At 39.2% G+C, this 72,089-nt stretch overlaps 2 protein-coding genes across 2 annotated transcripts; both read left to right on the top strand.

Moving 5' to 3' along the window:
* Positions 1-10,593: 10,593 nt before the first annotated feature.
* LOC306843026 (chitin synthase chs-1-like) lies at positions 10,594-23,841 on the top strand (the record flags this gene model as incomplete). Its single annotated transcript, XM_079374266.1, has 17 exons — positions 10,594-10,602; positions 14,286-15,298; positions 16,091-16,180; positions 16,295-16,447; positions 16,533-16,707; positions 16,806-16,907; positions 16,999-17,140; positions 18,599-18,799; positions 18,882-19,166; positions 19,332-19,511; positions 20,037-20,421; positions 20,567-20,598; positions 20,690-20,754; positions 22,610-22,720; positions 22,821-23,038; positions 23,121-23,202; positions 23,287-23,841. 17 exons carry the CDS (start codon positions 10,594-10,596, stop codon positions 23,377-23,379), a joined length of 3,336 nt encoding a protein of 1,111 aa, XP_079230392.1. The 3' UTR covers positions 23,380-23,841.
* Positions 23,842-46,847: 23,006 nt separating this feature from the next.
* LOC306843025 (chitin synthase chs-1-like) lies at positions 46,848-70,602 on the top strand (the record flags this gene model as incomplete). Its single annotated transcript, XM_079374265.1, has 18 exons — positions 46,848-46,863; positions 60,005-60,135; positions 61,094-62,103; positions 62,899-62,988; positions 63,103-63,255; positions 63,341-63,515; positions 63,612-63,713; positions 63,805-63,946; positions 65,408-65,608; positions 65,691-65,975; positions 66,141-66,320; positions 66,847-67,231; positions 67,377-67,408; positions 67,500-67,564; positions 69,367-69,477; positions 69,577-69,794; positions 69,877-69,958; positions 70,044-70,602. 18 exons carry the CDS (start codon positions 46,848-46,850, stop codon positions 70,134-70,136), a joined length of 3,471 nt encoding a protein of 1,156 aa, XP_079230391.1. The 3' UTR covers positions 70,137-70,602.
* Positions 70,603-72,089: the final 1,487 nt, after the last annotated feature.

The following is a 72,089-nucleotide window of genomic DNA, read 5'->3' as shown; positions in this document are numbered from 1 at the left end:
TTAATCACTTACCCCCATATTGTTCCAAACCCGTAAAAGCTTTGTTCGTCTTTGGAACACAATTTAAGATATTTTTGATGAAAACCAGGAGGCTTGCAACTGTCCCATTGACTGCCAAGTAATTACCACTGTCAATCACAGAAAAGTATGCAGACATTGTCAGAATAGTCCATCTCCCATCCGTGGTTCAACCGTATCGTTATGAAGCTACGAGAATATTTTTTGTACTAAAAAAAACAACAACAAAAAAAAAACTTTATTCAACCATTCGTTTCCTCTGCGTTAGCATAGCGCCATTTTGGAGAATATCCGCTGGACGCAAACTGCATAGGCTGTTCTGTGTTAGACTCACCTCACGTAGCTTCATAACGTTACTGTTGAACCACTGATGGCAGATGGACTATTCTGGCGATGCTTTTTATACTTTTCTGTGCCTTAATTGTTTGGCAGTCAATGGGACAGTCACTCAATGGGACCCGGTTTTCATCCAAAATATCTTAAATTGAGTTCGGAAGACGAACAAAGCTTTTACGTGTTTGGAACGACATTGGGGTAAGTGATAAATTACAAAAGTTTATTTTCGGGGTGGAGTAACCCTTTAAGAATCACAAACTTGCTGCATTCGAGTCTTCAAGGCATGTTGAGGACACAACATCATCAAGTAAGTAACTATAACGACTATTACAGTATCCACTATTATTGTCCGCTAGTAAAAACATAGTTTTATCAGTCATTATCCATGGATCAGGAGCCCTGGCTAGTGTGACTGAGTGGAGGCGGGGCTAAATTGCATATTATTAGATCTGTAGAAGAGGAAATTCATCTGCGCCATCTGCTGGACACTCTCAGGCATCCAGGCCGCAGTAGTTATCATGCACCGATCACGTGAAGGGACAGCCAATCGAATAACCGCTTTGTCTGACGACTGTTAAAATATATATTCTTTTAGGGATTTTGCTCTGTCAGAAAGATATGGTTCGTGTGTTTTCTCCTGATTCCTTGTTGTGTGCGTTAATGACCAAAAGTAAGTGTTTCTTTATCTTGTATAGTGTTGTTAATGCTAATTAAGATTATTTATCGAGTTGTTTATATATAAGATTAGACAGATGCGCGGAAGACCCGCGACCCTGCACGAGCGATCGTTTATGTAAAGAGTTGGGCTGTATACCAAATATGTAGAATCGTCCTATTTAACTCATTAATGCGATTGTGAGATATTTCTGCCTAATTCAAATGCTAGTTAGTTCAGAAGTGTGGTTAATGTCACTTAATGTGTCTACTCACGTTTACATATGCTGTTAGTTTCTAAAGCTTATATGCTTAAAGATGTGCATTATGTCTATTGCTTTACAATACTGCATACAGTTTTATACCTGATCATTTACATGTGATAATGTTTTCCTGTTTGTTCTAAATCACTCAATTTATGTAATTCTATTTCTCCTTTCCTTGTTTAGACACACACACATATAGCCACACGACCATGCACAAGTTCGTATAAACCAATGTAACCAGTAAACTTGTTGGACATTAAAGTAAACTAACTGGAGTTCCTGTCTCCGTGTCCTTACTGACACTCCATGGCGATGACCAAGTATACTTAAGAACCAGCACACCTTCCCTACAAGATCCATGTATAGTAAAAGAGGCAAGGGTGCAGAATTACATTCAAGCTATTCTAAGGTATGATAAAATTATTTTCACAAGAAAAAAAAAACATTTAAATATGTAATTTTGATTATCAAAGATTAGTTTTAAGGGATAAAATTTCTGAGTACAGGGGGACTTTAAGGGCTTCATTTTCGCTGGAGGAAACAGCTGTGGTGTGATGAGGGGTGAACACAGCGAAAACTTAGGCTACAGTAACTAATTGCTCCCCCACACTGATAACAATTATTTTGTGGTGCAGTAAATACTACAGAAAAACAAATGTAATTTCTACATTAAATAATTTAGTTCAGGCAAGAATAATAATAAAAAAAAAAGTAAATTCAATATTAGTACTCAATTTAAGCTTGTAGAATTTAAAGTTTGAACTTATAAGTATATTTTACTTGGAATTGTTTATTATTTTTTACAAAGATTGTTTAAGTAAATATCAACGTCATGCTCCTTTTGTTCCCATCATGCACTTGGGCATGAATAATTAATACTTTTTTTTTTTTTTTTTTTTGCTGTTTTCAAGATGTATTTACACTGTTTTATGGTTGCTTTTGTTGTTAGGCTAAGTAACTTGCTGTTTTATGACATCTGGAGTTCCTTATTTTTACTCAAAATGACCCATTCATACTCAAACACTATTTACTGATTGTCACTAAACTGCTTGCTCACTGTTATAACTTGTTATACTTGGGTATAACACTGTTATACTTGCTGCTAGGAAGGAATAATTCGTACCTATTTCTACATTGTTTTTTCGTTATAGTCTGTATTTTTGATTGCACTTAATTATAATAATAGCAGTCGGATAAGAAGGAGTCCGTGCCGTTTGCATTGCTCCCTTCCTGCACTTAAGTGCGAACTGTAGTTTCGATTTGAGCAATTGCCCTGCTATAGGCTGTTGAGTGTGCAAATTAGAAGGCGCCCACAGTGACTGTAGACTATTTAAACTGCTTGCTCACTGTCATAACTTGGGAGAAGCGATTAGTCAGAAGAAGAGACACAGCTTGTGAGTGTTTTGCTTAATACTTTGTTTGTAGATCTAGCTGCTGTTTAAATTTATTACTCGCTGCTAGGCTAAGCAGTCGGCTAAGAAGGAGTCCATATCATTGGCATTGCTCCCTTCCTGCACTGAAGTGCGAACTGTAGTTTCGTTTTGAGCAACTGCCCTGCAATAGGATTTTGGGTGTGTTAATTAAAGGAAGCAACTGCTGTTTTTACTTAAGTGTGGTTAGACGGTAGAAAGGATGTAGGGCACCTTGTCTCAAAAAAATAGATTTATTGCCCCTCATAAAAATTCGTTAAATGGGATAAAGGGAAGTTTTTATTAAAGCATTTTCACACACACATCAAGAAAAAACATTAAAGATACGCGTAAAACGTACAACGACTGTTTTTCCCTACAAGTCGAGACGTGCTAGTGTTGTTAAAAGAGTTTTAGGAAAAACGTAGAAAATAAAACAAAAAAGCATCTGACATGTTAGTTAAACAATACGGCAGTTTTTCTATCATTACAATTTAAAACTAGTTAGTTTGACAAAATTAAATAAAAAAAGAAGAGGTGAGCGCGTTCGTTCATCTATAACAAAGTGCATCGGACTCGTTAGTTAAAACAATAAGATACATGTGAAAATCTATGCGCTTTTAAAAAAAAGTTTGAGTTGATAAAAAATACAAAGTTAAATAACATAGATTTGACTTACTTTACCGTTGCGTGAAATAAAAAATATCAGACCGTTAAGTAAGAGAATAAGATACTTGTTAAAATCTTGTAACATTACAATTTAAAAGCTAGCTTTTGTCCCAACCTAGAAAATTAAAACAGCAGACTATTTTACGCAGCGTGGCCTTAAAAAAGGCCTTAACACACCTTACTGATGTTTCAAACACAGTGTGTGACAAACAGACCAAAGTTGTTATTCATTGATTTGAAGAAATGCTGATCAGTCCAGATCTGAGCAAATCAGTTTTGTAATTTGAATCAACTGATTAATTTAATTGGTCTCCAGAGAACGGTTCATTCACAAACCCGACTTTAATTAATCTTATAAGTTTCTGTAGTATGTAAATGATTTTGACTGCTCCACTCAGCATTTACTGTATGACCATGTGCTTTAAGTTTAGAAGTGACTTATTCCATTACTTGAAAACATTTGTTTGAATCAGTCTGATGAATCCTTCACTGAATGAACTTGCAGAATCCACTGGAACAGATATCGAATCACTCTGCAAGACTATATTTGCATATTTCACATTTTTACTGGGTCTCAAAGTTACATCCCTTGGTGGGTCGTATAGGATGAAAATGTTTTTGAACCCTTGTCCTAATGTACAGTTATGTAATAAAGTGTCAGAATTATCTTCCCTATTTTACGGGATATGTGTTTGTGGATCAAAGAAGAGCGCTCGACGAAGAAATAAAGAAACAGGAATCTTTTTAATCAGCTTCAACGCACTTAAACCATTAAACAACATTATCAAGCTCTGACGAAGACTAGGGGAGAACTCAGGACTTTTAAAGGGATCAATCAAACGAGGAAACAAGATAATATAAGACAGGTGATGAGAATGAATGATTACCTAATGACTGGAAACTAGAACAGGAAATACCAAATAAGGGTAAAAAGAAAACTTAAACAGAAACCAAACTGTTACAGTTTTCTGGTGATTGTTTTACATATAACATATACATTTAATATATAACATTTCTCATTACAATTTAATTACATTTTTTCTCATATATCTTACATATTTACAGATGCATTTATATTTTTTGCTCAGTGGGGTTCAGGCCTGGACATGTCAAAAAGTTCTTTCACATCACACAGTACACCATTATTTTATGCATCTTGGTTGCAGGTGTACTGTCACACAAGAACACAAAATGGCCTAAACTATTTTCACAAGGTGGAAGCACAGAATGTCACTGTGTAGCATAGTTTCAACAATACCAGTACCATGATTTAATTCTAGGGAATCTTTTCATCAAAGCAGGAAGTGAAAATATGAAGCTGATAAGCATCACTTTACATAGAAAACATGCTAAATAAAAGCGTAGTGCTCCCTCCCATCTGGTTATAAGGCGCTCGTCTGTTTTACAGAGGATTAATCAAATGTTGTTGATGCTCTGCAAACATCACTATGGAACAACAACAGGGACATAAACGGAGGTACTGAACTATTTTTTTTGTAAATACCATAATTTAAAAATGTTTAAATTTACATAATTTTGTTATTTCTTAAACTTATTAATGTTCATTAATAATTATTTTAATATTACATTTTTACCAAATTTTATTTATTTTTGAAAGTAATTATTTAATTATTTCTGCTAAGAATATATATATATATATATTAGGGCCGGGACTCGATAAAAAAAAATAATCTAATTAATTAGAGGCTTTGTAATTAATTAATCGAAATTAATCGCATTTTAATCGCATATAAATATTTGACCTGAGAACAGTGAGAAGTAAGTTTTTTCATATGGATTTTTAGTATACCATTGAATAATGACTGAATACATAAGCTTAAGCAACAAAATATTGTTTATTTTTGTTCAACCAAGTCCAACAGACCAGTGCAATATTGCCATTAAGTGTAGCAATAGGATATTTAGAAATATAATGGCCTACATTTCAGAAATTCAGGTACCCTATAGGTAGGTATACCTTCTGTAAACTGTTTTTTTAAGTAAAACACAATACTTTCAAGTACATTCAGAACATGAGGTGATACTTGAGGCTCGATGTGCTGCGGTGATATGCAAATTCCTTGTTGCATAGCTTGCACACAACCATGCTCTTATCGACGCTTCCATCCATTCCTTTTTTTATAACAAAATTTCCCATCCACAGGGCCAACCAAAGCGGTCTCATCAGCTTCTTTGTCCATGTTCACTGTGGTTTGTTTTTGTCTGAACGCTAGTTGGTGCTCCAGTATAATCGGTCCGCCGAAACTCATCCAGTGAGAAACGTTCCGCGGTGCAAAAATAAGTGCGATTAAAATGCATTAAAAAAAATTTACGCGCGTTATTTTTGTGTAATTAATTAATCTAAATTAACGCGTTAAATTCCCGGCCCTAATATATATATATATATATCAAACTTAATTCAAAAAGTGAAACTTTATATGTAATGAACCTAGAATATATTAAAGTAAAACATTTAAAAAGTTTTCTGTTTTAATTTTGATGATTAGAGCTTACAGCTCATGAAAGTCAAAACTCCTGTATATATATATAAATAAAGCTTTTTTCAAAAAGTTAAACTTTAATATATTCTAGATATTTAAAATATTCTGTTTTAATTTTGATGAGTAGAACATACAACTCATGAAAGTCAAAAATGCAGTATCTCAAAATATTAGAATATTTACATTTGAGTTTCATTACATAATCATCCATACAGTATAAATTCCGGGTATCTCTTCCTCTTTGAAACTACAACAATGGGGAAGACTGCTGACTTGGCAATGGTCCAGAAGACAATCATTGACACCCTCCACAAAGAAAGAAAGTCACAGAAGGTCATTACTGACAGATGTGGCTTTTCACAGAGTGCTGTATCAAAGCATATTAAAAACCAATTTGACTAGAAGGAAGAAATTTGGGTAGGAAAAGGTAAACAAGCAACAGGAATGACCGCAAGCTTAACAATACTGTCAAGCAAAGCCGATTCAAACACTTGGGAGAGCTTCACAAGGAGTGGACTGAAGCTGGAGTCAGTGCATCAAGAGTCACCACGCTCAGACGTCTTCAGGAAAAGGGCTACCAAGCCACTTCGGAACCAGAAACAACGTCAGAAGCATCTTACCTGGGCTAAGGAGAAAAAGAACTGGACTGTTGCTCAGTGGTCCAAAGTCCTCTTTTCAGATAAAAGTCCATTTTGCTATTCATTTGGAAATCAAGGTCTGGAGTCTGGAGGAAGACTGGAGAGGCACAGAATCCAAGCTGCTTGAAGTCCAGTGTGAAGTTTCCGAAGCCAGCGATGATTTGGGGTGCCGTAACGTCTGCTGGTGTTGGTCCATTTTGTTTTATCAGGTCCATAGTCAATGCAGGAGTCAATACCAGGAGATTTTCGAGCACATTATGCTTCAATCTGCTGACAAGCTTTATGCTTTATGCTGATTTCCTTTTCCAGGAGGACTTTAGCACCTGCCCACAGTACCAAAACTACTTCCAAATGGTTTGCTGACCATGATATTACTGTGCTTGACTGGCCAGCCAACATGCCTGTCCTGAAACCCATATGGAATCTATGGGATATTTTCAAGAGTAAGATGAGAAACAGTCGATCCAACAATACAGAAGAGCTGAAGGCTAAATAGTGTATTTGTGCTAAAGGAGCCCCAACCAAGTATTGAGTGCATAAATGAACATACTTTAAGGAACTTGAACTTTTCTGTTTTGCAAATCCTTTTTTTTTTATTGATCTTAGGAAATATTCTAATATTTTGAGATAATGGATTTTTGACTTTCATGAGCTGTAAGCTCTAATCATCAAAATAAAATAATAAAATTAATAAAAAAAAACTTTTGAAATGTTTTACTTTACATGTAATGAATCTAGAATATGAAAGTTTTACTTTTTGAAATAAGTTACCAAAATAACACTTTCATTATATTATATATGTATGTATGTGTTTGTATGTATATTTATATAAATTTAGAACAATCCTCTACAAATCATACAGCTAGATAAATATGTATTTATAAATGTAAAATTAAAATAAAAAAAACCTACAACTTCTTTTGCATGATAAATACCACTATTTAGTTATTAATGAACATCTTTAACACTCAGTCCAGTGAATTTTCACTTTTCCAGTAAGCTGTTCCCCCTTTTTCTTTTCCGAAACAGGCAATCTTGGGATGTGTGCAGAGAAGTACCAATCATTCAAGATGAGCTGAAACCAAAGAAACAAGTGCAGTGTTTGAAATTGTTCTCGTGTGCCATTGTTGGTGTACTTGTCTTCGCCCTTGTTCTGCTCAGTAAAGTGAGCTGCTTTATTAATCACTGGCTAATAATTTTATAGATGATGGGATAACAGTTAAAGCGATAGCTCACACAAAAATTAAAAATTGCTGTTAATTCACTCACTGTAATAGATTACTTTTTAAGTTTTTATCTAAAACTGTGGTCCCTAGTTTTAAAAATGAAACTCAGCAGCTACTGTTTTTTGATAATAATAATAAAAAAGCATATCAAAGAACATAAAATGAATACCCGTGGCTCCTGACGGTCTATTGATATATCTAACAAGTAGTTTGTTTACGTAGCTAATCACCCAATGACATTCACAATTATATTATTAAAGCACCCATTAATTAAGTGAAACCTGGATGTCTAAAGCAGTGCTTCCCAAACCTGTCCTGGAGGCCCCCCTGCCCTGCACCTTTTGTATGTCTCCCTTATCGAAAACACCTGATTCCACTCATCAACTCGTTAGTAGAGACTGCAAGAACTAAATTGGGTGTGTCTGATTAGGGAGACATACAAAAAGTGCAGGGCAAAAGGTCCTCCAGGACAGGTTTGGGAAGCACTGGTCTAAAGCATAAAGTGAATAATAAAGTGAATAAAAATCAGCTCACCTTTTTACATAAAAAATATCACCAGCACATCGGTCTTCAGTCCGAGTCAACTGTTTCCTCAGTTCATTGACTCTTGGAGAAACTGGAGCGCTGAATGAGTTCGCAAAAAGAACAGCATAGGATCATATGCGCCTGTATTTTGGCTTATTTTGAATCAGAGTGACTGTCAGGCATGTCCAAAAGTGAGTTTTGATTTAGTAACTTGTAGATCTATGCTGCTTGAGCCACGAACTTTTCCAAATGTTCAGTCCGATTTGATGATCTGGTTCAAGTAGTTCACCAAAAAGAATCGGTTCAACAGAAAGATTCGTTCACAAACTGGTATTACTCTACTTTTAAAGCATTATGTGATTTAAACAATAGGTCTACATAATATTCACATAAGCTGTTCATAGTATCGTATTGTATTAGTCCTACAGCATAAGATTTTAGACTTATACTATTAACATTTTTACATAACATTTATTTTCTCTCACAATTATGACTTTTTTCTCAGAAATGCAAGTTTATATCTCCTAATTTGGACTTTATAACTCGATTTAACTCAAAAATAGTGAGTTTGTCAATTCTGAGGGGAAAAAAAGCCAGAAGAGCCGGGGAAAAAGAGGATGACTAGGTGTTTTTCCTTATTAGAATTGTGAGATATAATCTCAGAATTGCGAGAATAAAGTGAGAATTTTGAAATATAAAATCAAATTGACCTTTTTTTTATTCTTTTATTCCATGGCTCCATAGACTGTCACCGCCACCAGATAGGCTCTGCCCACAAAAAACGTCATCCCTGTATCGCATCTAACACTACACCACTATCTAATGTCAATTACGAGTGACAAGCTCTTGTAAAATGTGGAGATAATTTTGAAAATGACATTTAATCAATAATCCCTAATCTTTTTAAATCAAACTATTTTGTACCGTATCTGTGTAAAAAAGGGTGGAGCTAAACTCCCTGCAAAACATTAATGTTGAATAGAATCGTCACTATTGTGTGATACAAGGGGATAAAGCTTCTCCTTCACTCGCTCCACTCTGCTGTACATGAGTGTTGGGCTTATTTACATTACAAAGTGCCCAAACACAAAAACTATAATGGTGTATTTTATAATATATTCTATGAATCTGTGCTGCCCTGCCAGATTTTGCTACCTCCCATTAAAACAGTTGGTAGTAGGCCTACAATTTAGACAATGAAAAATGCTACCTGTCAAATTGTTTTTTAATGTCTGCCCCTACCACAACCTTAAACCTACCCTTACAGTAATGCAAATACAGTAATTATGTGTTATTTGCGGTTGTGGCTAGAAGGGGATACAGCTTCGGACAGTGTTCCAACTAAAAATCTTTTTTACTTTTGTACTGAAAAAAATCTAATAATATAAAATAATGATAATAAGTCACCTACATCTTGGATGGCCTGAGGGTGAGAAGATAAAATAACAGTGAATTTTAATTTTCCACTTTTCATTATCCACTTAGCTATTGAATATTACAGAAAAGATTGAAGATCATTTTTGTGTTTACAGACATCATTTCTGCTTTTGATAACATTTGGGAACAATCAAACTGAGATTATATGTTCAGAACAAAAACCGACCGCCCTACTTGGGATTGGCTTTGTTCTGGTTGGGCCAAGTGTTCTCCTTCTGCTAAAGAGCACATGGAAGTTCATTTTCAAGAGTGCAACCAGGCCCTCGAAATTAACTCTTTTTTGGGTAAGCAAACACAAGTGTCTGACATTTGTCCTGTCTTGTTTTTTGTTTTGCTCCCCATGTGCCTTCCTTGCCCTAGTTTCTCCCTCTATGTCCTTATTTGGTTAGTTTCCTGTTCTCGTTTAGTTCTCATGATTAGTTTATTAGTCCCCAGCTGTGTTTCATTAATTATCTAGTTTTAAGCCCTGTGTTTCCTTCTCTCCAATGTCCGGGATTGTTTGTCTTCACTCCGATCCGTGAATGTCTTCCGTGTTTGGATTCCCTGTGAATATTCTGATTAAAGGATATTGTTATTTGAAGACTTCCTTGTCTCCTTGTTCCCTTTCTCCAGAGAAACGTGACGAGTGTTTAATGAATAGATTTATACTCTGTAAAAATGTTTAAATTGTTAATCAAGATTATTGGAGTGCGTTTTTATACAAAATTTAATGTTTAATTTAGTGTTTTACTTGTCGTTTCTTTGCGATGGTTTGTTACCATCACTTACTAGCAATTTCTTAGTGATTTTTTTTATATCCAATTTGGTCCCACTTTAAATTAGGTCGCCTTAACTACTATGTACTTCCAAAATAAGTACAATGTACCTATTGTGTTAATTGTATTGCAAAACACTTGCTGCCATTTAGATGGGATATGGATAAGGTTAGGGACAGGTTTGGTGCTATGGGTAGGTTTAAGGGTGGGTTAAGGTGTAAGGGATGAGTCAACTGTGCAACTATAAATGTCCATCCATCCATCCATCTTCTTCCGCTTATCCGGGGCCGGGTCGCGGGGGCAGCAGTCTAAGCAGGGATGCCCAGACTTCTCTCTCCCTAGACACTTCCTCCAGCTCTTCCGGGGGGACACAGAGGCGTTCCCAGGCCAGCCGGGAGACATAGTCTCTCCAGCGTGTCCTAGGTCTTCCCCGGGGTCTCCTCCCAGTGGGACGCGCCCGGAACACCTTCCCGGGAAGGCGTCCAGGAGGCATCCGGAACAGATGCCCGAGCCACCTCAGCTGACCCCTCTCAATGTATAGGAGCAGCGGCTCTACTCTGAGCTCCTCCCGAGTGACCGAGCTTCTCACCCTATCTCTAAGGGATCGCCCAGCCACCCTGCGGAGAAAGCTCATTTCAGCCGCCTGTATCCGGGATCTTGTCCTTTCGGTCATGACCCAAAGCTCATGACCATAGGTGAGAGTAGGAATGTAGATTGACCGGTAAATCGAGAGCTTCGCCTTGCGGCTCAGCTCTTTCTTCACCACGACAGACCGGTACATCGACCGCATTACTGCAGAAGATGCACCGATCCGTCTGTCAATCTCCCGTTCCATCCTTCCCTCACTCGTGAACAAAACCCCAAGATACTTAAACTCCTCCACTTGAGGCAGGAACTCTCCACCAACCTGAAGTGGGCAAACCACCCTTTTCCGACTGAGGACCATGGCCTCGGATTTGGAGGTGCTGATTCTCATCCCAGCCGCTTCACACTCGGCTGCAAACCGTCCCAGTGCCTGCTGAAGGTCCTGGCTTGATGAAGCCAACACGACAACGTCATCTGCAAAAAGCAGAGACGAAATCGTGTGGTCACCAAACCTGACACCCTCCGGCCCCTGGCTGCGCCTAGAAATTCTGTCCATAAAACTTATGAACAGAACCGGCGACAAAGGGCAGCCCTGCCGGAGTCCAACATGCACCGGGAACAAGTCTGACTTACTGCCGGCAATGCGAACCAAGCTCCTGCTTCGGTCATACAGGGACCGGACAGCCCTTAGTAAAGGACCCCGGACCCCATACTCCCGGAGCACCCTCCACAGGCCGCCGCGAGGGACACAGTCGAATTCCTTCTCCAAATCCACAAAACACATGTGGACTGGTTGGGCAAACTCCCATGAACCCTCCAGCACCCTGTAGAGGGTATAGAGTTGGTCCAGTGTTCCACGGCCCGGACGAAAACCACACTGTTCCTCCTGAATCCGAGGTTCTACTATCGGCCGTATTCTCCTCTCCAGTACCCTGGCATAGACTTTCCCAGGGAGGCTGAGAAGTGTGATCCCCCTGTAGTTGGAACACACCCTCCGGTCCCCCTTCTTAAAAAGAGGGACCACCACCCCGGTCTGCCACCCCAGAGGCACTGTCCCCGACCGCCACGCGATGCTGCAGAGGCGTGTCAGCCAAGACAGCCCCACAACATCCAGAGACTTTAGGTACTCAGGGCGGATCTCATCCACCCCCGGTGCCCTGCCACCGAGGAGTTTCTTGACTACCTCGGTGACTTCAGCTTGGGTGATGGACGAGTCCACCTCTGAGCCCTCAGCCTCTGCTTCCTCAATGGAAGACGTGACGGCGGGATTTAGGAGATCCTCAAAGTATTCCTTCCACCGTCCAACGATATCCCCAGTCGAGGTCAGCAGCTCCCCACCTCTACTGTAAACAGCGTTGGTAGGGCACTGCTTCCCTCTCCTGAGGCGCCGGACGGTTTGCCAGAATCTCTTCGAGGCCAGCCGATAGTCCTTCTCCATGGCCTCACCGAACTCCTCCCAGGCCCGAGTTTTTGCCCCCACAACCACCCGGGCTGCAGTTCGCTTGGCCTGTCGGTACCCGTCAGCTGCCTCAGGAGTCCCACAAGCCAGCCAGGCCCGATAGGACTCCTTCTTCAGCTTGACGGCATCCCTTACTTCCGGTGTCCACCACCTGGTTCGGGGATTGCCGCCTCGACAGGCACCGGAGACCTTACGACCACAGCTCCGAGCGGCCGCTTCGACAATGGAGGTGGAGAACATGGTCCACTCGGACTCAATATCTCCAGCCTCCCTCGGGATCCGGTCGAAGCTCTGCCGGAGGTGGGAGTTGAAGATCTCTCTGACAGGAGACTCGGCCAAACGTTCCCAGCAGACCCTCACAGTACGCTTGGGTCTGCCAAGTCTGTCCAGCTTCCTCCCCCGCCATCGGATCCAACTCACCACCAGGTGGTGATCAGTTGACAGCTCCGCCCCTCTCTTTACCCGAGTGTCCAAGACATACGGCCGCAGGTCAGATGAAACGACCACAAAGTCGATCATCGACCTACGGCCTAGGGTGTCCTGGTGCCATGTGCACTGGTGGACACCCTTATGCTTGAACATGGTGTTCGTTTTGGACAAACTGTAACTAGCACAGAAGTCCAATAACTGAACACCACTCGGGTTCAGATCAGGGGGGCCGTTCCTCCCAATCACGCCCCTCCAGGTGTCACTGTCGCTACCCACGTGGGCATTGAAGTCCCCCAGTAGAACGACGGAGTCCCTGGTTGGAGCACTTTCCAGCACCCCTCCCAGAGACCCCAAGAAGGCCGGGTACTCTGCACTGCCGTTCGGCCCGTAGGCACACACGACAGTGAGAGACCTATCCCCTACCCGTAGGCGCAGGGAAACGACCCTCTCGTTCACTGGGGTGAACTCCAACACATGGCGGCTGAGCTGGGGGGCTATAAGCAAACCCACACCAGCCCGCCGCCTCTCACCATGGGCAACTCCAGAGTGGTGAAGAGTCCATCCTCTCTCGAGGAGTGTGGTTCCAGAGCCCAAGCCGTGCGTAGAGGTGATCCCGACTATCTCTAGTCGGAACCTCTCAACCTCACGCACAATCTCAGGCTCCTTCCCCGCCAGCGAGGTGACATTCCACGTCCCTAGAGCTAGCTTCTGTGTCCAGGGATCGGGTCGTCGAGGCCCCCGCCTTCGACTGCTGCCCGATCCTCTTTGCACCGGCCCCTTACGGTCCCTCCTGTAGGTGGTGAGCCCACGGGAAGGCGGCCCCACGTCGGCCGGACCCCATGGGGGGAGGCCCGGCCACCAGGCGCTCGCATACGAGCCCCAACCCCGGGCCTGGCTCCAGGGTGGGGCCCCGGCTGCGCCATACCGGGCGACGTCATGGTCCTCTGAATGTTGTCCATCATAAGGGGGTTTTTGAACCGCTCTTAGTCTGACCCGTCGCCTAGGACCTGTTTGCCTTGGGAGACCCTACCAGGGGCATATAACCCCGGACAACATAGCTCCTAGGTTCATTCGGGTACTCAAACCCCTCCACCACGTTAAGGTGGCAGTTCAAGGAGGAGTGTATTTATAACTATAAATGTTATTACAGAAAATAATTACAGATGTAATTGCATGCAAGTGTTTTTTTTTAAATGTAAGTACAATATAAAAACATCTACACCATAAGTGCATTGTATCAAATTATTAATTTAAATGCAAGTATATAGTAGTTAAGGCCACCTAATATAAAGTGGGACCTCCAATTTTGTTATAGGCAGCATAGATCCTGATTATGATTGCCGTAACCTTTCTGACTTTGATTTGACCTTTCTTCCAGGTTCTGTGTGTTGAGTTCCTGGTAGCACTGGGAACAGCAGTTCTAACAATAGTAGCCATGCCACACTTTGACATTATCACCAATGTGATGATCCTAAACAGCGTGAGCATCCTGTCCGCAGTGTTCCAGGTGGTCGCTGAGTGCCTTGCCAAAGAGAAAAAGTGGCTTATAATGCTCCCCATGTGCTCCATTTTATTAACCATCGCAGGTTATGTGTTCTTTGCAGTCAGTTATTTGGTATTCGAAAGTTCCTTAGAGATAAATATATCAATTGGCCTTGCCATCATTGGGACCATCTGTGTTTCTGTGAACTGGTGGGAGAACTACAGCACGCTCTTTGCTGTATCATTTCTAGACAACATTTCCAAAGACATCGCTCAGTCCCGTAACGTGGTCTGCATCATCTCCAGTTTGACGAGAATCCTGGTTACGTCAGCTGTGGTGGGAGCTTACGTTCCTCTGTCAGGTAGAGAATGGAAATCGGTCAAACTTGTCTTTGAAACAGTCATCGTTTCATTGGTGGTGATCCAGATTGTATCCTCTGCCTTGTGCCGCTGGTTTGTGGTTGTGGCTTGTAAGATGCACGCCCTGCACCGCAGCTTCGTCTTGCCCATGTACCTGGCCTCGATCACAGTTTTGGCAGTCTTTTTGGTTCCAACATCAATCAGGCTCCCAGATTCAAATCAAACTTCTACCTGTTTTGAGACCTTTCGGCCAAAATCCAGTGACACATGGCTGCATTTGATGTTGACGGATGCTATAAGAACTCTGAAAACCAGGGACATTGTGGTTAACGAGAAGATAGGGGGACTGACCTGTTTGGGCTTCTCTGCTCTGAGCTGGTGGCTGGGACTCATGCTCAGTACGGTTTACATCTGGTACCTGAAGATCCATCGAATAGAAAGAACCCAAGATCTGTTTGTGCGACGCATGTATGAAGGAGCATTTCTAGAACAGTCCATGTTGCTAAATACCCGTTTTGAAATCAGAAAGAGAATCAAGGAGAAAAAGTGGTAAGTGTTTTTATTTTTTAAGTATGGTTACATGTATCATTAATATATCAGCCAATATTAAATATTTTTATTTATCCATAACAAAATTTAATATTTAATGTTGAATGGTATTTTTTTACATTTATATTTTTATCTTATATATTATATAATTTACATATATAAAATGTATAAACCTAAATGTAAAATAACCATTTATTACCATCTATATTTCTTTGTCATCATCTAAATCTCACTTAAATTCTATCTTTAAACACTCTTTTAAACACTAATAATAATACATCTTGGTTACATATGTTGGTTATTAGCTGGATAACATGATTATGTTGTTATTGGTATGAGTTATTCTTTTATTATTATTATCAGTGCATCCCTTTAAATCAACCCCTCTAAGTTAAAGCATTGTACACAGTAAATGTGTTCCTATTAAAAATGACAAATGAGATCTGTTTGATGTTATAGTTCTTTCTCCAAGGCATTAGTAAGATTAGAAGGAGAGCAAAATCCCCCACTTCTTAGAGGTTTCATCTGAGAAAGAGACCCCTGTATTTTCACATGTATCTCCTCTGGATTTTAAAAAGCATTCAACATCTAAATCTGTGCTCACGTTTACCAAAATACCTGCAATTAAAATAAGTCTGCAATAAAGCCCTATTTCAAAAGATCTCATCAGATTCTTCCAAAAACTATATCTGAGAACTTCAAGTCTGTTAAACAATGAAAGACTAAACTTTTCTTTGGATTTCTTAACATGAAATGACTTAATGACATAAATATTTAAAATGTACTCCTCAGTGCAAAAGAAACCATCAGAGTGTTTCTGTGTGCAACAATGTGGCACGAGACCTACGATGAAATGATGAAGATAATCATCTCTATGTTCAGGTAAACAGACTACACTTACTCAACTTCTAAAAAATTATTAATTTTATATATTAATTTTATATATATATTTTATATAATTATTGAATTGTAATTGCAAAATTCTTTTACTACCAGGCTCGATAAATACAGGCCCAAGACCAAGGAACATAGTGATGTCGAGTTTGAATTCCATATTTATTTTGATGATGCTTTCAAGGATGTTGATAATGGAAGGCATGCAAATGAATATGCTGAAACACTTGTTGATGTAATTAAAGAAGTTTACACGTAAGAATCCTCCTTAGTTATATCTGTTTATGTGCTCTGAGAACTTATGTGCAAGACTAATCTACTAATACTTCACATACATTAGCATTTTCATGGAAGAGGATCAATGCACATTCAAACAGAAGGCAGCACTACCACGCCAGAAGATCATAAACACCCCTTATGGGGGTCGGCTGGAATACACCCTCCCTAAAGGCAATTTGATGATGGTTCACCTCAAAGACAAGACACTTATCCGTCACAAAAAAAGATGGTCGCAGGTAAGGTTCATGAAAAATCCAGTTAAAAAAAAAAACATACTTTTTTTTTTCTTTTTTTTTTTTATACCCACAACTTCACTAATCATCTGTGTTTGCAGATAATGTACTTGTATTACATTCTTGGCTGGAGACTTAACAGACAGTACTTCAAAAAGCTTAAGGCAGGTGAAGAACTGGATTACCTTGATGAGAAATTGAAGGTTGGTAGCTTATTATTAGACTTTCTACAGATTAATACAATATCAGCCAGAAATTTTGACTACAGCGTGTGTTTTTTTCAATGCTCCCTAGAAAGACAGTGAGAACACATACATCTTGGCCCTGGATGGGGACACTGATTTCCAGCCGTCAGCAGTCATGCTGTTAATCGACAGACTTAAACTCTACCCAGAGGTTGGAGCTGCCTGTGGCAGGATTCATCCCACGGGCACAGGTTGGATATATTATAGCTACATCATGTGGCTTTTGGTCCTGTAGCAGTTAAAAATAAAACTGCATTCATCTTGCAGAATAACAATGTTTTGGTTGTACGTTGGATCTGCTCGAATAAATGTGGTCGTTCGTGGCACCAGAGTACACATGGAAATCTAAAAAGATGTCATCTAAGCAGGTGCCATTGTGTTTTGATTTACTGGAAACTTTGATGTTTTTAAATCAAAACACAATGATTGTTGATGGACCAACTGATGGACCCTTCTCATGTGCTCTATGAAGGATGCGAACCACTTAGGTCGGTGTTACCGCTTTCCAAGGTTCAGATACAAGTGCTATAAGAATTTTATTCCTTTGGCTACAAGATTTTTAAACTCTAATGTGAAAGACATAAGCACATGATTGGTCTTAATGCAGGTATCTTTTTACGCGGTCTATCTGTATTGGCCAAATCAAATTTCCCTTAAGAAATAGCTAAATGACGTAACAAAAGTTTACATTACAAGTCATTAACACTGGACGTTAAGACTGCTAGTCTGATAAGGTCAAATATTACAATGAACTTATGCTGATGCTAGAGAGCTGAATGACTATTTATCATTTCAATTAAATATATTACCTGTTAAGCAAGAAAAAACATTTCTGGGTTGCTTTTGAATCCTTACAAATCTCGGAGTTCTCGCCACATCTGAAAAGTCAAGCCAATGTTGATTCTGGTTTTATTATGGAATCGGTGACGCTCTCCCTTTTTGCGTGTAGATGCCGCTTTGTTAGCATGTTTTTGTTTTTGTATTTGTAAATGGTTTGAAAGATGGCCATCTTTTCACTTTATCATTAATAATTCATGAGAAGAATAATTATAATAAATAATAATAATAATAATAATAAAAGAATAAAATAATTAGAATGGAGTTGCAATAAAAATTATAATTTTAATTATTATTTAATTATTAAAAATAATTATTATGATTTTTTTTTTTTTTAAATAGCTCCGACAATATCATTATTGGCTCTTGTTCATGATTGGCTCTTGTAAAATAAAAATTTTTTGGCAGGGTTCCCCTGATAAAAGTCCAGAGGCTAAATATCATGTTATTTGGGTTGCTTCAACCCGCGGACATGAAAAACATATTTTTCTTCTTCTTTAGATGTTTTACGTCGGTTGGCAAACCAGCTTATGAAAAACATCCCACGGAAAGAATGTTAAAGTGGCCCGATTCCACAGGAAAACCACGGATTTGAGGCTGATTTATACTTCTGGGTCAGACATATGCCGTAGCCTCCACACCATAGGCTGTGCGTCGGTTTTCGTTTATACTTCTGCGTCGTTGTCCGAGTTGACGTGCAGTACACATGCAAACCGCTCGGGTGTGGTGACCCCTGCACTAGAGACTACTTATGCATAGATTTTAAGGGCGCTGAATAGACTAATCAGGTCATTTCTTCACTATAATTGAAGGGCCCATGGTGTGGTATCAGAAGTTTGAATATGCGGTAGGCCACTGGCTGCAAAAGACTGCAGAACACGTGTTCGGCTGTGTACTGTGCAGCCCTGGATGTTTCAGTCTTTTCAGAGGAGCTGCACTCATGGACGACAACGTCATGAAGAGATACACAACCAAAGCCAGTGAAGCCAGCCAATATGTCCAGTATGACCAAGGTCTGCTTGAAGTTAACTTCTGACAAATTATATCAATTCAACTAAGACTAAAGTAATTCACCCTCTGTTGGTGTAATGTCAGGTGAGGACCGCTGGTTGTGCACTCTGCTGCTGCAGCAGGGCTGGAGGGTGGAGTATAACGCAGCATCTGATGCCTACACCAACGCTCCACAGGATTTTAAGGAGTTCTACAACCAGCGCAGACGCTGGGGACCCTCTACCATGGCCAACACCATCGACCTCTTGGGCTCAGGAGGACTGACCTCTCAGAGGAACAGCTCAATCTCAAAACTTTACATCTTGTACCAGATTATCAGCATGGCAGCTTCCATCCTGGGCCCTGCCACTATCTGTCTCATGATATCAGGTAAAGTTAGCAGTTTAGAAATATTTATTTGAATAAAAAAATAAAAATATATATATTTTGTGCTTGGATTTATTATTCTGTTTCAGCAGTATGGCATAAGGAAGATATGTTTTTACAGTTACATTTGACCAAAATATCTATTAAAGGGCTTTGTTTATATTGCAGGAAGCTTTGTGTTCATCTTGAATATGGATGAAAATATAGCCCTAGCTTTGGCCATAGTGCCCCCGACTGTCTACCTCATCCTGTGCTTCAAACTGAAATCTGACACACAGATTAAAATTGCAGCAATCATGAGTGTACTCTATGCATTTCTCATGGCAGGAACAATTCTCTCAATCATAGGTAAAAAATTTTGTCTTTAAGTATCTTTTAGTTTGATCAGAAGTTTTCTTTTCAGTGTCGTTTTCTTTTCCAGTTGCACAGTAAGATTTTTTTAAAATAAATTAATACTTTTCTTTTGCAAGGATGCATTAAACTGATAAAGTTTAAAGTGACAGTAATTACATTTACATTATTAGAAAAAATCATCACTGGAGTAAATTAAAACATTAAAAGACATAAGGAGACAGTTCTTTTAAAATGTAATGATATCTCAAAATATTACATTTTTGAACAAATAAATGCAGCCTTGCTGAGAATAAGAGAATCAAAAATATATATAAAAAAAAATCTTACTAAAACTTAGGAATGGTAGTGTACATTAGACTTAGGTGCATTAGAAAATCTTACCATTCCCAACCTTTTGAAAGTACAGTAGTGTATACTTTAGTCCATCAATATTTTTAGACTGCACATTTTTTCTAAAAGATAGCAATACGATCTAGCCTATATCTATAATACTTTCTCTTCTCTTGTCAACTCTCATAGGTGATTTAGTGAAGCAAAAGACTTTTCTGACCCCCAGTGGTCTGTTCCTCATCGGCATGGTGGTTTTGTACATCATCACGGCAGCGTTACACCCTCAGGAATTCTCACTGGTCATCTATGGATTGTTATACTTCCTATGCATTCCCAGTGGGTATCTACTCCTAGCTATTTACTCCATAGTCAACATGAACAATGTCACGTGGGGCACTCGTGAAACCGGCAGCCAGACTAAAACTACGGCAGTCGATACCATCAAGAAAAAGGTCATGAATGCCACATGCTGCAAATGTCCATGCTTGAAATCTGAAGATCTGAGTGAGAAGATATTACCATCAGAAGAAATAACAAAAACTGAAAAGCCACAAATTCCCTTGGAAACACAAAGGTAAAAACATGTCCACACAATAGGACAATTTAACACTGACACTTCAGTCCATCTGTGAGCATTTTATATTGTAACTATTGTAACTACGTAGAGGCGTGTTTTAATACTACAACTAAAACTAATACTGTATTCCTATGTATTGTAGGGAACATGAGTTCCAGCTTAGTCCTCATCAAAGTAAGTGTAACTTCTATAAATAGTTTCATAATATTCTATGTAGACTTATTGAATTTGACTACCATTAAAACTCATATGTTTCATCCAAAAGCTTGGATTGAGCATTTGCAGATGAAATCTTACGAATTTCCTTTGGGTGAATCTGCACTGCCTTTGGTAAGTCTAGCTAACAAAATATTTGAAATTAATATAGCCTATATATATACACTGAACAAAATTATAAACGCAACACTTTTGTTTTTGCCCCCATTTCTCACGAGCTGAACTCAAAGATCTAAGACTTTTTCTACGTGCACAAAAGGCCTATTTCTCTCAAATATTGTTCACAAATCTGTCTAAATCTGTGTTAAGCCCGATTCGGACGGTAATTGTTTCTCAGGGGGACGTAAGTTATTTTCACCATATACAGGGGGTAGTTGTTGATTTAATTGCCGTCCGAATCCAACTGCGGTCAGGTCAGCCTCCACTTTGAAAAACACAGTCATTCTAGCCGCCACGTTATTTTGTGGTGCGCGCATATACTAGGCGTTGCGGTAATAGCGTGTAAAAACTCAGATCAAAGGAAAAGTGATCTCTGGCATTCATTTATTAAGCCAGTTTCTTTGTCAATAATGAATAAATGAATGAATGAACGAATAAATTAATTTGAAATAAAACACATTTAAAAAACTGATCAAATGAAAATTACTTCAAATGTTGAGTAATATTAAATGTACAATTTCCAAATAATATGAAAATAACTGTCTCATGAGGAATAACAAAATAAAAGCATTTCATTAACTTGCATATAACCATATTTATTACACGGCTCTCTGGAATGCTTGATTCTGATTGGTCAGTTGGGACATTTGCAGGTTCGTTCTTTTCAAATAATAACCTCTCCAAAGTAATAACGCATAGCCGGTACTACTTGTATGTTTATAATCCCTCCGCGCCAAAAAAGATTACCGTTTGGCGCCATCTTGTGACAAACACTGGACAACCACAATTAACAATGGAAAATTTCGACATTAATTTTAACATGTACGGTAAAAACAAAACGTTTGAACAGTGGATAGATTTGGACGATTCAAATGGCTCCCCAATTAAGACGAAAAAACGAAAATTGAACTACGAAGAACAAACAACGACAAGACACAGAGAGCTTACTGAGACTGAACTTGACAAAATAGAGCATGACAGCTACGAAGCCAACACACAAAAAAATACAGAATGGGCAATAAAACTTCTCAAAGACTGGCTAAAAGAGAAAAAAATGGAGACAGACAAGTATGAAGCAGAGGATCTTAATAAGGTATTGTATGTAGATGTTATAAATTGTCTTACTAACGTACATTCGTTTGAATGTTAGTCACGTGGTACTATATCGTTTCGCGGAAGAATAAAAATGTTAATTTAAAACAAATATGCCAATAAAATGTTTCAAATTCATATTCATGTCATGCAGCATCTGACCAATGTGCTTTACAGCATCAAAATAAAATAAGTAGTAAATATAACAAAGTAAATAAAAAAGTCAATAAAGTCACAGCTAAAACCCCAATTACATAAAATATATATATATATATATATATATATATATATATATATATCTGTGGCATTGTGTCAAAAACAAAAGTGTTGTTTTTATTATTTTATTCAGTGTATATATATATATATATATATATATATATATATATATATATATATATATATATATATATATATATGTGTGTGTGTGTGTGTGTGTATGTATACATATGTATTATAATTTTATTTAAATAATATTTATTTATTATTTAGTTGTTTTTTTTTATTGTATTAATCAAAAGCAGCCATGTATTTTTGTGTCATAATAATGCATGTTTTTTTTTCCACAGTAATTTTTGGTCATTCTAACTTGAGCCTTTTGTCGCTGCAGATATGTCAACTGTATACTTTAAATGTTTTTTACCATGTCATGCATTTTATGAGTTGCTGATTAGATATTAAATATTAGGTTTTAATTCCTCATTTTTTTCACATGTTGCAGGATGAAATCGATTTCTGGAAAGAACTGCAGAAGAAATATCTGGAACCTCTTAAAGAGAATAAAGAACAACAGGAAAAAATCGCTGATGATCTAAGAGAACTTCGAAATAAGGTACGCAAAAGAAATATAGTATGTGGTCTTGTTCTAAAGTATTTGCTCTGGAACAGTAGAGATCTGTTTCCATGCTGTTTTGCCTTACTTTTCCATACAGGTTACATTTGTCTTTTTCTTCTGCAATGCACTTTGGCTGGTGGCAACTTTCTTCCTTCAGGCGATTGGAGACTCAGTCTCCATAAAGGTCCCAAAAATCTATCCCAATGGGACTTATGACCCAACAGAAGTGTTTTCCGTAGATCCAATCGCACTGATGTTTCTACTGGGTTTTGCAGTACTGCTGTTAATGCAGTTTGTTGGAATGCTTTATCACAGGTAACTAAACATGCACACAAGAATCAAATCACAATTACTGATAAACAGACGTTTTTTAATGGATTATGTTCTTTTGTTTCAGAATCTACACATTGATCCATTTTGTGGCATATGCTGACACAGAAATTAAATCTTATAGAAAGCAGTCACATCGGTCACATCAGGTGAGCCAATGGATCACAAACAAAATGATGAAATTTTAAATGTTAGCTTTTTTTTTAATGAACCATGTCAATCATGTCGCACAGATCCTGGACTCAATCCACCAGCCTGAGACGTATGGGCCAGACACAGCTTTATGTTTTAAGAACCCATCTGTTAGGGCTATAACTTCAGTATAATGTTTTGCATTTAATAATTAATGTTTATAGTCCAGTGGATAATAACAGTGCAAATAGAATGTTCGGAATATTTATTTAGTGTTTAAACCTGAATGCTCTGTTGTAGTGTAAAACATTGGGCCTGACAATTAATGAATTAATTACATGATATGCAAATTAATAATTAAACTAATCACAATCAATTACATAGTACTGAATATTAGCATTGAATATTATTGACATTACAAGAAATGGCCAATAATTTGTAGTTTGTTAGCCAATATATTATTTATTTCTACTTAATTATTTCCATTCCATATACCATACCACTATATTTCTTTATTTCCTTGTTTCTTTCTTTACAAAAATTAACTGCACTAAATTAACATTAAATTCACAGTTATATAAAACAAAATGTAATCTATATCTTTGAACACATTTACTGTAGAGTGCATGTAAATAAATTATATTGATATATGCTCTTTTGAAAATGTCTCTCATAGTGTCTCAGGAAGTTTTAATGTTATTGAACAGAAGTTCAGTTTGTGTGAATACTAGTATACTTGCTTCTATATTATTTTATTGTTTTATGTGATGTAAAAAAAGAGGTAAAACAAGCATTATTCTATGAATCCTTGAATAGTATGAAACAAAACCCTTATAGATCACTTATATGCTAAAATAACAATAATAATAGTACAAATTGATAGCAAGAGCCTTTACGTCACATGCTGAATTTGGCCAATCAATGACACTGCAAATAAGAACGTTAACCCAGGATTAACACACAATCTCATCTTGAACTGTATCAATTTATAGGGATGGTGAAGTACTATTGAGGATTTTGTCAGAATTTTGCGAGTGTAGTCACAACTTTGACTGATCTGTTGAACCCAAAGAGGCATTTAAATGGTCAGAAAGTCTGCCCTCGAAAATGATAAAGCTTTATTATCAAATGCTCCTGTGATTATTACTTCAAATTTGATGGTAGCGCTTGTGGTGCCAGCACTGTCCTTATTTTAATATTTATTTTTGGCATTTTTTGACTTTATTAGTATAGGACAGGAAGTGACAGGAAGCGAAGTGGGGGTGGGGGTAAGCGAGATCAGGAAAGGTCCTAATGCTGGGATTCAAACTCGGGACGAGCACCAATGGTGCTATATGTCGACGCGCTGCCCACAAGACTATCAGCACTGACATGTCCTTTTAATTTTAATTATGTTCTGACGTTCCTTATGTTTTTTAATTTTTAAAAAAATCAAACATTCTTTTTACATTACTTTTCCATCATAAATTCATGAATTATCAAAAAAACGTGAGCGGTAAGTGTTACTCATATTATCCACTATGTGGCCAAAAGTACGTGGACACCTGAATGCACCCATATGTACTTGTTGAACTAATTTCAAAACTTTATTAATAGGGGGTTAGTCCTCCATAGTCCATACCAATTTACATTTCCTGGGAAGGATTTTTACAATGTGATGGAAGATGAAGGGATTGGCTCCCATTCAGACACACAATCAAATATAGCTATAAGCTACAATGATGGGCCCAAGCACAGGTGCTACTGCCACCCCAGTGGCATCAGGAAAACAGTCCACAACAGGCAATATACATTTAACCATAGTTTTTAGGATTACAGCAATAAAAGGGTTACTCCAGAACAAGAGTGTCAAACAGATACACAAAGAAAGGGAAGCATATATAAAACTTTTAATGATCAATTAGGATTTTTAAAAATGATTTTATCTTAAACGATTATCTATAAGCTTATGTAAAATAATTCAATAGAAAAAAATATTGCCAGTACAGTACATATCAACTGATTCTATGCATTTATTTGTAATTATAGCTGATGAAAACTGAGAGGAACAAGATTAGGCTTAAAAGATTTCTTATTCTATGACTCCATCTAGTGGACAACTACAGCCTTCATCTATCAGTTTAGAGTGCTGGTGGTTTGTGATTTGCTGTTAGGCACCAGAGCATCATAAAATCATAAAACTAACCAGGTTTCCTCTGAATGTCTTGTTCTTCATATGTAAAATATTTTGAAAAGTTTGGATAATGCACTTTGAAGATATAAGACAATTCCTGTTTTCTTTTAATCCATTACTTTAGTAAATCACCATGGCAACAATGTTTGAGATATCCAAAAACAGTTCATAAATTGAATTCCTCTGTGTTTTGACATTATGTAAAGTTTGGTGTGAATAATATGAATACAATTACAGAAGTATTAAAGGATTTTAAATGCACGACGTAGAGGCAAAGAACCACCCTCTGTGAAGTGCATTTAAAATCCTTTAATCCATCTAGTATCTAGGCTATTTTATTAATAAAAATCGCGGGGAAGCATTGACAAACAAGTTTATGTCTGTGTGCAGCGCAATCGGCCACCTTCGAACTCACTCTCTCTCTCTCTCTCTCTCTCTCTGTGTGTGTGCGTGCGAGTGATTCTTGTTGGTTAGTGTACATCAATTAAAGCAGCACATTAATATAGAACGGTGATTAAACTGACTTGGAACTACCTGGGGCCAGTTGCACCAGCTAGACGTAAAAAAGCTGGGTGTAAGCCCTACATTGGGCTTTGCAACGTCCAGCTTTCCAATAAATATTTGCACCTGTTGCACCAACTAAAACTACGCCATGATTTCATCGAGTAAACATTTTCTAACAAGTCCGCATTTTTATATAGTCTCCCTGCACGTTCCCATAACAAATATTAAAAATGAAGGCGGCAGGTGTAGAAGATTTTTATTAGTCAAAATATGAATTAATCAAGTATAATTAATGTGAATTTAGCCATTTATGTATCAAGCTATTCTTCCATTATAATCATATGCCTGTGTGTCGGAGGCCTGCATGGATGGAATGTGCTGACCCTCGAGATAGGAAACATATGTAAAAATACAAAGGGGGCCTCTTTCCTTACTATAAACACGTCTAGGAGCCCCTTTTCTCTAGGGAGGGAACATATGTATAAGGAAAAAAGCCAAAAAAGGTATAATGCATATGTATGAAATGTACTGAACACGCCTAGAGGAAAAACTATTTAAAGAGGACACAGAGAACATTCTGGAGATCTTTTCTGCAGAAAACTTCTCGGCTTTATTCTCTTATTGTAATAAAGTCTATCTTCTGGCATCAAAACCCCAAGACTCTGAGAGTGATTCTTTATAGAAAAAGGTAGAAGCCACCTCCCTCAGGTCTTGCCTACCTCTCTTCGACCCACACCTTCCTCTAGCCCTACCCACAGGCGGGGGAGGGGCACAAGTAGCGACACTACCCTTCTGTGCCCATCTCTGATCCCCAGACCGAGAAGGGCCAGGACCCCTGCCTTGTTCGGGCTCAGACCTGGACCTTCTTGGAATGAAGGTTCTGAAGGCTGCCGCACCTTCGCCTCCCTAAACTTCTCAACCACCATTTCGACGCAGGTACTGAAAAGCTCGGAAGGCGAGACTGGAGCATCGAGAAGAAAGTACTTCTTTTTCTTCCCAATATCTGCCAGGTTTACCCACAGATGTCTCTCCGTTACCACCATGGACCTGCCCACTTCCGTGCTACTCCCTTCCCTCCGGGGGCCTGTCATCTGCCCTCATCTTCCCTTCTCTAATTCCCCTGCTACCACCGTTAACTCCACCTGACCAAGGTTAAGTGGGAACCTCCTGCGCTTGACATAGCAGTTTCTCATGCTGGACCTATGATGTTTTGGTCAGGTTCTATGCTTCATAGAATCTACCTTACTGATGGTTCAGACCTGAGGCCTCTTTGGACTTCACCTCCGGAACTGAGCTCATGCACGGGAACAATGGTGAGTGAGTACAATCCATTTCTAAAAGATCTGTTCGCTGGTGGTTGTGTTTCCTCTGCTAGCATTCTTTGCCGTGTTTCTGGGATATGTCTTTTGTGTGATTTTTTTACCTGTTAGGGTAGGTCCTCAGACAGCCACCTCTTGTTATCGACTGATGAGTGATGACCTCACTCGTCGATACTAGATCCAGGCTAGGTTGATAGCCCTGTTCCAGGCCTCATACCTTCTGGATCATGTGGCCAAGTCATAGGTTTCTTTGGGAGCATACTTGGTCATCAGGTCCCCAGGTCAGCACTGCAATTCCAGGACCTGCAGGTCTTTTTACTTTCAGTTATCTAACGACTGGGATGCCTGCCACTGTGTCCCGCCCCAAGGGGCCTGCTGTTGTTAAGGTTACCCACTCAATCATCACGCATTATCTGAGTGAAGATCCTCTCACTGAGGCGCTGAGCAGCTTTACTCTTTTAACGCCACCCTGCAGTTTACATCACACTGCCCTTATGGTGAACCAGTGTATGACCCCTCTATGAGTGGGCTTGAGTACACTCTTCCCTAAGGCATGAGTGAGAGGTATTTTTGCGTGTCCTAAGTGCTACTGGCTCTAAGGAACATCTCTACACGTGATCTGGGCCCCGTTGTTTCTACATTCGCGACAGGTTGGTGATCGGGATTCTGGACCACAAGTTATCAGAAAAGCTTCAATTTATGACCGATTTGACACTCAGAAATGCCATAGAGCTTGTGAGACAGTCTGAACAAGTTCGTGGACATGTTAACAAATAAGCTGCCTGCGTTAGTGCTCAAATCAGTGAGGTGGCAGGGGAAGATTCCATCACAGTGAAAGAGGCAGACAGCACCATGGCTCAAAACGAAACCAGACAGAGCATGCATCTGAGTGGAGATGTAAAAGATGCAGCAGAAATCACAGAAAAGGGGAAATCTGTACAGCAAAAAGTGCAGAGTGCCACAAATGCAGGAAAAAGGGTCACTTCACTGCAGTTTGTAGAACCCGAACAGTCCATGAAGTCAACAAACCACAAGAGGGCAGCGGCATAACACACTTTCTGGGTGAAATTGATGATAAAAGTGGAGCATAGAAAGTCACTCTCCTGATACACTGAGATAGACTTTAAGATCAATACAGGTGCAGACATAAGTGTCATTTCAGAGAAAAACTTGTCCCTTTTGAAGTACAAGCCACAACTCAAAAGGGTAAATGTGAAACTTGAGATCCCAGGGGGTGCATTGCACTGCAGAGGACAATTCAACACCATGACTGTTTTTAAAGATAAGCAGTACAGTTTTGAAACATTCATTGTGAATGGTCACCATGTAAATAATCTTCTTGGTCGTGATGCTGCAAGTGCAATGGGCTTAGTGAAGAGGCTAGAAGAGCTCCAACCCATTTCTTCTTCTTCTGAACTGGGGTTAGTAAAGATTAAACCCATAAAAATCTGCCTGAAAGAGGATACTGTATCATACAGTGTGCAAACTGCAAGATGGGTTTCTGTGCCCTTGCTCCCAAAGTCAAGGCAGAGACAGAGAGAATGGTTCAATGCGCTGTCATCGAGGAGATCACTGAGCCTACTGAGTGGTGTGTTCCTATGGTGGCTGTCCCAAAGAAGACAGGTCAGATTAAGATTTGTGTCGATCTATAACCACTAAATAAGGCTGTAAAAAGAGAGAAATTTGTGCTGCCAACAATTGATGACATTTTTCCTAAGCTAGCACATGCTCAAATTTTCTCACTCCTCGATGCAGCTAGTGGCTTCTGGCAGCTGCCACTGGATATAGACTGTGCCAAGCTAACAATCTTTATCACTCCTTTTGGGAGATATTTCTTCCGCAGACTACCCTTTGGGATCACCAGCGCACCCAAAATCTTCCAACGGGCCATCCTTAAAGACCTAGAAGGGGTTGCAGTGTTCATGGACGATATTTTAGTGTACGGCATCACCCCTGAAGAATATGAGCACCGACTGCATCGGGTACCGGAAGCCGTTGACCGAGCTGGTCTCAAGTTAAACACTGAAAAATGTCTGCTGCGACAGAGTCAACTCAGGTACTTAGGACACGTCATAGACAAGGAGGGCATACGCCCAGATACAACCAAAATCGAAGCTATCACGCACCTGGAAAAGCCACAGAGCATCTCAGAGCTAAGGAGAATGCTTGGAATGATTCACTACTTGGGCAGGTATGTTCCTCATCTCTCCGATGTCATTAGACCTCTCAACGAGTTGTTGAAACGAGATGTAGTATGGTACTGGGGACCTGTACAAGAGGAGCCTTTTAATAATGTAAAACCTCTAATCACAGAAGCTCCTGTTCTAACATTTTATGATGTCATAACGCCCACAGTCGTCAGCACAGTTGCGAGCAGTTACGGTCTGGGGGGCGTTTTGCTGCAGGACTATGATGGAGAACTGAAACCGGTGGCCTACTGCTCCAGGGTGCTGACCGACGCTGAAAAAAGGTATGCCCAGATCGAAAAAGAGTGCCTGGCGGCTGTGTAGTCCTGTGAAAAGTTTTCATGGTTTCTGTATGGATTGGAGAGTTTCATCCTGCAAACCGACCATAAACCACTCATCCCGTTGATAAATGTCAAGGATTTCAATTCAGTTCCCCTGAGATGTCAAAGACTGTTACTGCGAATGATGCGATACAATCCTGTTGCACAATACGTACCCAGCAAACAACTGGTGGTTGCCGATACACTGTCACGACACCCTCAGCCCACCATTTCGTCAGCGGTTTCTGAACTAGTGCAAGAAGTAGAGACTTATTAGAATGCAGTCAGCGATGCATGGCCAATCTCCCAAACAAGATGGAGTCTGTGAAAAGAGAAACAGAGTTGGATTTCGAGCTACAAATGGTGAGGAAATATGTGACTGATGGCTGGCCCAGGTATCCAGCTAATGTCCCTCAAGCCTTGAAATCATACTACAGTGCACGTCATCACATGTCCGTTTTCCAGGACCTAGTGCTGTATGATGACAGGATCATAATTCCCCGAAAGATGAAGTCCGATATACTCCAAAGGCTGCACAGTGGTCACCAAGGCATTGTGAAATGTAGGGAGAGAGCCAAATGTAGTGTGTGGTGGCCACGCTTAAGTAAAGAAATCCAGCAGCTCGTAAACAACTGCAAGGACTGTCTGGAATCAAGACCTACCCAAAGGAAGGGACCACTTCTAAGCACTCCCCTGCCAGACCGTCCACAGAAGAGAATTGGTGTTGATATCTGTGAAGTGAATAAGCAGCACTACTTGATAGTCGTGGACTATTTTTCGAGATATATCAACATAGCTCACCTTCAGGACTTGTCAGGGGAAACAACACGTGCTTGCTTAAAGAACATGTTTGCACGATGGGGCTGTCCTAATGTTTTCTTTACCGACAATGGACCATAGTTTAGCAGAAGGGCTTTTAAAGACTTTGCAAGAGACTATGTTTTCCAGCACTTTACTTCGAGCCCTTATTATGCCCAGTCAAACGGAGAAGCTGAGAGGGCAGTGCAAACAGCTAAAAAGATTCTGAAACAGTCTGACCCATTTTCAGCTTTGATGAGCTACCGAGCTACACCCATTCAAGCTACAGGTGTAAGTCCTGCACAGCTTATGATGGGTAGACAAATAAGAATCACAGTTCCCACGTTGGAGTCACACCTGCAGCCGGAGTGGCACGATCTTCAGCAAGTGAGAAAGGCAGATCAAAAGACCAAACGGAGCTATAGAAAGTATTACAAGAAGAGGAACAGTGCCCGATCTTTGTCTGAAATTCCACCCGGTTCCTCGGGGGCAGTGAAAGTGGATGATGAAAGAGAGTGGGTGAAATCGGGCACTATACTGGGAAAGTGTGAGACACCACGGTCTTATCTTGTTCAGTCAGAGACTGGAGTATTCCGACGAAATCGACAACATCTAATGCCAACAGTCAATGGAAGAGTACAGTCACTGGTACAAAAAGAAACTAATTGTCAAGATCAACATGTGACCACTACACCAATCAGAAGCTTGCTTACCTGAGTCTGATTCCAGCCACACCACAACCGAAGAGAGTGAAAACTATGTCTGGATGCGCCATCACAGATCCACAGAGATACAGAGATTTTGTGTAAAATTTGAATGAAATGAGAAAGAAATTAGAAAAAAAATGTGAAATTTAATATTTCCAAAAAAATCACTGGACTATAAAAAGCTTAACAAGACGTTTCGGTGTCTATCCAAACACCTTCATCAGTTGTAAAAACAGGAAGTAACTCTGGCAAATATGTCCACAAAAGTCACATGATCAACAGACCTATAGTGGTCATATGACTACTAGATTAAATGTGTAACACATGCCAGAGTAGATGGTGTTATCTACTCATGATGGTGCCCCTCCTACTCTCTCTATGCTGAGCGATGCGTCGATGTGGTTGTTTTGTTTCTCCTATGTATTTTCATTTCATTTCATTTCATTTCTTTAATCAGGGACAATTCACATTAATAACACATACAATATGTTAAATGCACCAGATTTAGCCAACACTGGCTAATTTTCATCCGTAGTCTCTTTTGGCAGGTTGATGTTAAGGACAGGAATAAAATATAAACAAAATATTAATACACCAAATTAAAAACAAGAAGAACATTTGAGAGCATAAAAAATAATAAATCAATAATATTCAAATAAAATTACTACTACCATACCATATCCATAAATCACTATAAATGATCACAATTTTGATGGGTCAATAGCCATATTTTCAGCTTTTTCGAGAAACCACAGTGTCCTGTTAAATGTTTTAATTCTTTCAGCTCCACCGGGAGTCTATTTCTATCATGTGTTCCTCTAAAAGCAAAAGATAATTGACCAAAGGTAGTTCTTCTTAATGGCACATTACTATCACATCTAATACCGGCACGTGTATATCTTCCTGTTATCTGATGCATGTAATCCTTAAACACAGGTGGAGCAAAACCGTTTAAGAGGTAAAATGATTCAGCAAATTGAATCAAATGTTCCCAACTCAAAATAGAAAACTTAGTTAATATGCTACAATGATGAAAACTGTTTGATTTTTTATCCAAGACCTTAAGAGTTTGTTTATAAATACTTTCAACTGTTTTAAAAAAGACCTACATGTTTGAGTCCAGGTAGTCATGTAATATGTGATATGGGGAATAATCATTGAATTCATGAATAAAACTGCTGCTTCGTTAGTCAAACTATTTCTAATAAATCTGAAATTTGCTAAATTAAATTTCGTTATATTTACCACTTTCTTCACATGTTTTTTGAAAGAAAGTTGAGAATCCAATAATAATACTAAATATTTAAATTCATGTACTACCTCAAGTTTTTGTTCCTGAACAAATACATCTGCTTTCACATCGTAATCTGGCCTTTTAGTAAAAAACATACAGTTTTTCTGACATTAAGATGTAAACGTGAATTGATAAGCCATTGTGCAACTTGATTCATAGTGTCAGTCAATATCTGTGCAGCCTGTTGTTGACTTTTTGCATGTACATTCAACACAACATCATTCGCATACATTTGACACATAACATCTGGAGGACATACATTTGGTAAATCATTTACATGCATACTAAACAATAATGGGCCTAAAATAGAACCTTGCGGAACTCGAATATTATAATGCAAGTAATCTGATTTCGCATTTATAATCCGTACACATTGTTTTCTATTTTCTAAATAAGATTTAAACCACATAACAGCTTCAGTTGAAAAATTTAACTGTAATAACCGAGAAAGTAAAATCTCATGATTTACAGTTTCAGAAGCTTTCTTAAAATCCAGGAATACAGCACCAACTACATCTCCTTTATCCATCAAAGATATGACATAAAACAATTTGCCATTTCTGTAGAATATTTTTTTCTAAAGCCGAATTGCATAGGGGGAAGTGGAAAGGCACTATTATCAAGATATGTGATTACTTGCTCCGCTACCCATTTTTCAGCGACTTTCGACATTACAGAGAGAATACTTATTGGTCTATAATTATTTATTTCTGTATAGCTTCCAGATTTATAAATAGGAGTAAGTACTCCAAATTTCCATGCAGAGGGAAAAATTCCTTGTGTTATCGATATATTGATAAACCTGAGTTAGAGGTCCGGTAAATAATTCTTTATGAGTTTTTAAGAAAAGAGTATCTAATCCATATTGTGATATAGTTCTATATAGTTGATATAGTATATAATCCATATAGTTGGCTGCCATATTATCAGCACCACCCCGTCCCTTATTCGCCGCCCTTCACCAGGCTCCCGACGGGAGTGGGTGTATGAGAGAGAAGGAGGCGCTGAAACAGCCAGGGCTGGCGGCGTGTGATGAGGCGCACCTAATGTGAATAGAGCCTCATCACCGCCGCTGTTTAAATGCTGAGCGTGCGTTTCCTCGAGAGACCGGTCTCTTCCCTGTACATTCACGCTGGTGTCCTCATGGATCCAGGAAGGGAGTGTCGAGGAGGGACCGAGTTCCACACCCGCGAGACAGCGGACGGGCCAGGATGTCGGGCCGTATAACCCCCGGAAGCGCCGCGGGCCAAAGGAGGACGAAGCCGCTAAACGAAGCCGCCGCCCCTCGCGCCCCGGACCCGTGAGGGGAGCGCGTGCGACCGCCGGACTTTCAGAACACTGCCCTCCTTCACAAACTCCGCAGCACGACGAGGACACCAGACCCCCTGTTTATTTTTGGACACTTAAACCCCTTTTGGACACTTTATTTTATTATTTTGTTTATTTTGTTTAATAAAACTGTGTCTGCCGTTTGCTCTTCCTGCCACAATATTTATAAATCCTTACACTCCTCACTAAACTCAACGGCATATATGAGGAGTGTGAGGATTTATATATACGAGAAACAAAACAACCACTTTATCGACGCATGGCTCAGCATAGATGTGCAAATTCTTCTGGGCAGGATTCGGCAGTCTTCTTACATTTACAACAGAACACTATTTTCACGACCATGAGGTGAGAATTCTGGATAGAGAAGAGAGGTGGTTTGAAAGAGCCGTAAAGGAAGCGATTAATGTAAAGGTGGAGCATCCCTCTTTGAATAGGGGAGGGGGTTTGAGACACCATCTGTCCCACGCCTATGATGCTGTGCTGGAAACGGTGCCATGACGCTGCAAGGAGAGATTGGAGTGCTCCGTTCGGAGAGTAGGAGGGGCACAATCATGAGCTGTAACACCATCTACTCTGGCATGTGTGACACAGACCAGAAGTAAGTATGTACACACTTGCGTCGCCGAAGCTCACCGGCACATCTTGTGCACAGAGTGTCTTGACATTATTCTGATGAAATCTGAAACAAATTGGGTAAAAAAAAGGGTTATTTCAAAGCATATTGAAAGTGACACACTTCCTGCTGACAGTTGGTGGCTGGGCGATCTTGCCTGAATTGTGATTAATATATCAGTATTTTCTATTTGGATTAAAAACAAACAAACAAACAAAAAAAAGTGTTTCCTTAAAAAAAATTGTTTTGAAGCGGTCATATGATGCGATTTCTTGTTTTCCTTTTCTTTAGTGTGTTATGTAGCTGTTTGTGTATACAATCTGAGTTACAAAGCTCAAAGTCTCCCACAAAAGGATTTATTCTATCTAAAAGAGAAGGCTCATCCAGACCGGGTTAAAACGCCACCTTAAAACACGCCCCCACGTCTACGTCACAATGTGGAAATATTTGCATAATTCTGCCCAAATGTGACCCTGAACCACAAAACCAGTCATAAGGGTAATTTTTTTCTGAAACTGAGATGTATACATAATCTGAAAGCTGAATAAATATGCTTTCCATTGATGTATGGTTTGTTATGATTGGACAATATTTGGCCGAGATACAACTATTTGAAAATCTGGAATCTGAGGGTTAGGGTTAGGGTGCAAAAAAATCTAAATATTGAGAAAATCGCTTTTAAAGTTGTCAAAATTGTTCTTAGCAATGCATATTACTAATCAAAAAATTTGATATATTTACAGTAGGAAATTTACAAAATATCTTCATGGAACATGATCTTTACTTAGTGTCCTAATGATTTTTGGCATAAAAGAAAAATCAATCATTTTGACTCATACAATGTGTTTTTGGCTATTGCTACAAATATACCCCAGCGACTTAAGACTGGTTTTGTGGTCCAGGGTCACATATGTGCACACAAAGAAAGAAGGCGTGGTTTCAGTATGCGCAGTAGTATTGATGCAGCAATGTCAGGGAGATGCTGTGTGTTTCTGTGTGAACGCAAAAGCATTTTAATTGACCTTCCGAAAGTAGATGCAATTAGGAATCATTGCTAAGATTTTTTTACAACAGAACAGCACAACCCAAATGTTTGAATTTGTGCAACGCATTTTATAGACGACAGTTTTGTGAACCTCCCAGAGTACAAGGCTGGCTGTGAACAAAGGCTTTTTTTTTCTAAAAAATAAAAAAAGGGTCAATTCCGACTTTCGATACTTTAATATAAATGTGTGTTGGAAGTGTGTGTACACATCCACCCTATAATGATAAAAATCCACCCAGTGTTGTTTTTTAAATCCCTATTTTTAAAATCCCCTTTCTCAAATCAGTGTGTTCTGAGATTCCCATCAGAATGACATAGTTCTGCACAAGCCGCTCCCACGATAGTTGATTGACAAGACCATTTTACCTTAGACCCGCCCTGAGTGAGCTGTGAGCTGTCCGCCATTGTGTTGACTCCGGTGCAGGGGAAGACAAGAATGTCGCTGATTAAGCAATTGAGGCATTTGTTTTTGAATGTAATAATGAACATAGTAGTCGTCATTTACTCCCATCATCTGAGCCGCTGAAGAAGCAGAGGATTAACGTTACTTTCATTTTTGAAGGGAATGCGCCGATCCCCGAATCCAATCTGCCTAAATGCATTTAAGTTCGTGTGAATCATTCGTGATCCAGCTTCATTTACAGAAGAAGTGAGTATAATGTTTTTTTTGCAAACCACCTTTCCTAATATGTGCTTGTTAGCTTAACCCCACGGAAGAGAGGGGCGGGGTGAGCAGAGCTCATTAGCATTTAAAGTAACATGGACTAGAATAGCGTGCTGAAAATAGAGCTGATTTTGACAGGGTAAAAGGGTGTTTTTTACAATACCATTGAGAAATTTTAACCAAAGCAGCTATGTTATAGACCAGGGGTCTCCAACCTTTTTTACACCATGGACTGGTTACGGTTCACCGGCATAACTAGTGCGCAAAGTTTACACGTTATGTGATATCCATTGAGTTCTGTTTCTTTCTTATTCTTGTGGCTTTAAATGTGTATATTATGTGTAAATTATGTGCCAAATTAATCTGTGAATCACATGCCGAATGGTAGGGTCTGGACCTGGTCCGTATATCACGGATCAACTGCGATCCGTTTAAGACATAATAGCCTATAAGACAGATCAGAGCAATCTTTTATTTACTAATTTAACATGAAATCGTCAAATTGCTACTCCATATCAAATCGCATACAACGAAAATACAGAATAATTAGAACAATCATTTACGCACAATAAATAACAGAGTGTATATATATATATATATATATATATATATATATATATATATATATACACACACATTTTAATCAATTCATTTATTTTTACATTTTATATTTTAATCACAATCATTGAAGCTCTCTACACTACACGATGAATGTCTTACTTAAATTGTGCATACATTTCATAACATTGAGAGGATTCGGGAGCGTGATTCTGATTCGGATTACAATGAGAAGATTCGCAAGCATACAAAAAAAAAAAAGAGTTACGGAATCAAAGAAATCACAAGATATGTCTGTGATCAGCTACACTGCTCAATGCTACAAATCACATAAATTGAAACTTCTGACGCTCTCCAGAGTGCAAACACTAATACGCACTGGAGAGGTTGTCAAATCTGTTTCCTCAATTATCCTCGAAGTCGTGGCCTAATGGTTAGAGAGTCGGACTTGTAATCCGAAGGTTGCGGGTTCGAGTCTCCGGCCGGCAGGAATTGTAGGTCGCTGCAGCATAAAATGGCTGCCCACTGCTCCGGGTGTATGTTCACGGTGTGTGTGTGTTCACTGCTGTGTGTGTGCACCTTGGATGGGTTAAATGCAGAGCACGAATTCCGAGTATGGGTCACCAAACTTGGCTGAATGTCACTTCACTATCACTTCACTATTACAGTTTAAAGTAAGGATGTTCTTGCTTTCATTTGAGGGCACTTTTTAATGCATAAGAAAATGGACATGTGGCATGAGAGCATGAGAACAATGTCAGTTGTGTGAGTCTCATGCTGAAAGCATGAAAGTTGGCAGCCCTAATTTAATTCGCTAAACTAAAATAAATATGAATAAAAACAAAAGCACAAAACTGCATTAGCCTATATTTTGATTACCCCATTACAACAGTCACTTTACAGCAGGGTTCCACAAATCTTTCCCTGGAGGGTCAATCTGCTGCAGAGTTTAGCTCCAACCCTGATCAAACTCACCTACCTGTGATTTTCTAATGATCTTGAAGACTCTGATTAGTATGCTCAGGTGTGTTTGATTAGGGTTAGCGGTAAACTCTGCAGGAGTGGGCCAGATTTGAGGATGCCTGCTTTACAGGTACTGCTATCATAAAAATACACTTGCTTGCAGGTTTGAAATTCTACATATGACAAATTTGTTCTTCAACCATAAATATTTTAGCAAAATGTATATTTTAGTCAGAATTGTTGTGATACATATGTTTGTTAACTGAAGTTTATGATGTTCTCGCATGGAGACTCGCATGAAGAAGGCTTATCCTTTCCTGAGAGCAAAACTGAAATATTTCAATGATTTTCTAACATTTACAGTTGGAGAATATACCCGTGAAATGCTAGCACAACACTGTCTGTCAGCACAGTGCCCTCCACTAATATTGGCACCTTTGGTAAATATGAGCAAAGGCCCTGTGAAAATAAATCTGCATCATTTATCTTTTTGAACTTTCATTCAAAAAAAAATAATAATTCAAAGCTTAATATAAAGCTTGTCTCATGTTTAGGACCAATTGTGTAGCCTGCACCAGAGCGACCTCGCACTGAACGCTCTTTGTTTGCATGTGTCATTGTTTTCTAATAGAATAAATGAAACGGGACAAAGTTAATCTTGTCAAACTCTATATCATTCTGAGGGTCTAAGCCTCAAGCATCGACGACAGATCGCTGTTTTTCGATGGAAAGCTTATAAGGAATGAGTGGCACAAATTTGCTACATTTGTGTAAGCAGTACACATCCAAACACGCAGAGTAAAAAAGCCGTACGTACCTTTATCATTGTAATAACGAGCCACAAACGCGTCCACTGCTGAAATCCCAGTTTAGTTAGAGAGGTAAGGGTCCACAGAAAAACATCCCAGCGAGCACTTTTAGTCCAGCGAAACAATAACGTTGTAATAAGGATGAATATTCCTTTGTTTACGTTTCATTTCTTCAGAGAGTTATTGTTCGCGTCCGTTATGGAATAAATTACGCTCAAAAACAGCGTCTTGGTGGTAAAAAAAACAAAACGATTTTGTAGAATACGGTCTTACAAACATAATGAGACCGTCTACGGAAAAAAAAGTCTCAGAAAAGCGGAATATAGATTATTTGAATTTGGCGCTCCCTCCTGCCGGCAGTGACGCTTCTGTGACGCACGCTGTCATCTGAGCGGGGCATAACTTAGCGATCTGCTTTATCCATAAAAAACTGTTTTTTTTTTCTTCTACATTTTTTATATGTGTGTGTGTGTATTGTGTGGGGAATGTGGCCGTGTCTGCATGATTATAATCTGTATGGACGCACATCAGCGTGTTTATTAGCGACTCTATGACGGCTATCATTGTGATTCATTGATCAGCTATTATTGATTATATGGCCCATCTGTTTGATTATAATCTGAATGGAAGCACATCAGCGTGTGTTTACTGACTCTATGACCATGTCTGGCAATATCACTTCACGTCTGGCAGTGATATTTATCATTGTAATAACGAATAACGAAGAATACTTCAGTATACATACTATATACAAAGCATTTTTTTTCTATTTTTTTTCCTTTTTTATTACTCAAATAATTATTTTTGTATTTTTTAGTGCTCAAATAAATCTGTCTATTATTTTATAATTGAAAAACTATGCAGGAACATGTATAATGACTAAAATAGCTTGTATAATTCTGCAATCCATTTGGTGGTTATTTTTCCTCAAACAGGGGGGTGGGGGGACTATAAATAGTTTCAGAAAAAATATTGCAGGAATCTCATTTTTCATGGTATCTTCTTCAAATTTGAAATATGAACTGATGAGACACATGGCTTTCGATCCATTACTTTTCTGGATTGCTCCAGGACTTATTTCATGTATTTGTATATGAAATAAAAAAACATTCAGTGTGGAAAAATATTTTTCAAGGCACGTCAGTGTCTATAACTTTTTATCTTTTTGAGCATTATCAACTCTGGATGATAGATAGTAAAGCCCAGAGTCTCTTCTTTCCAAAGATACCTAATTTGTTTGTGTAAGCACACTTTGTCACAAACTGTTACCATTTTAATTCAGGTAGGTTATTTTCACCTGCGAGGCCCTAAATGGGGTTGAAGGTTAAAGTGTTAAACTACATTAACCATGTTTTTTTGTTGTTTTGGGGGGTTTTTTGTAGTAAAAACATGGTTAATTTTCATAAGGGTATTGCTTCATTATATATCATAAAAAAAGTTTAAAAAATATTAGGGCCGGGACTCGATTAAAAAAAATAATCTAATTAATTAGAGGCTTTGTAATTAATTAATCGAAATTAATCGCATTTTAATCGCATATAAATATTTGACCTGAGAACAGTGGGAAGTAAGTTTTTTCATATGGATTTTTAGTATACCATTGAATAATGACTGAATACATAAGCTTAAGCAACAAAATATTGTTTATTTTTGTTCAACCAAGTCCAACAGACCAGTGCAATATTGCCATTAAGTGTAGCAATAGGATATTTAGAAATATAATGGCCTACATTTCAGAAATTCAGGTACCCTATAGGTAGGTATACCTTCTGTAAACTGTTTTTTTAAGTAAAACACAATACTTTCAAGTACATTCAGAACATGAGGTGATACTTGAGGCTCGATGTGCTGCGGTGATATGCAAATTCCTTGTTGCATAGCTTGCACACAACCATGCTCTTATCGACGCTTCCATCCATTCCTTTTTTTTTTTATAACAAAATTTCCCATCCACAGGGCCAACCAAAGCGGTCTCATCAGCTTCTTTGTCCATGTTCACTGTGGTTTGTTTTTGTCTGAACGCTAGTTGGTGCTCCAGTATAATCGGTCCGCCGAAACTCATCCAGTGAGAAACGTTCCGCGGTGCAAAAATAAGTGCGATTAAAATGCGTAAAATTTTTACGCGTTATTTTTGTGTAATTAATTAATCTAAATTAACGCGTTAAAGTCCCGGCCCTAAAAAATATACACCAACTCGATATACCACCCAACCCTACCGGACAGTTGAAAACAATAATATAAAATGTCCTTTGAAAAACAAGCGATTAGTAAGAAGGAGGGAGGCAGCACGTGAGTGTTTTGCTTAATACTTTGTTTGTAGATTTGTTGTTGCCGCTAGGAAGGAATAATTCTTTATCTACCTATTTCTACTTTGTTTGAAATGGTCCGTATTTTTGATTGCACTTATAATAATAGCCGTCGGCTAAGAAGGAGTCTGTGTCATTTGCATTACTCCCTTCTTGCACTTAAGTGCGAAGACTGCGAACTGTAGTTTCGATTTGTGCAATTGCCGTGCTATAGGCTGTTGGGCAGGGGTGATTCTAGGATTTTCATTTTAGGGGGGCTCAGCCTCCAGTGAGGATATAATAATAATAATAATAAAAATAAATACAAATTTTAAATTGACTAATATGGGTGGTATAGGCTACTAAACTTACTGTAGTATTGATAGGTATAATATTTCAGTACCAAATAAGTTAAAGTCTTCCTGATCTCTCACACACACACACACACACACACACACCTGTTTACTGTACAAACACAAAATTTTAATGTTTGCATTTCTAGTACAAACCTCTTTCAAGTATGTAAACCTCTTTGCCACATGCACTGTAATATGTTTTATATTGAAAGTTAAATTTTCAAATGAAAATGGCAACATGATTGTCTTATAAAGTAGCTTATGCGATCATATGTGTTAAAGTCCCCCTGTAGTGAAAATCAAGTTTTATATGTTGTTTATTCTTCTAGTGTTTTTAATTTGCTTTTAGACAAACCATGTGCCAATCCATTAATCAACACCATTGCTGAGTATTTTCTCCTTAAAACTGTAGTTTCCCAATGGAAGACCCAGAAACGCCATTTGAAACAGCCCTCGGTTTGCTACATCACAAAACTCAGTAACCAATCACGTCAAGGGATAGATTCCTAGCATATCCCTCTCTCCATTTACACAAACGCGGCGCGCATAGAGATCATAGCATTGAATGCAAAATATGCCAATAGGATTACCAGCATAAAACCAAAAATAAAATAGAGCAAAAAACCATAGGATCCGTGGTTTAACGTGAATTTAGAACCGCTAACTTGAATAATAACCCGCAGGAACAGTGTAAAAGTATGCCGGAGTCAGACCCACCTCTCCCACATTGGCGGCTGCACTTCACTCGCATATGCTCGCGGGAGCGAATTAAAAGGTTACTTCACCCCAAAATGAAAATTTAGTCATTAATCACTTACCCCCATATTGTTCCAAACCCGTAAAAGCTTTGTTCGTCTTTGGAACACAATTTAAGATATTTTTGATGAAAACCAGGAGGCTTGCAACTGTCCCATTGACTGCCAAGTAATTACCACTGTCAATCACAGAAAAGTATGCAGACATTGTCAGAATAGTCCATCTCCCATCAGTGGTTCAACCGTATCGTTATGAAGCTACGAGAATATTTTTTGGACTAAAAAAAAACAAAAAAAAAAAAAAACTTTATTCAACCATTCGTTTCCTCTGCGTTAGCATAGCGCCATTGTGGAGAATATCCGCTGGACGCAAACTGCATAGGCTGTTCTGTGTTAGACTCACCTCACGTAGCTTCATAACGTTACTGTTGAACCACTGATGGCAGATGGACTATTCTGGCGATGCTTTTTATACTTTTCTGTGCCTTAATTGTTTGGCAGTCAATGGGACAGTCACTCAATGGGAGCCGGTTTTCATCCAAAATATCTTAAATTGAGTTCGGAAGACGAACAAAGCTTTTACGTGTTTGGAACGACATTGGGGTAAGTGATAAATTACAAAAGTTTATTTTCGGGGTGGAGTAACCCTTTAAGAATCACAAACTTGCTGCATTCTTCAAGGCATGTTGAGGACACAACATCATCAAGTAAGTAACTATAACGACTATTACAGTATCCACTATTATTGTCCGCTAGTAAAAACATAGTTTTATCAGTCATTATCCATGGATCAGGAGCCCTGGCTAGTGTGACTGAGTGGAGGCGGGGCTAAATTGCATATTATTAGATCTGTAGAAGAGGAAATTCAACTGCGCCATCTGCTGGACACTCTCAGGCATCCAGGTTAACAAGCATCCAGGCCGCAGTAGTTATCATGCACCGATCACGTGAAGGGACAGCCAATCGAATAACCGCATTGTCTGACGACTGTTAAAATATATATTCTTTTAGGGATTTTGCTCTGTCAGAAAGATATGGTTCGTGTGTTTTCTCCTGATTCCTTGTTGTGTGTGTTAATGACCAAAAGTAAGTGTTTCTTTATCTTGTATAGTGTTGTTAATGCTAATTAAGATTATTTATCGAGTTGTTTATATATAAGATTAGACAGATGCGCGGAAGATGCGCGGAAGACCCGCGACCCTGCACGAGCGATCGTTTATGTAAAGAGTTGGGCTGTATACCAAATATGTAGAATCGTCCTATTTAACTCATTAATGCGATTGTGAGATATTTCTGCCTATTTCAAATGCTAGTTAGTTCAGAAGTGTGGTTAATGTCACTTAATGTGTCTACTCACGTTTACATATGCTGTTAGTTTCTAAAGCTTATATGCTTAAAGATGTGCATTATGTCTATTGCTTTACAATACTGCATACAGTTTTATACCTGATAATTTACATGTGATAATGTTTTCCTGTTTGTTCTAAATCACTCAATTTATGTAATTCTATTTCTCCTTTCCTTGTTTAGACACACACACACACACACATATAGCCACACGACCATGCACAAGTCCGTATAAACCAATGTAACCAGTAAACTTGTTGGACATTAAAGTAAACTAACTGGAGTTCCTGTCTCCGTGTCCTTACTGACACTCCATGGCGATGACCAAGTATACTTAAGAACCAGCACACCTTCCCTACAAATTTGGTCCTTCGAGCCGGATCGGGTCATTACCATGGCAACTCCAAAGTCGGCTCCTGCCTCATCCCAGCGTCCACACAGAGCAATCCAGAGGCCTGCCTACCTAGACGACTACATGGTCGACTATGCTGGGAATTCATCAGGACAGACTGTTAAACCTAAACAGAAGGTAATGGTGACTTCGACCCCAGTCTCCTCTCACTACCCATTTGGAACAGCTGGTGCATCGGAGGAATTCATGCTGCAGATAATGGAAATTACAAGGCAACAGAGCGAGACTGCTAGACGCCAAACAGAACTCTTGGAGAAAGTCCTGCTACACAGCACTCCTCAAGCATCTGCTTACTCCTCACGAGCATCATCCCGGCATCAGACACCTAGGACCCAGATCCTGAAATCAGTGGAAAAGGAACAGTTGAAATCTGATGCCAGCCCTGATGATGTTAACCCAGATCGTCATCCTTGGCCACTGCCTGGCAAAACCCAACCCCCTTTTGTTGAGGAGCTGTCACAAATGCTGAGGAAAACCCAAATCAGAGACACTAATTTCCAGTCACCACCCCCTGTGAGCAGAGAGACTAGCCTGTCGACACATCATTATGCCTCACCATGCTGCAGCCCCTCATCAGATCCAACTAGAGCCCTTGTGCATATCAGTACAGAGCCCAGGATGAAACCCTTACCCCCTCTTCCCGACCAGAGGCCGAGCCAAATGACCCAGCTCCCATTCTATCAAGTGCCACCACCTTCTGAGGCTCATCCAGTACACAGTCAGTTTGCTCCAGAGACGGAGCCAATATCAAGAATTTCGTACCCAATTACAACATCTCAGCTTAGGGCTGATGCAGTGCCCTACACCCCCCATCCCTCATCATACTGGCCTCCAACAGTAGAGGGTCCTACCTTCCCAGATTTCATTAAAGAGGACAGAGCCCTGTATGTGGAACTTAGGATTGCTCTGGACAACCTGCTCCACCCCCAGCTACCAGAGCATTACAAGTATTCCATCCTACTTAAGCATGTGAAGGTACCTAATGCTCACAGACTGGTGTTGGCACATGCAGAATCAGTCACGCCTTACACTAATTCCCTGCAAGCCCTTGACGGAAGGTATGGCCGGCCCTACCAGTTTGTGCTGAGGGAAATAGAGACTTTGGAGAATCTGCCACCTATTCGTTTTGGTGATGAACGGGCATTTGACGACTTTTCCCTTAGAGTCCAAGCCATAGTCGGTATGCTCAAAGCCCTGAAGGAGGAGGGGATTGAAGAACTCCACAGTGGTTCAAATGTGAAACGCCTTTTGAATCGTCTTCCTCGTTCACAACAAACCCAATTCAGGAGGCATCACCTCAAAAGAAACCCAGATAAGACTAAGTTCTCCCTCCTTGAGTTTGCAGATTGGCTACAGCTAGAAGCCAATTGCATGGAATTTGACCCAATTGATGAAACAAGAACCATAAAACCAGATCAAAGGGCAGTAATTCGGGGACAAAGCAAACAAACCACCATACTGCATGGCGTAGAACAAAGACAGGTCACACAACCACTACCTAAATCAGTTCATCCTAAAATACCTACTAAGCCCAAAGCTGTCTGTCCATACTGTCATGCAGAACATTACCTCAGCCAGTGTACCGCATTCACAGCATTAACTAAGCAGCAAATAGTTGGATGGATCAAGGACAATAAACGATGCTGGAGATGTGCACGCTCCCACATGGCCAAAGACTGTGACCTAAAGAAACCTTGCCATCTTTGCCAAGCCAAACACCTTTCCATACTCCACGACATCAACCAGAGGAAAGGTGAGGTTACCAGTGAGAACAATAGCTTGTACAACTCTACCACAGAAACTCTTTACCTAGACCAACCTCGTTGTGGTGGGAAGGTGTTCCTGAAAGTTGTCAAGGTTACCATCCATCATCAACAGAAAGCTTTGGAAACCTATGCTGTATTTGATGACGGCTCAGAGCGCACCATTCTGCTTGCCACAGCTGCACAGCATCTTGGTTTAAAGGGCAAACCAGAGCGGTTGAATTTACGGACAGTACACCAAGACATCAGGACATTGCATGGCACTTCTGTAAACTTCAGCGTATCCACACCAAGTAACCCTAGGAAAAGCTTCAGCATTCAGGGAGCCTTCACAGCTGATCAGTTTGGTTTAGCAGAATATACCTACCCAGTGAGTACCCTGCAGGAAAGGTACAGACACCTGAGAGGGATTCCTATACCACCTTTGGTTAAAGCTTGTCCCCTTCTTCTTATTGGATCGGATCACACTGAGCTCATCACCCCAATTGAACCAGTGTGATTGGGTCCACCTGGGGGTCCAGCTGCTGTCAGAACTCGCCTTGGCTGGACGTTGCAAGGCCCCTCCAAACATCTACAGGATCAGCTCTCAGTCTCACAGTGTCTGTTCACATCCAGCTGCTCCCCATCTGCAGAACTGTATCGTCAGGTCGAACGGTTATGGCAGATGGATATCCTGCCTTATCGCAGTGAAAAGATGGTAATAAGGTCACAACAGGACCAAGAAGCACTGAATATGCTGGAGGTACAGACTGTGCGAGTAAAAGTAGATGGAGTCGAACGATATGCCACTCCACTGTTGAGAGTTAAAACTATGCCTCAGTTACATGCTCCAAAGGATGCTGTGATGTGCCACCTCCGTAGCACTGAACGCCGGTTAGCAAAGGACCTACCATTAGCTACCAAGTACAAAGAAGAGATCCAGAAACTGGAGAGAGCTGGTTATGTCACTAAGATATCCCCTGAGGAAGCAGCCCTGTCTACAGAATCATGGTATCTGCCCCACCATATTGTCACCCACAATGGTAAACATAGAGTGGTGTTTAACTGCTCGTACACCTACAATGGTCAAAATTTAAACAAGCAGTTGTTACCTGGACCTACACTGGGCCCCTCTCTCCTTGGAGTGTTGATCCGTTTCAGAGAACATCGAGTAGCCATCAGTGGAGACATAAAAGGAATGTTCCACCAGGTCTGCCTGCTCCCCAAAGACAAACCCCTCCTAAGGTTCTTGTGGCGAGACCTAAAGCCTGAAAATTGGATCCCAGACTCTCACAGAGGAAGTCCTCAAAACGCTCCTTATAGAAGTTGAGGCTATACTCAATGCAAAGCCATTGGGGTATGTTTCTTCTGATGTAGCGGATCCAGATCCGGTGACCCCAAATTACCTGTTGATGGGGCGGCCAGATGCATCACTACCGCAAGTGATTTACCCAGAATCCGAAATCCTTAGTCGGAAAAGATGGCGGCAATCACAAGTACTGGCAGATCAGTTTTGGACGAGTTTTATAAAGAATTACTTGCCCACCATGCAACCACGACAAAAATGGATGAGTGACTCCAGCAACCTCACACCTGGGACTGTTGTGATGATGATTGACTACCAACTTCCCCGTGCTCTCTGGCCGGTTGGTAAAATAGTAACCATATACCCTGGAGCAGATGGACGTGTCCGTTCTGCAGAAATTGAAGTAAAAAACAAACACTACCATCGACCAGTGTCTCGTCTCATCACACTGCCCGCCATCCCAGATAATGACCCTGCAGCAGACTAAGCAAGTAGGATAGAAAATACATTTGCACAGCAAATGTAGGGGCGGCTGTAGAAGAGGAAATTCAACTGCGCCATCTGCTGGACACTCTCAGGCATCCAGGTTAACAAGCATCCAGGCCGCAGTAGTTATCATGCACCGATCACGTGAAAGGACAGCCAATCGAATAACCGCATTGTCTGACGACTGTTAAAATATATATTCTTTTAGGGATTTTGCTCTGTCAGAAAGATATGGTTCGTGTGTTTTCTCCTGATTCCTTGTTGTGTGCGTTAATGACCAAAAGTAAGTGTTTCTTTATCTTGTATAGTGTTGTTAATGCTAATTAAGATTATTTATCGAGTTGTTTATATATAAGATTAGACAGATGCGCGGAAGACCCGCGACCCTGCACGAGCGATCGTTTATGTAAAGAGTTGGGCTGTATACCAAATATGTAGAATCGTCCTATTTAACTCATTAATGCGATTGTGATATATTTCTGCCTAATTCAAATGCTAGTTAGTTCAGAAGTGTGGTTAATGTCACTTAATGTGTCTACTCACGTTTACATATGCTGTTAGTTTCTAAAGCTTATATGCTTAAAGATGTGCATTATGTCTATTGCTTTACAATACTGCATACAGTTTTATACCTGATAATTTACATGTGATAATGTTTTCCTGTTTGTTCTAAATCACTCAATTTATGTAATTCTATTTCTCCTTTCCTTGTTTAGACACACACACACACACACATATAGCCACACGACCATGCACAAGTTCATATAAATCAATGTAACCAGTAAACTTGTTGGACATTAAAGTAAACTAACTGGAGTTCCTGTCTCCGTGTCCTTACTGACACTCCATGGCGATGACCAAGTATACTTAAGAACCAGCACACCTTCCCTACAAGATCCATGTATAGTAAAAGAGGCAAGGGTGCAGAATTACATTCAAGCTATTCTAAGGTATGATAAAATTATTTTCACAAGAAAAAAAAAAACATTTAAATATGTAATTTTGATTTTAAGGGATAAAATTTCTGAGTACAGGGGGACTTTAAGGGCTTCATTTTCGCTGGAGGAAACAGCTGTGGTGTGATGAGGGGTGAACACAGCGAAAACTTAGGCTACAGTAACTAATTGCTCCCCCACACTGATAACAATTATTTTGTGGTGCAGTAAATACTACAGAAAAACAAATGTAATTTCTACATTAAATAATTTAGTTCAGGCAAGAATAATAATAAAAAAAAAAGTAAATTCAATATTAGTACTCAATTTAAGCTTGTAGAATTTAAAGTTTGAACTTATAAGTATATTTTACTTGGAATTGTTTATTATTTTTTACAAAGATTGTTTAAGTAAATATCAAAGTCATGCTCCTTTTGTTCCCATCATGCACTTGGGCATGAATAATTAATACTTTTTTTTTTTTTTTTTTTTTGCTGTTTTCAAGATGTATTTACACTGTTTTATGGTTGCTTTTGTTGTTAGGCTAAGTAACTTGCTGTTTTATGACATCTGGAGTTCCTTATTTTTACTCAAAATGACCCATTCATACTCAAACACTATTTACTGATTGTCACTAAACTGCTTGCTCACTGTTATAACTTGGGTTATAACTTGGTCACTGTTATAACTTGTTATACTTGGGTATAACACTGTTATACTTGCTGCTAGGAAGGAATAATTCGTACCTATTTCTACATTGTTTTTTCGTTATAGTCTGTATTTTTGATTGCACTTAATTATAATAATAGCAGTCGGATAAGAAGGAGTCCGTGCCGTTTGCATTGCTCCCTTCCTGCACTTAAGTGCGAACTGTAGTTTCGATTTGAGCAATTGCCCTGCTATAGGCTGTCGAGTGTGCAAATTAGAAGGCGCCCACAGTGACTGTAGACTATTTAAACTGCTTGCTCACTGTCATAACTTGGGAGAAGCGATTAGTCAGAAGAAGAGACACAGCTCGTGAGTGTTTTGCTTAATACTTTGTTTGTAGATCTGCTGTTTAAATTTATTACTCGCTGCTAGGCTAAGCAGTCGGCTAAGAAGGAGTCCATATCATTGGCATTGCTCCCTTCCTGCACTGAAGTGCGAACTGTAGTTTCGTTTTGAGCAACTGCCCTGCAATAGGATTTTGGGTGTGTTAATTAAAGGAAGCAACTGCTGTTTTTACTTAAGTGTGGTTAGACGGTAGAAAGGATGTAGGGCACCTTGTCTCAAAAAAATAGATTTATTGCCCCTCATAAAAATTCGTTAAATGGGATAAAGGGAAGTTTTTATTGAAGCGTTTTCACACACACATCAAGAAAAAACATTAAAGATACGCGTAAAACGTACAACGACTGTTTTTCCCTACAAGTCGAGACGTGCTAGTGTTGTTAAAAGAGTTTTAGGAAAAACGTAGAAAATAAAACAAAAAAGCATCTGACATGTTAGTTAAACAATACGGCAGTTTTTCTATCATTACAATTTAAAACTAGTAAGTTTGACAAAATTAAATAAAAAAAGAAGAGGTGAGCGCGTTCGTTCATCTATAACAAAATGCATCGGACTCGTTAGTTAAAACAATAAGATACATGTGAAAATCTATGCGCTTTTAAAAAAAAGTTTGAGTTGATAAAAAATACAAAGTTAAATAACATAGATTTGACTTATTTTACCGTTGCGTGAAATAAAAAATATCAGACCGTTAAGTAAGAGAATAAGATACTTGTTAAAATCTTGTAACATTACAATTTAAAAGCTAGCTTTTGTCCCAACCTAGAAAATTAAAACAGCAGACTATTTTACGCAGCGTGGCCTTAAAAAAGGCCTTAACACACCTTACTGATGTTTCAAACACAGTGTGTGACAAACAGACCAAAGTTGTTATTCATTGATTTGAAGAAATGCTGATCAGTCCAGATCTGAGCAAATCAGTTTTGTAATTTGAATCAACTGATTAATTTAATTGGTCTCCAGAGAACGGTTCATTCACAAACCCGACTTTAATTAATCTTATAAGTTTCTGTAGTATGTAAGTGATTTTGACTGCTCCACTCATAATTTACTGTATGACCATGTGCTTTAAGTTTAGAAGTGACTTATTCCATTACTTGAAAACATTTGTTTGAATCAGTCTGATGAATCCTTCACTGAATGAACTTGCAGAATCCACTGGAACAGATATCGAATCACTCTGCAAGACTATATTTGCATATTTCACATTTTTACTGGGTCTCAAAGTTACATCCCTTGGTGGGTCGTATAGGATGAAAATGTTTTTGAACCCTTGTCCTAATGTACAGTTATGTAATAAAGTGACAGAATTATCTTCCATATTTTACGGGATATGTGGTTGTGGATCAAAGAAGAGCGCTCGACGAAGAAATAAAGAAACAGGAATCTTTTTAATCAGCTTCAACGCACTTAAACCATTAAACAACATTATCAAGCTCTGACGAAGACTAGGGGAGAACTCAGGACTTTTAAAGGGATCAATCAAACGAGGAAACAAGATAACATAAGACAGGTGATGAGAATGAATGATTACCTAATGACTGGAAACTAGAACAGGAAATACCAAATAAGGGTAAAAAGAAAACTTAAACAGAAACCAAACTGTTACAGTTTTCTGGTGATTGTTTTACATATAACATATACATTTAATATATAACATTTCTCATTACAATTTAATTACATTTTTTCTCATATATCTTACATATTTACAGATGCATTTATATTTTTTGCTCAGTGGGGTTCAGGCCTGGACATGTCAAAAAGTTCTTTCACATCACACAGTACACCATTATTTTATGCATCTTGGTTGCAGGTGTACTGTCACACAAGAACACAAAATGGCCTAAACTATTTTCACAAGGTGGAAGCACAGAATGTCACTGTGTAGCATAGTTTCAACAATACCAGTACCATGATTTAATTCTAGGGAATCTTTTCATCAAAGCAGGAAGTGAAAATATGAAGCTGATAAGCATCACTTTACATAGAAAACATGCTAAATAAAAGCGTAGTGCTCCCTCCCATCTGGTTATAAGGCGCTCGTCTGTTTTACAGAGGATTAATCAAATGTTGTTGATGCTCTGCAAACATCACTATGGAACAACAACAGGGACATAAACGGAGGTACTGAACTATTTTTTTTGTAAATACCATAATTTAAAAATGTTTAAATTTACATAATTTTGTTATTTCTTAAACTTATTAATGTTCATTAATAATTATTTTAATATTACATTTTTACCAAATTTTATTTATTTTTGAAAGTAATTATTTAATTATTTCTGCTAAGAATATATATATATATTAGGGCCGGGACTCGATTAAAAAAAATCATCTAATTAATTAGAGGCTTTGTAATTAATTAATCGAAATTAATCGCATTTTAATCGCATATAAATATTTGACCTGAGAACAGTGAGAAGTAAGTTTTTTCATATGGATTTTTAGTATACCATTGAATAATGACTGAATACATAAGCTTAAGCAACAAAATATTGTTTATTTTTGTTCAACCAAGTCCAACAGACCAGTGCAATATTGCCATTAAGTGTAGCAATAGGATATTTAGAAATATAATGGCCTACATTTCAGAAATTCAGGTACCCTATAGGTAGGTATTGTTACGGGGCTGATGAGACGTGAGACGTGCGGATCCATATGCAAAGCTTTATTATTAAACATGGTCAGAAACAGGCAGGGTCAGACAGTGGCAAACAGGTATGGCAAGGGCAAGACAGAGCAATCCGTGGAACAAGCGTGGGTCGATGATCGGCGAACAGTATCCAAAGGGGCAAGGCAGAGAGATAATCCAGAGACGAGAGCAATAATCCAAACAGGGAGCGAACAGAGTCCAAACGGCAGAGGCAAAGGGTAAATCCAGGAAACAAGAGCAGGGTCAAACACGGCAGGAAAACAAGGCAAGACTAAGGCTAAGACAGTGGCTCTGTAAAGTGCTATCGCTAGGTGAGTGATAAATGCAACAATACAGGAACACAACAGAAACACGGAATGGCACGGTAAAGCAGCTAGCGCTAAGTGAGCACTAAACGCAGATCAGTACACGGCCCTGAGCAAGAGGAAGTCCCAGGCTTAAATACAGTGATACTGATTGAGAAATGGTGATCAGGTGTGGGCGAAATAGTGAACAGCTGTGAATGTCGTCAGTGCAAAGGATTATGGGAAACTGAGTCCAATGTGTTGTGAGTGAGTGACATCTGGTGGCGAGTAAACGGAAGAGCATGGTCCAGATTCGTGACATAGCCCCCCCCCAAGGAGCGGCTTCCAGACGCTCTTATATAGTCCAGGAGGGCGGTGGAGCGGAGGCGGAACAGGGGGAGGGAAGGAGGGCCAGGTCCATGAGGAAGTGGGAAGACCGGGGACTGAGGCAGAACCGGCAGAGCAGGACACCCAGGCGGAACCGGAGACCAGGACAGAGCAAGAGCCCACCAGGGCGGAGCAGACGGACCAGGATCCCACCAGGGCGGAGTAGATGACCACCAGACCGGAGTAGAAGACCACCACGGCGGAGCAGACGACCACCAGGCCCGAGCAGAAGACCCCCACGGCGGAGCAGACGACCACCAGACCCGAGCAGAAGCCCACCAGGGCGGAGTAGACGGACCAGGAGCCCACCAGACCGGAGTAGAAGACCACCACAGCGGAGCAGGCGACCACCAGACCCGAGCAGAAGACCACCATGGCGGGGCAGAGGACCACCAGACCTGAGCAGAAGACCCTCGCCAGGAAGCAGACTGGGCAGGAAACCATGGCAGAGTCTGAGATCTGGGGGAAACAGAGACAGACAACACAGGGAGAGCAGAGACAGACAATACAGGGAGAGCATTCATGATCTCAGGGGGCGTGGCAGGGCAGGACGAGGATTCATAGACTGCGTTTTTAGCCGTGACAGGACAAGGCGTGAGCTCACAGACGGCATCTTTAGGCGTGACAGGACAGGGCGAGAGCTCACAGACGGCCTCTTTAGCCGTGACAGGACAGGGCGAGAGCTCACAGACGGCCTCTTTAGCCGTGACAGGACAGGGCGAGAGCTCACAGACGGCCTCTTTAGCCGTGACAGGACAGACAGTGAGTTCAGGGGCGGCCTTCATGACCGTGACAGGGCAGACAGTGAGTTCAGAAACGGTCTCCATGGCCGTGACAGGGCAGACAGTGAGTTCAGGAACGGCCTCCATGGCCGTGACAGGGCAGACAGTGAGTTCAGGAACGGCCTCCATGGCCGTGACAGGGCAGACAGTGAGTTCAGGAACGGCCTCCATGGCCGTGACGGGGCAGACAGTGAGTTCAAGAACGGCCTCCGTGGCCGTGACTGGGCAGACCGTAAGTTCAGGAACGGCCTCCATGGCCGTGACAGGGCAGACCATGAGGTCAGGAACGGCCTCCGTGGCCGTGACAAGGCAGACCGTGAGTTCAGGAACAGCCTCCGTGGCCGTGACAGGGCAGACCATGAGGTCAGGAACGGCCTCCGTGGCCGTGACAGGGCAGACAGCGAGTTCAGGGACGGGTGCCACCACTTCGGGAGGTTCTGCAGCGGAAGCCGCCACCTCTGGAGGCACTGGAGCAGACTCGTGGACAGGAGAGGCCTCAGGAGCACAGTGTGCAGCCCACACACTCAAAATGGCAACCGCCATAACGGGAAGTACTGAGGTCAGGGGAACAGTCTCTGTAACAGACAGGGTTGAGGCCCTGGGAATGCCAGCTACTCGCACTGACATCAGTGGTGGGTCCATCACACTGGATATCAGACAGGGAACTTGAAGGACTGACCTTAAATCCTTGGGTGTGATAGACTCTGGCTGGAGCACTGAGACGTGGTGTGACTCTGGCTTGAAAGCGGAGACGTGGTGTGACTCTGGCTTGACAGCGGAGACGTGAGCAGACTCTGGCTTGACAGCGGAGACGTGAGCAGACTCTGGCTTGACAGCGGAGACGTGAGCAGACTCTGGCTTGACAGCGGAGACGTGAGCAGACTCTGGCTTGACAGCGGAGACGTGAGCAGACTCTGGCTTGACAGCGGAGACGTGAGCAGACTCTGGCTTGACAGCGGAGACGTGAGCAGACTCTGGCTTGACAGCGGAGACGTGAGCAGACTCTGGCTTGACAGCGGAGACGTGAGCAGACTCTGGCTTGACAGCGGAGACGTGAGCAGACTCTGGCTTGACAGCGGAGACGTGAGCAGACTCTGGCTTGACAGCGGAGACGTGAGCAGACTCTGGCTTGACAGCGGAGACGTGAGCAGACTCTGGCTTGACAGCGGAGACGTGAGCAGACTCTGGCTTGACAGCGGAGACGTGCGCAGACTCTGGCTTGACAGCGGAGACGTGAGCAGACTCTGGCTTGACAGCGGAGACGTGAGCAGACTCTGGCTTGGCAGCCATGACGTGAGCAGACTCTGGCTTGGCAGCCATGACGTGAGCAGACTCTGGCTTGGCAGCCATGACGTGAGCAGACTCTGGCTTGGCAGCCATGACGTGAGCAGACTCTGGCTTGGCAGCCATGACGTGAAGGGGTGCTGTTGCTGCCGCCATTTTGTGAGCGAGTGCGGTGCCGCGTTCCTCCGCGACACCCACAGTGAACGGAGAGCCCACACACAGCAAAGCATAATCTATGAACTGACTAAGAGATGAACGGGGACCCTCGCGGATTAACTGTGATTTGAGCGGCTGATTAATGCCCTCACAAAAAAAGTCTATGAGTGCGTAGTCCGGCAGATCAGAAAAATAGGCAAGGTCTAAGTACTCTTGTACATAGACTTTGAGCGGTCGCGATCCCTGCTCAAGGGTTAAAAGCATCCATGCAATGTCCATACCTGGCCAATGTTCCTCTGAATAGCTGCTGGATCCTTGTTTGGCTGAGTATTCTGTTACGGGGCTGATGAGACGTGAGACGTGCGGATCCATATGCAAAGCTTTATTATTAAACATGGTCAGAAACAGGCAGGGTCAGACAGTGGCAAACAGGTATGGCAAGGGCAAGACAGAGCAATCCGTGGAACAAGCGTGGGTCGATGATCGGCGAACAGTATCCAAAGGGGCAAGGCAGAGAGATAATCCAGAGACGAGAGCAATAATCCAAACAGGGAGCGAACAGAGTCCAAACGGCAGAGGCAAAGGGTAAATCCAGGAAACAAGAGCAGGGTCAAACACGGCAGGAAAACAAGGCAAGACTAAGGCTAAGACAGTGGCTCTGTAAAGTGCTATCGCTAGGTGAGTGATAAATGCAACAATACAGGAACACAACAGAAACACGGAATGGCACGGTAAAGCAGCTAGCGCTAAGTGAGCACTAAACGCAGATCAGTACACGGCCCTGAGCAAGAGGAAGTCCCAGGCTTAAATACAGTGATACTGATTGAGAAATGGTGATCAGGTGTGGGCGAAATAGTGAACAGCTGTGAATGTCGTCAGTGCAAAGGATTATGGGAAACTGAGTCCAATGTGTTGTGAGTGAGTGACATCTGGTGGCGAGTAAACGGAAGAGCATGGTCCAGATTCGTGACAGGTATACCTTCTGTAAACTGTTTTTTTAAGTAAAACACAATACTTTCAAGTACATTCAGAACATGAGGTGATACTTGAGGCTCGATGTGCTGCGGTGATATGCAAATTCCTTGTTGCATAGCTTGCACACAACCATGCTCTTATCGATGCTTCCATCCATTAGTTTTTTTATAACAAAATTTCCCATCCACAGGGCCAACCAAAGCGGTCTCATCAGCTTCTTTGTCCATGTTCACTGTGGTTTGTTTTTGTCTGAACGCTAGTTGGTGCTCCAGTATAATCGGTCCGCCGAAACTCATCCAGTGAGAAACGTTCCGCGGTGCAAAAATAAGTGCGATTAAAATGCGTTAAAAAAATTTAACGCGCTATTTTTGTGTAATTAATTAATCTAAATTAACGCGTTAAAGTCCCGGCCCTAATATATATATATAAATCAAACTTAATTCAAAAAGTTAAACTTTAATATATTCTAGATATTTAAAATATTCTGTTTTAATTTTGATGAGTAGAACATACAACTCATGAAAGTCAAAAATGCAGTATCTCAAAATATTAGAATATTTACATTTGAGTTTCATTACATAATCATCCATACAGTATAAATTCCGGGTATCTCTTCCTCTTTGAAACTACAACAATGGGGAAGACTGCTGACTTGGCAATGGTCCAGAAGACAATCATTGACACCCTCCACAAAGAAAGAAAGTCACAGAAGGTCATTACTGACAGATGTGGCTTTTCACAGAGTGCTGTATCAAAGCATATTAAAAACCAATTTGACTAGAAGGAAGAAATTTGGGTAGGAAAAGGTAAACAAGCAACAGGAATGACCGCAAGCTTAACAATACTGTCAAGCAAAGCCGATTCAAACACTTGGGAGAGCTTCACAAGGAGTGGACTGAAGCTGGAGTCAGTGCATCAAGAGTCACCACGCTCAGACGTCTTCAGGAAAAGGGCTACCAAGCTACTTCGGAACCAGAAACAACGTCAGAAGCATCTTACCTGGGCTAAGGAGAAAAAGAACTGGACTGTTGCTCAGTGGTCCAAAGTCCTCTTTTCAGATAAAAGTCAATTTTGCTATTCATTTGGAAATCAAGGTCTGGAGTCTGGAGGAAGACTGGAGAGGCACAGAATCCAAGCTGCTTGAAGTCCAGTGTGAAGTTTCCGAAGCCAGCGATGATTTGGGGTGCCGTAACGTCTGCTGGTGTTGGTCCATTTTGTTTTATCAGGTCCATAGTCAATGCAGGAGTCAATACCAGGAGATTTTCGAGCACATTATGCTTCAATCTGCTGACAAGCTTTATGCTTTATGCTGATTTCCTTTTCCAGGAGGACTTTAGCACTTGCCCACAGTACCAAAACTGCTTCCAAATGGTTTGCTGACCATGATATTAATGTGCTTGACTGGCCAGCCAACATGCCTGTCCTGAAACCCATATGGAATCTATGGGATATTTTCAAGAGTAAGATGAGAAACAGTCGATCCAACAATACAGAAGAGCTGAAGGCTAAATAGTGTATTTGTGCTAAAGGAGCCCCGACCAAGTATTGAGTGCATAAATGAACATACTTTAAAGAACTTTTCTGTTTTGCAAATCCTTTTTTTTTTTATTGATCTTAGGAAATATTCTAATATTTTGAGATAATGGATTTTTGACTTTCATGAGCTGTAAGCTCTAATCATCAAAATAAAATAATAAAATTAATAAAAAAAAACTTTTGAAATGTTTTACTTTACATGTAATGAATCTAGAATATGAAAGTTTTACTTTTTGAAATAAGTTACCAAAATAACACTTTCATTATATTATATATGTATGTATGTGTTTGTATGTATATTTATATAAATTTAGAACAATTCTCTACAAATCATACAGCTAGATAAATATGTATTTATAAATGTAAAATTAAAATAAAAAAACCTACAACTTCTTTTGCATGATAAATACCACTATTTAGTTATTAATGAACATCTTTAACACTCAGTCCAGTGAATTTTCACTTTTCCAGTAAGCTGTTCCCCCTTTTTCTTTTCCGAAACAGGCAATCTTGGGATGTGTGCAGAGAAGTACCAATCATTCAAGATGAGCTGAAACCAAAGAAACAAGTGCAGTGTTTGAAATTGTTCTCGTGTGCCATTGTTGGTGTACTTGTCTTCGCCCTTGTTCTGCTCAGTAAAGTGAGCTGCTTTATTAATCACTGGCTAATAATTTTATAGATGATGGGATAACAGTTAAAGCGATAGCTCACACAAAAATTTAAATTTGCTGTTAATTTACTCACTGTAATAGATTACTTTTTCTTCAGTAGGACAGTGAAGAAGTTATCTAAAACTGTGGTCTCTAGTTTTAAAAATGAAACTCAGCAGCTACTGTTTTTTGATAATAATAATAATAAAAAAGCATATCAAAGAACATAAAATTAATACCTGTGGCTCCTGACGGTGTATTGATATATCTAACAAGTAGTTTGTTTACGTAGCTAATCACCCAATGACATTCACAATTATATTATTAAAGCACCCATTAATTAAGTGAAACCTGGATGTCTAAAGCAGTGCTTCCCAAACCTGTCCTGGAGGCCCCCCTGCCCTGCACCTTTTGTATGTCTCCCTTATCGAAAACACCTGATTCCACTCATCAACTCGTTAGTAGAGACTGCAAGAACTGAATTGGGTGTGTCTGATTAGGGAGACATACAAAGTGTGCAGGGCAAAAGGTCCTCCAGGACAGGTTTGGGAAGCACTGGTCTAAAGCATAAAGTGAATAATAAAGTGAATAAAAATCAGCTCACCTTTTTACATAAAAAATATCACCAGCACATCGGTCTTCAGTCCGAGTCAACTGTTTCCTCAGTTCACTGAATGAGTTTGCAAAAAGAACAGCATAGGATCATATGCGCCTGTATTTTGGCTTATTTTGAATCAGAGTGACTGTCAGGCACGTCCAAAAGTGAGTTTTGATTTAGTAACTTGTAGATCTATGCTGCTTGAGCCACGAACTTTTCCAAATGTTCAGTCCGATTTGATGATCTGGTTCAAGTAGTTCACCAAAAAGAATCGGTTCAACAGAAAGATTCGTTCACAAACTGGTATTACTCTACTTTTAAAGCATTATGTGATTTAAACAATAGGTCTACATAATATTCACATAAGCTGTTCATAGTTATCGTATTGTATTAGTCCTACAGATACAGCATAAGATTTTAGACTTATACTATTAACATTTTTACATAACATTTATTTTCTCTCACAATTATGACTTTTTTTCTCAGAAATGCAAGTTTATAGCTCCTAATTTGGACTTTATAACTCGATTTAACTCAAAAATAGTGAGTTTGTCAATTCTGAGGGGAAAAAAAGCCAGAAGAGCCGGGGAAAAAGAGGATGACTAGGTGTTTTTCCTTATTAGAATTGTGAGATATAATCTCAGAATTGCGAGAATAAAGTGAGAATTTTGAAATATAAAATCAAATTGACCTTTTTTTTATTCTTTTATTCCATGGCTCCATAGACTGTCACCGCCACCAGATAGGCTCTGCCCACAAAAAACGTCATCCCTGTTTCGCATCTAACACTACACCACTATCTAATGTCAATTACGAGTGACAAGCTCTTGTAAAATGTGGAGATAATTTTGAAAATGACATTTAATCAATAATCCCTAATCTTTTTAAATCAAACTATTTTGTACCGTATCTGTGTAAAAAAGGGTGGAGCTAAACTCCCTGCAAAACATTAATGTTGAATAGAATCGTCACTATTGTGTGATACAAGGGGATAAAGCTTCTCCTTCACTCGCTCCACTCTGCTGTACATGAGTGTTGGGCTTATTTACATTACAAAGTGCCCAAACACAAAAACTATAATGGTGTATTTTATAATATATTCTATGAATCTGTGCTGCCCTGCCAGATTTTGCTACCTCCCATTAAAACAGTTACCTCCCATTGAAAAATGCTACCTGTCAAATTGTTTTTTAATGTCTGCCCCTACCACAACCTTAAACCTACCCTTACAGTAATGCAAATACAGTAATTATGTGTTATTTGCGGTTGTGGCTAGAAGGGGATACAGCTTCGGACAGTGTTCCAACTAAAAATCTTTTTTACTTTTGTACTGAAAAAAATCAAATAATATAAAATAATGATAATAAGTCACCTACATCTTGGATGGCCTGAGGGTGAGAAGATAAAATAACAGTGAATTTTAATTTTCCACTTTTCATTATCCACTTAGCTATTGAATATTACAAAAAAGATTGAAGATTATTTTTGTGTTTACAGACATCATTTCTACTTTTGATAACATTTGGGAACAATCAAACTGAGATTATATGTTCAGAACAAAAACCGACCGCCCTACTTGGGATTGGCTTTGTTCTGGTTGGGCCAAGTGTTCTCCTTCTGCTAAAGAGCACATGGAAGTTCATTTTCAAGAGTGCAACCAGGCCCTCGAAATTAACTCTTTTTTGGGTAAGCAAACACAAGTGTCTGACATTTGTCCTGTCTTGTTTTTTGTTTTGCTCCCCATGTGCCTTCCTTGCCCTAGTTTCTCCCTCTATGTCCTTATTTGGTTAGTTTCCTGTTCTCGTTTAGTTCTCATGATTAGTTTATTAGTCCCCAGCTGTGTTTCATTAATTATCTAGTTTTAAGCCCTGTGTTTCCTTCTCTCCAATGTCCGGGATTGTTTGTCTTCACCCCGATCCGTGAATGTCTTCCGTGTTTGGATTCCCTGTGAATATTCTGATTAAAGGATATTGTTATTTGAAGACTTCCTTGTCTCCTTGTTCCCTTTCTCCAGAGAAACGTGACGAGTGTTTAATGAATAGATTTATACTCTGTAAAAATGTTTAAATTGTTAATCAAGATTATTGGAGTGCGTTTTTATACAAAATTTAATGTTTAATTTAGTGTTTTACTTGTCGTTTCTTTGCGATGGTTTGTTACCATCACTTACTAGCAATTTCTTAGTGATTTTCTTTATATCCAATTTGGTCCCACTTTAAATTAGGTCGCCTTAACTACTATGTACTTCCAAAATAAGTACAATGTACCTATTGTGTTAATTGTATTGCAAAACACTTGCTGCCATTTAGATGGGATATGGATAAGGTTAGGGACAGGTTTGGTGCTATGGGTAGGTTTAAGGGTGGGTTAAGGTGTAAGGGATGAGTCAACTGTGCAACTATAAATGTTATTACAGAAAATAATTACAGATGTAATTGCATGCAAGTGTTTTTTTTAAAATGTAAGTACAATGTAAAAACATGTACACCATAAGTGCATTGTATCAAATTATTAATTTAAATGCAAGTATATAGTAGTTAAGGCCACCTAATATAAAGTGGGACCTCCAATTTTGTTATAGGCAGCATAGATCCTGATTATGATTGCCGTAACCTTTCTGACTTTGATTTGACCTTTCTTCCAGGTTCTGTGTGTTGAGTTCCTGGTAGCACTGGGAACAGCAGTTCTAACAATAGTAGCCATGCCACACTTTGACATTATCACCAATGTGATGATCCTAAACAGCGTGAGCATCCTGTCCGCAGTGTTCCAGGTGGTCGCTGAGTCCCTTGCCAAAGAGAAAAAGTGGCTTATAATGCTCCCCATGTGCTCCATTTTATTAACCATCGCAGGTTATGTGTTCTTTGCAGTCAGTTATTTGGTATTCGAAAGTTCCTTAGAGATAAATATATCAATTGGCCTTGCCATCATTGGGACCATCTGTGTTTCTGTGAACTGGTGGGAGAACTACAGCACGCTCTTTGCTGTATCATTTCTAGACAACATTTCCAAAGACATCGCTCAGTCCCGTAACGTGGTCTGCATCATCTCCAGTTTGACGAGAATCCTGGTTACGTCAGCTGTGGTGGGAGCTTACGTTCCTCTGTCAGGTAGAGAATGGAAATCGGTCAAACTTGTCTTTGAAACAGTCATCGTTTCATTGGTGGTGATCCAGATTGTATCCTCTGCCTTGTGCCGCTGGTTTGTGGTTGTGGCTTGTAAGATGCACGCCCTGCACCGCAGCTTCGTCTTGCCCATGTACCTGGCCTCGATCACAGTTTTGGCAGTCTTTTTGGTTCCAACATCAATCAGGCTCCCAGATTCAAATCAAACTTCTACCTGTTTTGAGACCTTTCGGCCAAAATCCAGTGACACATGGCTGCATTTGATGTTGACGGATGCTATAAGAACTCTGAAAACCAGGGACATTGTGGTTAACGAGAAGATAGGAGGACTGACCTGTTTGGGCTTCTCTGCTCTGAGCTGGTGGCTGGGACTCATGCTCAGTACGGTTTACATCTGGTACCTGAAGATCCATCGAATAGAAAGAACCCAAGATCTGTTTGTGCGACGCATGTATGAAGGAGCATTTCTAGAACAGTCCATGTTGCTAAATACCCGTTTTGAAATCAGAAAGAGAATCAAGGAGAAAAAGTGGTAAGTGTTTTTATTTTTTAAGTATGGTTACATGTATCATTAATATATCAGCCAATATTAAATATTTTTATTTATCCATAACAAAATTTAATATTTAATGTTGAATGGTATTTTTTTACATTTATATTTTTATCTTATATATTATATAATTTACATATATAAAATGTATAAACCTAAATGTAAAATAACCATTTATTACCATCTATATTTCTTTGTCATCATCTAAATCTCACTTACATTCTATCTTTAAACACTCTTTTAAACACTAATAATAATACATCTTGGTTACATATGTTGGTTATTAACTGGATAACATGATTATGTTGTTGTTGGTATGAGTTATTCTTTTATTATTATTATCAGTGCATCCCTTTAAATCAACCCCTCTAAGTTAAAGCATTGTACACAGTAAATGTGTTCCTATTAAAAATGACAAATGAGATCTGTTTGATGTTATAGTACTTTCTCCAAGGCATTAGTAAGATTAGAAGGAGAGCAAAATCCCCCACTTCTTAGAGGTTTCATCTGAGAAAGAGACCCCTGTATTTTCACATGTATCTCCTCTGGATTTTAAAAAGCATTCAACATCTAAATCTGTGCTCACGTTTACCAAAATACCTGCAATTAAAATAAGTCTGCAATAAAGCCCTATTTCAAAAGATCTCATCAGATTCTTCCAAAAACTATATCTGAGAACTTCAAGTCTGTTAAACAATGAAAGACTAAACTTTTCTTTGGATTTCTTAACATGAAATGACTTAATGACATAAATATTTAAAATGTACTCCTCAGTGCAAAAGAAACCATCAGAGTGTTTCTGTGTGCAACAATGTGGCACGAGACCTACGATGAAATGATGAAGATAATCATCTCTATGTTCAGGTAAACAGACTACACTTACTCAACTTCTAAAAAATTATTAATTTTATATATTAATTTTATATATATATTTTATATAATTATTGAATTGTAATTGCAAAATTCTTTTACTACCAGGCTCGATAAATACAGGCCCAAGACCAAGGAACATAGTGATGTCGAGTTTGAATTCCATATTTATTTTGATGATGCTTTCAAGGATGTCGATAATGGAAGGCATGCAAATGAATATGCTGAAACACTTGTTGATGTAATTAAAGAAGTTTACACGTAAGAATCCTCCTTCGTTATATCTGTTTATGTGCTCTGAGAACTTATGTGCAAGACTAATCTACTAATACTTCACATACATTAGCATTTTCATGGAAGAGGATCAATGCACATTCAAACAGAAGGCAGCACTACCACGCCAGAAGATCATAAACACCCCTTATGGGGGTCGGCTGGAATACACCCTCCCTAAAGGCAATTTGATGATGGTTCACCTCAAAGACAAGACACTTATCCGTCACAAAAAAAGATGGTCGCAGGTAAGGTTCATGAAAAATCCAGTTAAAAAAAAAAACATATTTTTTTTTCTTTTTTTTTTTTATACCCACAACTTCACTAATCATCTGTGTTTGCAGATAATGTACTTGTATTACATTCTTGGCTGGAGACTTAACAAACAGTACTTCAAAAAGCTTAAGGCAGGTGAAGAACTGGATTACCTTGATGAGAAATTGAAGGTTGGTAGCTTATTATTAGACTTTCTACAGATTAATACAATATCAGCCAGAAATTTTGACTACAGCGTGTGTTTTTTTCAATGCTCCCTAGAAAGACAGTGAGAACACATACATCTTGGCCCTGGATGGGGACACTGATTTCCAGCCGTCAGCAGTCATGCTGTTAATCGACAGACTTAAACTCTACCCAGAGGTTGGAGCTGCCTGTGGCAGGATTCATCCCACGGGCACAGGTTGGATATATTATAGCTACATCATGTGGCTTTTGGTCCTGTAGCAGTTAAAAATAAAACTGCATTCATCTCGCAGAATAACAATGTTTTGGTTGTACGTTGGATCTGCTCGAATAAATGTGGTCGTTCGTGGCACCAGAGTACACATGGAAATCTAAAAAGATGTCATCTAAGCAGGTGCCATTGTGTTTTGATTTACTGGAAACTTTGATGTTTTTAAATCAAAACACAATGATTGTTGATGGACCAACTGATGGACCCTTCTCATGTGCTCTATGAAGGATGCGAACCACTTAGGTCGGTGTTACCGCTTTCCAAGGTTCAGATACAAGTGCTATAAGAATTTTATTCCTTTGGCTACAAGATTTTTAAACTCTAATGTGAAAGACATAAGCACATGATTGGTCTTAATGCAGGTATCTTTTTACGCGGTCTATCTGTATTGGCCAAATCAAATTTCCCTTAAGAAATAGCTAAATGACGTAACAAAAGTTTACATTACAAGTCATTAACACTGGACGTTAAGACTGCTAGTCTGATAAGGTCAAATATTACAATGAACTTATGCTGATGCTAGAGAGCTGAATGACTATTTATCATTTCAATTAAATATATTACCTGTTAAGCAAGAAAAAACATTTCTGGGTTGCTTTTGAATCCTTACAAATCTCGGAGTTCTCGCCACATCTGAAAAGTCAAGCCAATGTTGATTCTGGTTTTATTATGGAATCGGTGACGCTCTCCCTTTTTGCGTGTAGATGCCGCTTTGTTAGCATGTTTTTGTTTTTGTATTTGTAAATGGTTTGAAAGATGGCCATCTTTTCACTTTATCATTAATAATTCATGAGAAGAATAATTATAATAAATAATAATAATAATAATAATAATAAAAGAATAAAATAATTAGAATGGAGTTGCAATAAAAATTATAATTTTAATTATTATTTAATTATTAAAAATAATTAATATGATTTTTTTTTTTTTTAAATAGCTCCGACAATATCATTATTGGCTCTTGTTCATGATTGGCTCTTGTAAAATAAAAAATTTTTGGCAGGGTTCCCCTGATAAAAGTCCAGAGGCTAAATATCATGTTATTTGGGTTGCTTCAACCCGCGGACATGAAAAACATATTTTTCTTCTTCTTTAGATGTTTTACGTCGGTTGGCAAACCAGCTTATGAAAAACATCCCACGGAAAGAATGTTAAAGTGGCCCGATTCCACAGGAAAACCACGGATTTGAGGCTGATTTATACTTCTGGGTCAGACATATGCCGTAGCCTCCACACCATAGGCTGTGCGTCGGTTTTCGTTTATACTTCTGCGTCGTTGTCCGAGTTGACGTGCAGTACACATGCAAACCGCTCGGGTGTGGTGACCCCTGCACTAGAGACTACTTATGCATAGATTTTAAGGGCGCTGAATAGACTAATCAGATCATTTCTTCACTATAATTGAAGGGCCCATGGTGTGGTATCAGAAGTTTGAATATGCGGTAGGCCACTGGCTGCAAAAGACTGCAGAACACGTGTTCGGCTGTGTACTGTGCAGCCCTGGATGTTTCAGTCTTTTCAGAGGAGCTGCACTCATGGACGACAACGTCATGAAGAGATACACAACCAAAGCCAGTGAAGCCAGCCAATATGTCCAGTATGACCAAGGTCTGCTTGAAGTTAACTTCTGACAAATTATATCAATTCAACTAAGACTAAAGTAATTCACCCTCTGTTGGTGTAATGTCAGGTGAGGACCGCTGGTTGTGCACTCTGCTGCTGCAGCAGGGCTGGAGGGTGGAGTATAACGCAGCATCTGATGCCTACACCAACGCTCCACAGGATTTTAAGGAGTTCTACAACCAGCGCAGACGCTGGGGACCCTCTACCATGGCCAACACCATCGACCTCTTGGGCTCAGGAGGACTGACCTCTCAGAGGAACAGCTCAATCTCAAAACTTTACATCTTGTACCAGATTATCAGCATGGCAGCTTCCATCCTGGGCCCTGCCACTATCTGTCTCATGATATCAGGTAAAGTTAGCAGTTTAGAAATATTTATTTGAATAAAAAAATAAAAAAATATATATTTTGTGCTTGGATTTATTATTCTGTTTCAGCAGTATGGCATAAGGAAGATATGTTTTTACAGTTACATTTGACCAAAATATCTATTAAAGTGCTTTGTTTATATTGCAGGAAGCTTTGTGTTCATCTTGAATATGGATGAAAATATAGCCCTAGCTTTGGCCATAGTGCCCCCTTCTGTCTACCTCATCCTGTGCTTCAAACTGAAATCTGACACACAGATTAAAATTGCAGCAATCATGAGTGTACTCTATGCATTTCTCATGGCAGGAACAATTCTCTCAATCATAGGTAAAAAATTTTGTCTTTAAGTATCTTTTAGTTTGATCAGAAGTTTTCTTTTCAGTGTCGTTTTCTTTTCCAGTTGCACAGTAAGATTTTTTGAAAATAAATTAATACTTTTCTTTTGCAAGGATGCATTAAACTGATAAAGTTTAAAGTGACAGTAATTACATTTACATTATTAGAAAAAATCATTACTGGAGTAAATTAAAACATTAAAAGACATAAGGAGACAGTTCTTTTAAAATGTAATGATATCTCAAAATATTAAATTTTTGAACAAATAAATGCAGCCTTGCTGAGAATAAGAGAATCAAAAATATATATATAAAAAAATCTTACTAAAACTTAGGAATGGTAGTGTACATTAGGCTTAGGTGCATTAGAAAATCTTACCATTCCCAACCTTTTGAAAGTACAGTAGCTGTATGCTTTAGTCCATCAATATTTTTAGACTGCACATTTTTTCTAAAAGATAGCAATACGATCTAGCCTATATCTATAATACTTTCTCTTCTCTCGTCAACTCTCATAGGTGATTTAGTGAAGCAAAAGACTTTTCTGACCCCCAGTGGTCTGTTCCTCATCGGCATGGTGGTTTTGTACATCATCACGGCAGCGTTACACCCTCAGGAATTCTCACTGGTCATCTATGGATTGTTATACTTCCTATGCATTCCCAGTGGGTATCTACTCCTAGCTATTTACTCCATAGTCAACATGAACAATGTCACGTGGGGCACTCGTGAAACCGGCAGCCAGACTAAAACTACGGCAGTCGATACCATCAAGAAAAAGGTCATGAATGCCACATGCTGCAAATGTCCATGCTTGGAATCTGAAGATCTGAGTGAGAAGATATTACAATCAGAAGAAATAACAAAAACTGAAAAGCCACAAATTCCCTTGGAAACACAAAGGTAAAAACATGTCCACACAATAGGACAATTTAACACTGACACTTCAGTCCATCTGTGAGCATTTTATATTGTAACTATTGTAACTACGTAGAGGCGTGTTTTAATACTACAACTAAAACTAATACTGTATTCCTATGTATTGTAGGGAACATGAGTTCCAGCTTAGTCCTCATCAAAGTAAGTGTAACTTCTATAAATAGTTTCATAATATTCTATGTAGACTTATTGAATTTGACTACCATTAAAACTCATACGTTTCATCCAAAAGCTTGGATTGAGCATTTGCAGATGAAATCTTACGAATTTCCTTTGGGTGAATCTGCACTGCCTTTGGTAAGTCTAACTAACAAAATATTTGAAATTAATATAGCCTATATATATACACTGAACAAAATTATAAACGCAACACTTTTGTTTTTGCCCCCATTTTTCACGAGCTGAACTCAAAGATCTAAGACTTTTTCTATGTGCACAAAAGGCCTATTTCTCTCAAATATTGTCCACAAATCTGTCTAAATCTGTGTTAAGCCCGATTCGGACGGTAATTGTTTCTCAGGGGGGCGTAAGTTATTTTCACCATATACAGGGGGTAGTTGTTGATTTAATTGCCGTCCGAATCCAACTGCGGTCAGGTCAGCCTCCACTTTGAAAAACACAGTCATTCTAGCCGCCACGTTATTTTGTGGTGCGCGCATATACTAGGCGTTGCGGTAATAGCGTGTAAAAACTCAGATCAAAGGAAAAGTGATCTCTGGCATTCATTTATTAAGCCAGTTTCTTTGTCAATAATGAATAAATGAATGAATGAACGAATAAATTAATTTGAAATAAAACACATTTAAAAAACTGATCAAATGAAAATGACTTCAAATGTTGAGTAATATTAAATGTACAATTTCCAAATAATATGAAAATAACTGTCTCATGAGGAATAACAAAATAAAAGCATTTCATTAACTTGCATATAACCATATTTATTACACGGCTCTCTGGAATGCTTGATTCTGATTGGTCAGTTGGGACATTTGCAGGTTCGTTCTTTTCAAATAATAACCTCTCCAAAGTAATAACGCATAGCCGGTACTACTTGTATGTTTATAATCCCTCCGCGCCAAAAAAAGATTACCGTTTGGCGCCATCTTGTGACAAACACTGGACAACCACAATTAACAATGGAAAATTTCGACATTAATTTTAACATGTACGGTAAAAACAAAACGTTTGAACAGTGGATAGATTTGGACGATTCAAATGGCTCCCCAATTAAGACGAAAAAACGAAAATTGAACTACGAAGAACAAACAACGACAAGACACAGAGAGCTTACTGAGACTGAACTTGACAAAATAGAGCATGACAGCTACGAAGCCAACACACAAAAAAATACAGAATGGGCAATAAAACTTCTCAAAGACTGGCTAAAAGAGAAAAAAAATGAAGACAGACAAGTATGAAGCAGAGGATCTTAATAAGGTATTGTATGCTAGATGTTATAAATTGTCTTACTAACGTACATTCGTTTGAATGTTAGTCACGTGGTACTATATCGTTTCGCGGAAGAATAAAAATGTTAATTTAAAACAAATATGCCAATAAAATGTTTCAAATTCATATTCATGTCATGCAGCATCTGACCAATGTGCTTTACAGCATCAAAATAAAATAAGTAGTAAATATAACAAAGTAAATAAAAAAGTCAATAAAGTCACAGCTAAAACCCCAATTACATAAAAAAAAAATATATATATATATATATCTGTGGCATTGTGTCAAAAACAAAAGTGTTGTTTTTATTATTTTATTCAGTGTATATATATATATATATATATATATATATGTGTGTGTGTGTGTGTGTATGTATACATATGTATTATAATTTTATTTAAATAATATTTATTTATTATTTAGTTGTTTTTTTTATTGTATTAATCAAAAGCAGCCATGTATTTTTGTGTCATAATAAAGCATGTTTTTTTCTTCCACAGTAATTTTTGGTCATTCTAACTTGAGCCTTTTGTCGCTGCAGATATGTCAACTGTATACTTTAAATGTTTTTTACCATGTCATGCATTTTATGAGTTGCTGATTAGATATTAAATATTAGGTTTTAATTCCTCATTTTTTTCACGTTGCAGGATGAAATCGATTTCTGGAAAGAACTGCAGAAGAAATATCTGGAACCTCTTAAAGAGAATAAAGAACAACAGGAAAAAATCGCTGATGATCTAAGAGAACTTCGAAATAAGGTACGCAAAAGAAATATAGTATGTGGTCTTGTCTAAAGTATTTGCTCTGGAACCGTAGAGATCTGTTTCCATGCTGTTTTGCCTTACTTTTCCATACAGGTTACATTTGTCTTTTTCTTCTGCAATGCACTTTGGCTGGTGGCAACTTTCTTCCTTCAGGCGATTGGAGACTCAGTCTCCATAAAGGTCCCAAAAATCTATCCCAATGGGACTTATGACCCAACAGAAGTGTTTTCCGTAGATCCAATCGCACTGATGTTTCTACTGGGTTTTGCAGTACTGCTGTTAATGCAGTTTGTTGGAATGCTTTATCACAGGTAACTAAACATGCACACAAGAATCGAATCACAATTACTGATAAAGAGATGTTTTTTAATGGATTATGTTCTTTTGTTTCAGAATCTACACATTGATCCATTTTGTGGCATATGTTGACACAGAAATTAAATCTTATAGAAAGCAGTCACATCGGTCACATCAGGTGAGCCAATGGATCACAAACAAAATGATGACATTTTAAATGTTAGCTTTTTTTTTAAATGAACCATGTCAATCATGTCGCACAGATCCTGGACTCAATCCACCAGCCTGAGACGTATGGGCCAGACACAGCTTTATGTTTTAAGAACCCATCTGTTAGGGCTATAACTTCAGTATAATGTTTTGCATTTAATAATTAATGTTTATAGTCCAGTGGATAATAACAGTGCAAATAGAATGTTCGGAATATTTATTTAGTGTTTAAACCTGAATGCTCTGTTGTAGTGTAAAACATTGGGCCTGACAATTAATGAATTAATTACATGATATGCAAATTAATAATTAAACTAATCACAATCAATTACATAGTACTGAATATTAGCATTGAATATTATTGACATTACAAGAAATGGCCAATAATTTGTAGTTTGTTAGCCAATATATTGTTTATTTCTACTTAATTATTTCCATTCCATATACCATACCACTATATTTCTTTATTTCCTTGTTTCTTTCTTTACAAAAATTAACTGCACTAAATTAACATTAAATTCACAGTTATATAAAACAAAATGTAATCTATATCTTTGAACACATTTACTGTAGAGTGCATGTAAATAAATTATATTGATATATGCTCTATTGAAAATGTCTCTCATTGTGTCTCAGGAAGTTTTAATGTTATTGAACAGAAGTTCAGTTTGTGTGAATACTAGTATACTTGCTTCTATATTATTTTATTGTTTTATGTGATGTAAAAAAAGAGGTAAAACAAGCATTATTCTATGAATCCTTGAATAGTATGAAACAAAACCCTTATAGATCACTTATATGCTAAAATAACAATAATAATAGTACAAATTGATAGCAAGAGCCTTTACGTCACATGCTGAATTTGGCCAATCAATGACACTGCAAATAAGAACGTTAACCCAGGATTAACACACAATCTCATCTTGAACTGTATCAATTTATAGGGATGGTGAAGTACTATTGAGGATTTTGTCAGAATTTTGCGAGTGTAGTCACAACTTTGACTGATCTGTTGAACCCAAAGAGGCATTTAAATGGTCAGAAAGTCTGCCCTCGAAAATGATAAAGCTTTATTATCAAATGCTCCTGTGATTATTACTTCAAATTTGATGGTAGCGCTTGTGGTGTCAGCACTGTCCTTATTTTAATATTTATTTTTGGCATTTTTTGACTTTATTAGTATAGGACAGGAAGTGACAGGAAGCGAAGTGGGGGTGGGGGTAAGCGAGATCAGGAAAGGTCCTAATGCTGGGATTCAAACTCGGGACGAGCACCAATGGTGCTATATGTTGACGCGCTGCCCACAAGACTATCAGCACTGACATGTCCTTTTAATTTTAATTATGTTCTGACGTTCCTTATGTTTTTTAATTTTTAAAAAAATCAAACATTCTTTTTACATTACTTTTCCATCATAAATTCATGAATTATCAAAAAAACGTGAGCGGTAAGTGTTACTCATATTATCCACTATGTGGCCAAAAGTATGTGGACACCTGAATGCACCCATATGTACTTGTTGAACTAATTTCAAAACTTTATTAATAGGGGGTTAGTCCTCCATAGTCCATACCAATTTACATTTCCTGGGAAGGATTTTTACAATGTGATGGAAGATGAAGGGATTGGCTCCCATTCAGACACACAATCAAATATAGCTATAAGCTACAATGATGGGCCCAAGCACAGGTGCTACTGCCACCCCAGTGGCATCAGGAAAACAGTCCACAACAGGCAATATACATTTAACCATAGTTTTTAGGATTACAGCAATAAAAGGGTTACTCCAGAACAAGAGTGTCAAACAGATACACAAAGAAAGGGAAGCATATATAAAACTTTTAATGATCAATTAGGATTTTTAAAATTGATTTTATCTTAAACGATTATCTATAAGCTTATGTAAAATAATTCAATAAAAAAAAATATTGCCAGTACAGTACATATCAACTGATTCTATGCATTTATTTGTAATTATAGCTGATGAAAACTGAGAGGAACAAGATTAGGCTTAAAAGATTTCTTATTCTATGACTCCATCTAGTGGACAACTACAGCCTTCATCTATCAGTTTAGAGTGCTGGTGGTTTGTGATTTGC

Source organism: Barbus barbus (assembly GCF_936440315.1).
Source record: "Barbus barbus genome assembly, chromosome: 23".
In the NCBI taxonomy this organism is placed as follows: Eukaryota; Metazoa; Chordata; class Actinopteri; order Cypriniformes; family Cyprinidae; genus Barbus; species Barbus barbus.
Note: the sequence above shows the minus strand (reverse complement) of the source record. Positions and strands in the feature narration are given on the sequence as shown.